General features: G+C 43.1%; 4 protein-coding genes and 1 pseudogene across 4 annotated transcripts; all 5 read right to left on the bottom strand.

The window, feature by feature from the left end:
* Positions 1 to 5,435: 5,435 nt before the first annotated feature.
* On the bottom strand, positions 5,436 to 15,321 carry LOC119152899 (platelet basic protein-like). Its single transcript, XM_037398710.1, has 5 exons — positions 15,222 to 15,321; positions 14,968 to 15,094; positions 14,732 to 14,877; positions 5,665 to 5,791; positions 5,436 to 5,523 (listed from the first exon to the last, which is right to left on the bottom strand). Exons 1-5 carry the CDS (start codon positions 15,295 to 15,297, stop codon positions 5,436 to 5,438), a joined length of 564 nt encoding a protein of 187 aa, XP_037254607.1. The 5' UTR covers positions 15,298 to 15,321.
* A 6,964-nt stretch (positions 15,322 to 22,285) lies between these two features.
* Positions 22,286 to 24,066, bottom strand: LOC119154371 (alveolar macrophage chemotactic factor-like). The gene is made up of 4 exons (XM_037401808.1): positions 23,967 to 24,066; positions 23,713 to 23,839; positions 23,539 to 23,622; positions 22,286 to 23,132 (listed from the first exon to the last, which is right to left on the bottom strand). The coding sequence occupies exons 1-4, from the start codon at positions 24,040 to 24,042 to the stop codon at positions 23,114 to 23,116; spliced, it is 306 nt and encodes a 101-aa protein (XP_037257705.1). The 5' UTR covers positions 24,043 to 24,066; the 3' UTR covers positions 22,286 to 23,113.
* A 25,207-nt stretch (positions 24,067 to 49,273) lies between these two features.
* On the bottom strand, positions 49,274 to 52,639 carry LOC119150016 (interleukin-8). The gene is made up of 4 exons (XM_037392070.1): positions 52,468 to 52,639; positions 51,572 to 51,707; positions 50,685 to 50,768; positions 49,274 to 50,117 (listed from the first exon to the last, which is right to left on the bottom strand). Exons 1-4 carry the CDS (start codon positions 52,526 to 52,528, stop codon positions 50,087 to 50,089), a joined length of 312 nt encoding a protein of 103 aa, XP_037247967.1. The 5' UTR covers positions 52,529 to 52,639; the 3' UTR covers positions 49,274 to 50,086.
* A 6,821-nt stretch (positions 52,640 to 59,460) lies between these two features.
* On the bottom strand, positions 59,461 to 62,300 carry LOC119152962 (annotated as a pseudogene).
* Positions 62,301 to 66,510: 4,210 nt separating this feature from the next.
* Positions 66,511 to 67,755, bottom strand: LOC119154380 (interleukin-8-like). Its single transcript, XM_037401821.1, has 3 exons — positions 67,692 to 67,755; positions 67,377 to 67,512; positions 66,511 to 66,598 (listed from the first exon to the last, which is right to left on the bottom strand). Exons 1-3 carry the CDS (start codon positions 67,753 to 67,755, stop codon positions 66,511 to 66,513), a joined length of 288 nt encoding a protein of 95 aa, XP_037257718.1.
* Between the last annotated feature and the right edge of the window lie 2,499 nt (positions 67,756 to 70,254).

Consider the following 70,254-nt stretch of genomic DNA (forward strand, 5'->3'; position numbering starts at 1 on the left):
GCTGTGGCTAATTCTTTTCATTCACCACACCAATTTACTCAGCGCCAATATTATCTCATAACTTGGCCTTGGTTTTTGGTGGTTTCAGCTCAGTGACAACATTATTACATTACTCAGAATGTGCAGATGGAAAAGATGCACTGAGATGGTGACTGTCTGAATGAGGACAATTTGTTTTGTACTTATCATTGGCTTTTTATGAAGCTGGATCAAGAAAATGCTTCATGAGAGGTTAAAGTTGTGCAGATACTCATGCCAAGATGAGCAAAGCTTCCCAGGAAAGACTGAATATAACACTGCTATGTTATGCTGGGATTCATAATGATGAGCAATTTTTCATTGCAATTGCTAGTCAATCACTTCAGGAAATCACAGGGTGGAAGAATTCTCTCAATTTGATTTGAAAATTCCTATTGCTGTTTTTGAAAAAAAACCAACCCAACAAACCAAAAAAAACAAACAAACCAAAACAAATAAACACTAGTCACTGTGTTTTGCTTGAAAAGATTTGTCCTTAGGGAAGATTTTCATTTCCTCCTCAACTCAAGATGGAGAAGAATATTTTAAAATGTCAATGAAATACAGAGACAAAACTGTTTTTTCAAATAGTTTAAAAATTGACTAAAAAGAGAGGTAAGTCTACCTGTGATGCTTTTAACACCTGAACTCTTTCGTGTTTAAAGGGACTGACCTTTAATTAGGTATCTCCTGTCTGTTACTACTGCAAGCAAAATATATCTACCTGGGGAAATCCCACTTCACTGACTGCCAGGAACAGAGGACAAAGCAAGAGGCCATCAAATGCTGAGTCCTCATTCACTGTAAATTAACACTGGTAGATGTGCATGTTAAATTGGGTGGTGGTTCCAGGAACAAGGAAAACCCCTTCATATAAGGGGAAGGAGCTTCTGAAAGGGTAGGTTTTTCTGTGGTTTACTGGACATGATTAGTTCAAGCAGAATTTATGCGCCAGTTCTGACATGGTTCTGATACACAGGAATGGCGTAATCTTTCAAGGCCATAGTTAGTCTTCCTCGTCATGCTGTCAAGTTTCTAAATCATCCATCCACAGCGGAAATTAGTTTCCTTTTATTTTATGCTGACATTGCTATTCCTGTGGTCAATCTAGGGTATGAAATCAGCAGCGTGAGGATCAGAAGGTTGACTCAGCATACTTTACAAAACAAACCGCTCTGTTTTATTGCCTTCTTATTTCATTTGGAGTATAGGGGAGATTTTTTCAGCTGCTTGCAGAATGCAAGGTGACAGAGGCCTTACTTTCTATCCTGGAAAGGCCGTGATGTTCAGGGCCTTAGGACAAAAGAGCAAAAGAGCAGAACGGCAGCATCACGTCTCATTACACGTTCATCTAGAACAGTATCTTGACACTCATAGTGACCAATAATGAATTCTTGGGAAAGAACAGGGAAAACATATAATTTACACTATTACTTTTCCTCTATATTTTGCCAGATGCCAGGAATTTGAAGTTGAGGAACTTCTTGAGCAAATACAGCATCTCTGTGTTGAATAGGCCTTACAGGATTTTCCCTCATGAATTGGTCTACTCACTGCCTGAACCCCTGGCAGTGTTTAATATCCACAAATAGGTGTAGCAAAGAATCGCACAGTCTAACTATTTAAGAAGAACACATTCCTTTTGTTTCTGCTGAACCTGCCATCTACTACCTTCATTTTTTGCCCTGTTTTTCTTTTAGATTGGAATTGGTGATTGACCATTCCTTCTTCTCCTTAAGCGTGCCATTTACAGCATTACAGAATTTTGTCATGTTCCCTCTGTCATGTCTTTTCCAGGCTAAAAAGACCTATTCTGCTTACTTCTTTCTTATACTGTAACTGTTATTGCCTTTGTTGTTTTCCTTGGAACTTTATCTTGTTCTACTGTACAGATGCCCTTCCTCCTCCCCTCCTCCCTATTTAGCTGGATCACCTCCCATGTCCTTTGGAACTTGGATATTTCAAAATTGTTAGGGTGGTTCAGCTTGTGGCTTTTCTCATTTTTAGTATGATACCTGTCTGATGGTGAAATGCCATCAGTACTGCCTCTGCTGAAATCCACTCTTATGTCTGGACAACTGTCTACAGTGCAATTAAACTGCCATGCAAGCAACTATAATGATCCCTGGTTTTGAAATTAGGTATCATCATTTCATAACAAGATCAATATTTTACCTGAAATATTAATTGTGTTTGAGAACCATCTTGAGAAAAATCAGCATGAGCCAAAGAAGAAAACAATATGAGAGTGATTAGAAGACTGAAGTATTTATATTTTGCAAAGGGATAAAGGGTTTATGCTGTCCAAAAGGACTATAGGGAATTTTTACAGAGACATTATTGAGGAAAGAAGGAAAGACGTATTTATGCAAAGGTACTGCAGGGGGAAAACATTGGGAGAGTTGAATTAATTCTGGGCAAAGGTAGACTGGAAGTTAGAAGAACTTTTTAAGTATTTAAGGAGTAACATTTCTGCAAGAATTTTTGCAATGGCAGATATGAGGGCATGAACCTTAAATCTTTTTGTAGGTGGCAAGACTCTGAGCATGTTTGAAAACATTAAGGGTACTTCATATACATTTGCTTCCCATTTCATTTATGAAAAGGTGAATTTGTGGCTTCTAAAAACCTTTTTAATGGAAAATTCTTTGTGACAATGATAGCTTGGTGACAAAAGCAGAATTACTGTGACTCCACTGTTTTAAGTTTAGAGGAATAGTTTATATGCAAAGACCCCAAACCCAGTTTTTAAACACTGAAATCTTACAGGATTTGCATCACTTCATTGACCATATTGACTTTAAGAAAGTTTTTTACTGATATAAAGAAATTCCTTTTTTCTCTTTCTTTTCCTTTTTAATGCTGTCCTCCCCCCCACCCCCGCACCCCCTGTCTTTCAGTAAGAATCTCTTTTGGTTAATGTTTCTTTATTTTGAAAACTACAGCCCTTTTAAACTAGACAAAACTGTACTTCATAGCCCTTCAGAGTTAAACTTGGAGATGATTTAGTATAACTACTGAATCCTTGGCATTGCTAAACTTGTGCAGGTGTTTCCAGCTGACCAATGCAAGGTTAGGTTTTGGTTAGGATATTGCTTTAAATGCTTCTGCAGTTAAGCACCCTGTAAAATTTTGCCATCAGATACGAGAGTCTGCTAGTGTTGTGACAGCCTACTGAGCCCAGCAGTTTCTGTTGCCAGATGAACAGTCTGTGCATGGAGAGCAGTGAGGATATACAATGCTAGAGTGAAATTATGAATACTCTGACCCTGGAGGCATTTAAAGGCTAATGGCATTTTTATGCAGCTTTCTCTTGCTTGCAGAGATGCCTCTTTCCTTTACTGATGCCGTTTCTTGGATGAACTGTAATACAGATACCATAATGAGTGACAGCAGGCACAAAACAGTGAGATTAATTTACAAACATCAAAACCAGACAAAAATAGCTTCACTTTTAGTGGAAAATAAAATAATTGTTTTCTTTTTTTTTTTTTTTTTTCTTTTTTGTTGAATGTTTGATTCATTTGCACTTGGGGGAAGTCCCTTGAAACTGTTCTAGGATAAGTTTGCCTGGATAGCTGTTGTGTGTAATTTATCTCTGAGGAGTTGCACCCATCCATAGACACAAGAGAAGCTTGTCCTAATGATCATTGTGTCTCTTGGGCAGACCAGTTGACGCAGGGCAGTGCTGAATAACACTTCTCTGTTGCTTCCAAGACTGTTCTTCCAGAAAGCCTAAACATTGCCCTTGGCGATGTGGAGCTGAACGCAACCCTGAGGAAGCCTGGATCAATATACTTGTTTGAAAAATATGACACATAACGGTTTGTTTGTTTTAAATTACTAAGATCTATCAGGTAGGCCTTGTTTCTGCCTTGTCCAAAGTTCAACTAAATCTAGTGTCCCTGTATTCCTAGCCCTGCTTTATGGTGGGAAAATTACTTGGGGGGAATTAGAGAAATCTGGGACCTAACAGAAGCATAGTATCACAGAAAGCTTTTTAGGGTAGAATACAGCTCTGCCTTTCAGGACGGCTGGCATGCACGGAATCTACATCACCACAGCTCCCCAGACAGTGCATCCTGCCAGCTCAGCACATGCTGACGGGAATGACAGAGGGTGGAGCGGAGCAGAGACACCGCAGCCAGGCTCTGTCGTGCTCCCTGCAGCAAGAGGAATCTGACGGTCTGGTAAGCTTCATAGCAGTTCTCACATGAAGAATATATGAGATGATGTCCATTGCTGAACTGACCATTGTGGTGAAATTACTTTCCTTAAATGAAACAATCTCATTGTAATACTAACACACACCTCCACCCCAAAGTTACCTGCCTGCACCTCACTGGGTACGTGATAGCAATCAGTAACAAAAATATCTATGACCAGAGTCACTCAAGCTCCACCTAAATGCAAAGAAAATGGACTGGTCCTGGACTGAAATAAATCTAAAATTGTTGTCTAAACTCCTGAAATACCACACTTCAATTTAGTGTCACAAGGTTAGGTCAAGCTGACGCACCCTCTAAAGCTGTAAGTTCTGGCTGACAAGCTGATAAGGTGTCACGACCCCCATACATCAACAGAAACTTAGTTGAAAGTGGGACAAAAGTAACTGTGTTAGTGGGAGATCGTGACCCTCAACTCAAATAGGCCATCCTGGAAAAGGGCAAAACCCCTCTTGGAGAGCGCGTGGCGTTAGTGAAAAACTTCAGCAGTGCTATCTGAGGGTGTGCACTAATTTACGTTGGAAGCGAGAAACTTTTAACCAATCTTGAGTATGATAATGAATATGCAATGTACTATGAAATATAAAAAGTGGACAACTGAGGGGAGAAGTTAGGGGAGACTCCATCGTAACTTCTGGGAACAGTCGATGGGCTGAACCTGTCTTCTACCCCCATAGGGACGCCTGCTGGGTGAGAACTTTATTCTATGCCTAACTCATGCTAGCTGTTATTAAGTGTATTGTTTTAGGCTTGTTTTGCAGTCAGTGTATAATCACTGGCAATCTTTGAACTTTACTCTGTCACAGACTTGTATTTTGTATAATAAAAATCTTCAGCTGAAGTTCATTTTGCGTAAGTTTCCAGAGATTTGAGTAGTTGTCGTAAGGGATTTGTCTCAGTGACGCTGTCAGCGGAGGTCCCTGAATAGGTTAGTTGAATCGCCCTCCAGTACAATGGGCTGTCAAAACGTGCGTAGTAGAAGGGTGGTCAGACACAAACATCTTGTCTTTCTTGGGAAACTGTCAGGCTGATCAGGTATAAACAGTTTGATGAAACCTCCTTTCTTAGTGTGACAACTATGCAAATGGGTCTCAGAGGAAAAGCACTGAAGATTGCACACATGTTGATGTTTATTCTGGAAAAAATATGCCCTTTGGTAGAATAATTCCAGTTACTAGGTAATCCTGGCAGTTACCTGTGTAGAATCTTGTTAATTAGCATCTTCACCCATTTGGCCTGGGGATCTAAACAGATTTGCTGGCTGTTCTTCAGTGTTGCTCTGCAGTGGAACAAGCATTTCACTTTAATTAATATTGGCAACCTGAGGAGGTCAGAGGAGGACATAGACAAGCCTGAGGAGTATAAGCTAAAGGGCTGCCAACTTTTCAGCATTCATTAGCCATAACTTCTCTTTACTTACATGATTTCCACAGTGGCACAGTGTGGGCCCTTAGGAATGATTTCTACGTTGGCCAGGTGCTTTGGCAACATCAATCCTGTGACAGTCTGGATGCAGTGACACCGCAGCTCCGCTGCCAGCATCCTCTCTGTGAGGAAAGGAAACGGAAGCTTATAATGTCTACAATTGAACCAAACTGACAATGAAAATATTAAATAGAGAAAGCAGAAGGCATAAAAAGTTCATGCCTCAAGGTACAAATGGATTGTTATTTATGGGTTTAAGGTAGTCCCTTTGCTGAGCAAGAACAGGACATTGGAGATCTGCAGACTTTGTACAGATAACGATTTATAAGTTCCCATTACTACTACAATTACTTTGGCATCCCACAACATCAAGTGCAGTGAAAGGCTACTCTAAGTGTGAGGCTCCTATCTTATAAGAGGAAGAAAAAGCTAGATGAAGAGGCTGACAGCTACTCCCCCTGAATGCAACCTGCAGGTGAAACCTGTTTGGGCTAAAACACTACACTGATACTTGGTGTGAAAAAGCCACAAAAACATTCAGCTTAGAAGCTTAATCAAGGTGCTAGGAAAGGTGGAGGGGCCTCTGAGGAAGCAACTCTGGGTGAGTACTAGGAGCAAGAAACCCAACAAGCTTTGGGAAAGAGCTTTTTGATTTTTTGATTAAATTACGTCACACACTGTGCAGCACCCAGCTCCATGGACTGAATTTGCTGTTGCCTGACAGTCCTTCCAGACTCACTTCGACCCAGTGAAGAAAAAAAAAAAAAAGTTATCCCAGCTTCAGGGATTGAGTACAGAGCACCCAGAGAGGTGATGGCAGTTATCCAAGATCACAAGCTGTGAAGCCCAGGGCTTTCCCAGCTCCATGCACTGCAAAGACTGGGATATCTTCCTGTTCTCAGGTAAGATTATCACAGGTTAAAATGCACAGTCACAACTCTCACATTTATCCACTTTTCCTGCTAAGGCAAGCGACATCTTCAGCTTGTAATTCCTGACAGTTGAACTGTGGAATATATTTGAAAGTGGAGATTCAGTGCTTTGAGGGCAGTATCAACAAGAAGCAAGGACAAGCTCCAGATAAAGGGATGTGGGGTGCACAGACACTCTTGCTGAGATGAGTGGGGCTGCAGGAGCCAAAATCCCAGTCAGTTGATCAGTCCTCTCTTGCTGTGGGTAGTCCTGACATCCCTTAAGACCAAACAGCAACCCCCTTGACCTCACCCTGTGCTTATTCTTGTACCTTGATATGACCATCCACCTATTTCCCTTCTTCAGTTGTCCTCTGCTCAGCTGAATCTGCCAGTGCTTCTTTTGGCTGACCAGCACCCTCCCTACCTATCTGGCAGAAAGCAGAAAGAAACGCACTTGAAAGTCAAGCATTGGGAAGCACAGAGCATCACAGCAGAGCAGCAACATCCCATCTGCAGGCTAAGAAAAAAAAAATGAGATTCCCAAAGGCTGTGCCAGGGCTTCGCTGCAGGTGTGTGTATTGATACAGGTGGCCTGTTAGACAGTTGTCCATCCTGGAGGTTGGTCACATCCAGCTCTGTTCTGGCTCAGGAGAGACTGCAGATGTAAGTCATCCCAACATGAAGCCAGGACATAGTAGGAGCAAGCATCCACATTGTGCTGAGAATTGGAAGCATTCCAGACCCCTAACTTGGCATACTTTCTGCCCACAAAATACTTTTTGGAATTTCCCAGCAGAATTTGGGGTTTTTTACCCTCATACTTCTCAGGAAAGAGCTCTAACAGACAGTAGTTTATTAGAAATAGATGATTGAAAGTAAGTTGAATATTCCAAGCTTGCATCTCAGCACCTGTTATCATAAAAACAGCATGAAAAGTGATAGCGATGCAATATGCCACACAGTTACTGCAGACTATCATTTCTGAGTCCCTGGTTGTAATCTCATTTTTCTCAGAATATTTAAGGGACAAGTTCACCAACGTCAGTGAATGTCCACTAGCAGAAGAATAATAGGAGACAAGAAATAGACCCACTCTGACAGTGTGACTATGTTTTTCTTGGCCTGCTGCCTCAAAGACACTTTGAGTGTGGAAGTCCTGCACACCTTGAAAACACTCTGTGTAGCTAAACCACATGTTAGAAGAATTGTAATACAAAGGCAAATAAATGGAATTTTCTTACCAGGAAAGTTGCCCATGAAGGAGAGAATCAGGAGGGAGATTACAGTCTTGCTATCCATGACTGCTCTCTGTGCCTTCTTATGGTGAACTGAAAACAAGCTCTGCTGTGTCTTCAGACCCACAGGGGACTGCTGACACTCTTCTACTCCAGGATTTGCTTCTCATGCACATGTACATACAGATTAAATTACTCTCTCTCCTGCCTTTTGCCACAGCCAGAGCAAGTAGTGGGAAAATCTGAGATGAAACAGCTTGTGCTAGCACACCTGAAACTGAGCAGTAAGTTGGAGACACTCCGTTTGCTGTGATTCCTTCTTAATTCCAAGGAAACAGTAAAATACGAAGAGAGAATAACATGCTGGTTAAAGCAGTGAGAGACATATTAAGCATCATTGGTTGTCATAATTTATAGCTCAGTACTTGCTTAATTTTCTCTCAGTGCTGACATACAAGACAGAATCATGACATATAAGAATCGACTTAATAGAACGTTGGCAAATATCTAGGTAGTAGTGTTATTTGGATAGGGCCAGGAAGTCAGAGCATTATCACCTTAAGATAATGAACTTTAAGAATATCTTACATACACTGACCTGCTATCCCATATAACACGCAGCACACTCATGGGCCAGAGCGTGCCAGGGACTCTTCCTGTCCTGAGGACCCACTTGGCTGTAGAAACTTTAGCTGTGTGGATGAGACATGCCATGCCACATGCTCTGATATCCAGAAAACAGCCCGTGACCTCTTGCATCTTTTAGGATGTTTTTGAGGAGGTTTGAGTTTTCAACACCTGTGAATATTAGGCAGTGTTTTTAGAAGGGGCTTAAAGCTGTGCTTTAACTTTGTCATTACAACTCCCATTCTTTCAAAAGTAGTAACGTGTGGTTCAAGATTTTTTTTAAATGAGGATTTGAGTGACTTGTGCAACACCACACACACAAAAATACCCCACCCAAATCACTGTGGAAATGCTGGGAACAGCTACTATCTCCTCATGCTCCCATCTATGCCCTTAGCCCTCTTTGCTTTTACTCTATTGTTCTCAGTCAAGGACAATTTAATTCCTTCTTGCAAGTCCCTTCAGATTTGCAGGCACAAAGAGGCTGCCTCTTATTATGCTCTTGCATTTAACTCTGTTGAATACATCTCTTTTTTCAGATCTTTTCTTCCCACTTCTTTCTACGTGTCTTTCCTGAGATGAAAATTCAGATTTATACTAAAAAAAAAGTGTGTATTTGCCACACTGCTGATCACTGTCCCCTGGCTTATGACCAGACATGCACGCTGCATGGTGCTTTTGATTCCAGTCCAGCCCTGCCTTCTCTTGTAATGCATTGCTGATGACTTTTAATATACCTAAAATGTTGTATTCAGAATCCAGTCGATGATACAGAACCGTTTTGTGCTGTTATGCAAGAGTGGTAGCTCACAAAATGAACACATATTTGTGGTTTTGTGTGTATATTTGCATATTGTGAAATTGTAATTTCATGAAATGACTAAACTGTTGGTAATTTTAGAAAATGACTGAAAAAATAGGTAAAAGTGCTAAGAAGCACCTAATTACAATATTTTTTATTATTAACTCAAAAGTACAAGTAAGAATGTTTTTTCCAAAGCATGTATTATTTAGAAAAGCACTTCCTTTCAAAAACAGTAAAGTTTGCCACTCTACAGTTCTAAGATTATTTTCACAACTGAGCCTATTTCATGAAACAATGGGAAACTTTAGGGGTTTTGTGAGGTGCATAGATCACTCTATCGATGGCTACTGCAAGGACCGGGATAAAAGACTTGTTCTATGTGTATCTGTATTTATGTCTTTCTGAGAAGTTAGTAACATTTCCTCCAAAGTAACCTTTCAGCTTTGGTCCATATGTTAACTTGCATAGGGTTTGACTTCAGTCCGTTGTAAGTAACATGAAGGCACATGTTTTTGCGTTCTCAGCAGGTCTCAGCTGATCTGTAATACTTGCATTTTTGTAATCAGTGGAGGAACCTGCTCCTCCTGGTCCAGCATCTGCAGCCCAATGGGCTTGTTTCCACCACCTGAACATTTGTAGTCGCAAGCTTGCCCTTAAAGGAGAACAACTATGGTGCAACGCAAGGCATAAACTCTGGGACTGGTAAAGGACTTGTGCTCTGAGACCAGCATAGGTATATCCTATGGAATTCCCCCACAAACAGGAAAAACAACGAGGTTGGGCTCTAGGCATATAGTGACAAATGGCATCAATGGGATGGTCAGGAGGGTAGATTTGTGGTTTCAGCACAATGATGAGGTCCAATGGAAATGTGAACTGCATTGGTCCCATCTTGGGAAGAGGCAGCTATTTTTGTGGTAGAGTTAGGATGGTTGAAAAAGAGCTGGACAGTAGAGGAAAGGAGGGAGGGAAGGAAGGAGGAAAGGAGGGAAGGAGGGAGGAAAGGAGAAGCCAAGTGCAGCTGGTTCTGCAGCCCAACACGGTGTGACTAGAAGTGAGACAGAAGAGGGCTGAGGTCATTTGTGATCATGCTTCCTTTTTGGGAACTTTTTACTCTGCTTGGAGAAGTGGGAAATCCAGTAGACTTGCTTCAGCATCTGGATGAATCTCATCAGAATCTGCCTAGAGCAGTGAGGTCTCATTGCACTGTGGTGTAATGGGTCACGCTGTTTCTCTGTGTGTCTGCAAGAGAGCTGACATTGCCTGTATGGCAGGAGCAAGTTGGCTAGCACGGGTCCAGCCGCAGAGCTTTGGTAGCCAGACATGTTGCATATGCCTGGGTTCAAAAGTGACCTACTTCCTTGAATTCCTGAAGGGCGTTTTGAACAAGGAGATGCTAGTCCATTAGAATGCCAGGAAAAAAGGCGGTCAGGCTCTTGTTTTTCTCTGTCAAGTATTGCCTAAAATGGCATTCATTGGAGCTGTTACTATGCAGAAGAGGATGATAGTAAAGATAGCCTTCTGCCCCTACAGATGCTGGTAACCCTAAGCTGTGCGATACCGAACCGACCTCCAGTCAGGGCACATGGTTTCTGTGCGGATCTGAACTGCAGGAAGGTTACCCGGATAAGAGTCATTCAAGGTCTTTTGAGGATTTTCTAAAAAGAAAATTACTCTATTCATCATTTCGACTGTTGGATAAGAAGCTCACATGGGAATTTGTTGCTGCAGTTTTAGATAAGGGCAAGGACACGTAGCTAATCACCAGCACCGAGTGGGAGCTCGTTGCAGACCTCTCCATTACAATGAGCTGGCTGAACTTACCCTGCAGTGGGGGTATATGCAGTACGGGGCAGGGCTGGAGGCCAAGCTGTGCGTGCAGTGAAGGGGATCACCAGCTCCTCAATGCACAGGTCTCAGTCAGGATCACTGTAAGGAGGACCTCTGGCTTAGGTGCCAAATGGCACAGGAATCTAAACACACATGAAAACAGCTCCCATAGAGAGGAAAAAGAGTGAAGTTTCTCTTTTTCTGGCTAATAAAAAGGGAAATATAGTCTGAAAGAGGGCAAAACATTGAAAAATGCAAGGAGAAAACTGCGTTAGCATAAATTTTGAGGAGGAAGATGTTCTCGGGGAAGACAGTAAGTAATCACTCCACCTCACTGAGTAATGTGGACTATGAGGGAAAACTGAATTCTTGCCTGACAAATAGTGTCGTACTCATTTGGAAGCTGCTGGTTTTCCTTACAGCCAGATTTCACTGCATGACTGAACCAGTAACACTTGTCATTTAAACACCTTGACCTTCTAGGTAGTTCACATCATGACCCAGTGGAATAGCCAGCTGGGTATACAGCATCTATCATTTGAGTCATTTTGTGATTTCATAATATGCAGCTGATATAACTAGATGTATGCATGTGTGTGTGTGTGTATATGTAGTTGTCGTATTATAAACCCCACCCTTTGATAGACATTTTATTTATTTAATTATATACATATATGCGAGTAACCCCTCCCATTCTCCATTGCTTTTTGGCATGTAGCTTTGTCCAGCTTATACTTCCTGAATTTCTTCTCTCTTTAATGTTTGCAAAGTTGACTAATTGGATTCACTGTTATCCTCAGACGCGGGATGTCTTTTTAGCCCTTCACTACTCTAAACTTCTGTACTCATCTGATGGATAAGTCAGGCAAAAGAAATTATTTTCCCTGGAAAGGTTTTTAATATAGTAAGACCTTTTCCCTTCAAGAGCAACAGTAGTAAGATGGTATCACTGCAAAAAAAAAAAAAAAATTCTCCTTTTCTGAGTGATGCAACACTTACACCTGACCACAACAGCCTAAATATTGAACTTGAAAATTCTGGCATTATGGAGAGAAAAAGCTATTTGATACATCAAGAACTTTTCAAAATTCAGTAAGATTTTTCTCTGTGTCCACAACTCAAAAAAATAATATCCAGTTACTTGCTAGGTGATGAGGAAAATATAAGGAACAAGGAAAATCCCTGTTCATATGCATTTGCTTTCCAATGATTTATCTCAAAGAAAAGCTAGAATCTGTGATGAGGTTGAGCCAGCTTTTTCAGGTGCCACAGGGGAACAGTGTATGACTCTTAGCCATGTCAGTAAGGCCAGGATAGGGTCATGCTTTCAGATAAGGTTCTAGTGAGTTTCATGAGCAAACAGCAATTGATTTTTCTGTCACTAAATATGTATTATGTATCTAGTGACTGAAGATACTGTTTGCACTAGAAATGTGCACTAAAAAAGAATCTAGACATGGAGATTCTTTGCTTTAGAAGGTGTTACAGCTGGGACCAGAACAATTTCTTTTCCTGGAAAATAATTTTCTCTTGTAAACTGTCATGGTTTCTTACCGCAGCAGACAGTATTGCTCCTTCCCACCCAGCAAAACATGTTTAACTTTAAACACAGCCCCACTCCAAGTTAAACCAGAATACAAATTCCTGCAGATTGCAGGGGCTTACTTGGATTCAATACAGCCATCCTGAGGTTAATCTCTCTTCACCTCAGCAGCTCCAAGTAAAGGGCTTAAATAATGTGCCTCTGAATCTACACGCACATTAGCTCAGTAGTAAGTGTCCCCGAAACTTCAGAGCAAGCTGGACCACAAGTCTGCCTGGGAGCCCCTGGCCAAACACAGAGGTTACTGCTTCCCTGCCTCCCAGCCAGCCAGACTGATGCAGGTACGCAGGGCCATTTAACATGGAATTCACCAAAAAAACAGCGTATTTTCCAAGAAAATATTTTTATTGCATTATATTTTGTTACATGATCATTTAATGATAAATCCACCTTTTTACAGAAATACATTTTTCCAAAGCAGAATAAGGGAAATTACTTATTCTAGATTAATTATGACAGTATGTCATACAAGTAGACATAAAATGTCTAAGCCTCTTCAAAACATTTATTGTTCCTTTAAATCTTGTGTATAAATACCAAATAATTAATTGTAAACTCATTTAAAAACAAACAACCCAACCCACCCCAACATTATCTTTTAGAAACCAAAACAATCTCGGCATGAAATCATACAATTTCATGGAAATTATTAAACTGTCATAAGTACTGAATGGAGTGAGACATCACGAACAAGCTTTCTGTAATTTCATTGTGCAGTACCTTGGGCAAAAAAATTCTGGGCATTCTACAGTAAAGGCTAGGAAGTTACAGCGGGGAAAAAAGGTTGAGCAAAACATTCTGAGCCCAAGGCTCGTTTAGGCACCTGAGGCAGCAGACTGAGCTTGGCTGCACAGTCCTGCACTTGCTTCAACCAGGATTCCCATGTAATCCTGAACGGGCACTAAACCACCAAGTGCCAGACAGCGCTGACACAGAGCTCACTCGCTGTTCCTAACGGAAGGATTACCCACCGCCATCGGCACTGCCCCTCAAACCTCTGCCCATCAGACTCTCTGCAGGCATCTGCACAACAGTCTCCACGATGGACCCATCTTCTTTTCGGATATTAATGCTATTTATAAGAACTCGTTGGCAGATAGTATTTGGAGAGAAGGAGCCTGCACAAAGGTGGGGCTACTCCGATTGTGAGAACCGCAGCAAGGTTGCCGAGAGATGACCAGCAAAGCCTAAGCCGTCTCATCAAACGGATTCGATCAATTAGCTCAGTCAACACATATGTAGGAGTAGGCAATAATAAATACAAGGGGAGGGAAGGGGAACGTCTTAGAGGGATTAAACATAGAACAGCTAGTCTACAAACTCATCAAAAACAGGAATCCAGCTATTATCTTCTTCCAGCATCCATTTCCCAGTGCTTTCTGGCAAACACAGGCAGCTTCACTCGGAGCTGTTCTTCCGTCAGAGCTGGTTATGTGAACTGCAACAGGCAGAATTCAAATTATAAAGGCAGTCAGGAAATCTTTCCTTACGCATCCCTGCATGCCCCAGATACAGAGTCTCACAGATGTGTCTTCTGGAAAAGGTGCCTGATGGTGCTGGTGGGCCACACTAGCCTGGTACTACAGCTAGATCTGCATCTAATCAAATTTATTTATATTACATATATTTATATATGTATAAAATCTAATTCATGTGGATATTCTACCTGACCAGCTGGGTTTTCTCTTCCCAACAAAGAAGCCACTTCTTTGGCAAGTTTGTGGTGTTACTGGACGGATTTCCCCTTCAAAATTAATGGCAGAACGTGGCTTTTTATCCCTGTGACACCCACAGGAGTTTCAAACAGCCAGAAGTGGTCCCTGGCCTCCCGAGGGGCTCCCCACGCTCACCCCGGGTAGCTGGGGTGCAGGGAGGTGGGCTGCGGGGGTGAGGGGTGAGGAGAGCGGGGTGTGGGGGAGCGGGGTGCTGGGAGCAGGGTGCGGGGTGCGGAAGAGTGAGGTGCAGAGCGGGGGTGCGGGGAGTGGGGTGCGGGGGTGAGGGGTGAGGGGAGTGGGGTGCGGGGGAGCTGAGGGGCTCCCCGCGCTCACCCCGGGCCCGCTGCAGCCGGGGCAGCCGCCGCTCGCTGCCGCCCCCCCCTCCCCCGCGGTACCTGTGGTGGATCCGGGTGAGGATGAGCTTGACCCAGGGCGCGGCGGGGTCCAGGCAGAGCGTCTGTCCCTGCTTCGTCGTGGCTCTGCGGGGCGGGGGCGGCAGCGGGTGAGGCCGGGCCGGGAGCGGGGCCGGGGTGCGGGAGCGGGGCCGGGGTGCGGGAGCGGGCACTTACATGACCTCGGGCACGGCGCAGTGCGGCCCCTCGGCGAGCAGCTGGACGCGGGCCAGGCGCCGCGGCGGGATCACCTGGGACACGGTGCGCAGGCAGCGGCAGCGCAGCTCCCCGGCCAGCGGCGCGGCTGCGGGCGAGAGGCAGGGGCTGAGCCTGGGCTGCGGGCCCGCCGCGACCCCCGCCCCCGCCCCCAACGCTAACCCGCCGGGCCTAACCCTAACCTCAGCCCGCCGGGCCGGCCCGCGGCCGCTTACCTCGGCAAAGGGCGGCCAGCAGCGGGGGGAGGAGGAGGAGGAGGAGGAGGGGCAGGCGGCGGGGGTGCGCGCTCATGGCTGGTGCTGGCGGCCGAGGTGCTGCGGGAGACGGCTGGGCCGCCCCGTGCGCCGCCGGGGCTTTTATCCCCCGCCGGGAGCCGTGGGGCAGGAGAACGTGATTCACACGCCGACACACATCTTTCTCCTCCCTGCACATCCTCGGGCGACCGCTGCTCGCCCTCGTCCCTGCTTGTGACCCGCCAGGCGGGCACGGCACGGCACGGCACGGCACGGCAGCCCGCAGGGTGCGGGAACGCGCTGCGGGGCGCGGTGCCCTGCCCCACGGCTTGTGGCCGCAGATGCGGGGCAGCTGCCCCGCACCCCAGGCACGCCGGGGGACCGGCGGCGGGAGCTTCCCGGGAACGGACTGTCGGGTGGACGCCAGAACTGGGGGATAAATGTAGCCCAGCCCCAGTTTTCTTGGAGTTTGTGAGCCTGAGAAATGCTAGCGGAAACTGAGACATGCAATCCTTTGTCTTCTGCATCTGGGATCAAGTGCACATTTAATTTTAGCACCTGCGTTTCCCTGCCAAGCACATGTAATTCCATTGCAGATTTAGTTATCAGATGACAAGCAAAGACCCCTGAACGTTGTGCAAAGCAATGAGTGGTAGGGCCCTCTCCAGCCAGCTGGAAACATGTCGAGGCTTAAAGTCTGCCAGAGGAGCCGGGGTGCCTCTGGGCAGCAGATACAGCCCAGAGGTGCTGCAGCCATCCCACCCTTTCTTCCCAGCCTTTAGGGATCATGCATTGCTTTGTTTTGTCCTCCAGCTTTTCTTTGGACTGCTGTTGTGCTTTCTGGGGCAGAGTGATTAATTTTTTTCCCCTAAGCTCTTTCCAAAGATGTAATAATTGTGTTATATTTTTTACTTTGGTCTGGGCAGCAAAAGAACCAATTTGATATTAGGCAATCGACACCTCAATTCTTTCAACTTGGGGCAGGAGGAGATGGCAGCACAGACTAATTTATTAATGCTGTGTCTGCAAACTTGTAAATCAACTCTCTGCTTAATTGCAAAATATTCCTAGGAAGAGGGAAGCTGAGAACAGAGATAATTTTGTATTCAAAATTTCCTAATAAATTTCCCTGTGCACTGACCAATTTCATCGTCTTGCCGTTGATAAGCTGACTTTTCTCCCCTTGGAGCTGGGTGTGCACTCACCAATGTGGTCATTGCCGTTGCACTCTCTGTGTTCCTAGGTCTGCCAGATCTGTAAGTTTGCAGGCAATTGACTTATTTCTCACTTTTGCCACACTGCCGGGAGTTATGGTAGCACTAAAGTAACCAGAAGGGGAAGATCTCAGAGCAGTGGTGAACTGTATTTCTCTTCAAAGTGCTCGCCTGTCATCGTGCTCAATCTGCCAAAGGCTAGGGAAAAAATGCCTAATTCCTTCCTGTCTGCACTTACTTCTGCCTCTCTCATGAGATTCCTGAAAGAACTAGAGGTTCTAGCCCGATAGGTTAAGTACCAACGATGAAATGCTAGCCTGGATGCTGGTCCTTGCTCCACAACACCAAAACTCTGCTACAATCCTGCCTATTGTGAAATTTCCTTAAGAGGTACCAAGGGAAAAATGGCATTTTCATGCTGAGAGTCCTCTTTCTTCAATACAAACGTATTCAGAGTAGAACCTGAGGTGATATGCTGGGTGTGCCCAATGCAAAGGGATCATAAAAACACAGATGAGCTTTCAAATGTAAGGAATATAGTCTCTGTGAACTCTTTTCTGACTTTTTCCCCCCTATACTTGAGGTTCCCTCTCTCGCTCCCCACAACATAAATTAACATTTCCGGGCTTGTGGCTGTTTACAAGATGGCATTATATGCTGGCTTTTGTTTATTTGGGTAGATCTTTCCTATGCTATCAGTTTGTTTTTCTTTTTGTGGCAATGCTCTGTGCTAACAGGCTTTCTGCTGTGCAAAGCACTGGCTCAGCAGCAGCCTGGCTCTGGGCGCAGTCGTCTTGGGGTTCAGGGTAAAGGCTTTGCTTGTTGCGTTAAGTCCTCACGGCACTGACGTCAATGGCAACGTAGATGAAGCCGGCTTTTCATCACTGATTTCAGCTGTCACTTTAAGTAGAACAGGTAGAGAAGAACAATTGTGGCTGACCTGCATGCTACTTCTTTTTTGAGGAATTTCTGGAGGGCAGCAGTGGCTGAGCTCTTAGGAAATTGCAATGGCTGGTACGTTAAGGGCCCATGTCATGGAGGAAAGGGATTTGTGTGTTAGGGAGTGGCCAGTGTCTTGTGGCATGTAGCAATCAACATTAAAACAGCATATTTTGTGAGATAATGGTTAAGTACTTCAGTGTTATCCAAGTGTCTCAGCAGGAATTTATGTCCAGGAATAGGCTGAGCTAAATGAACTATATAGAAATCTCAATGATTCCATTACTTTGGCAGTTAAACATGCAAAATGGTAAGACAGCAATGACAAACTCCCCATCCAGTGACAAACTCCTCAATGGGCCTTCTGTCCTGTGGGTTTCAAACTGTCAACTCCAGCAACAGGATCTTAAATTGTATTACTTTCTTCTGCATTCTCAAACATCTGGAAAGCCACTTCATAGTCTTTCTGGTCTACAGTGGGAGGTTTCCTAACAAATAATTGAAAAGGCCTTAAAAAAAACAAGCCGCCTTCAAGTAAAGCTATGCTTCTGGTGAACTGAACTGAAAAAGTTTCCATCTTTTTAGTAGAACAGTCATGATTGAAATCTGGAGGACAGGTGTTCATGGGCCTTGGACATTCTCCTGTTCAGGGCTTATAAAATCAACTGGACGACATGCCCATGTTCTCTTGGGCGTAGCATCATCTCCCTGTGCTGATACTTTAATTTTTTTAATACTTTAACACTTTAAATACTGCCAATTTTTAAAGCAATCTTTTTTATTATTCTTCAACTAGGAAAAATTTGTTCACATACATTCATTTGCCTCTGACTGGTCTTGATGTAAATTATAACATGATTCAGCATTAATTCAGCAGAGAAGCTCTTAAGGTATATTGCCTTTAGAGGGAGATCAGTGCATTAAGTGGCTCATCACAATGAAATAATGTGTCAGGGGAGCAGAAAGTCACTGCAGAAAGAGATGAAGAAGCTCTGAGATTGCTTCACTATGCCAAAAAGGAAATACTTTTCAATCAGCAAGTGTGGCTTGACAAATGTGTAACATTTGCAGTGCTTATGAAGAACCTTTTTTGCTCAGTCATTTTCCTGTGATGTAATTAACCATCTTGTTTGACGTTGATAAGAACATTTATTGATGGCCTAGAATGTCTTCATTCTCTGACATGGCAAACTCCTCAACAGCTGGCCTGACCTAGAGTTTTGGGAAAGTCTTGTGCAAATACCTGCTGTACCAATAGAGCTAGAGGGACTGGAGACTCAAAAAAAATGTCTCGTGCCTGGGAGCATTGCTCAGTCACTTCCCTTTAAGCTGTGCTAGGCTAGCCCTACACATCTGGCTCTGTCAGTGTATGCTCAAAGCAGTGTTTAGGACCGTGTTTTAGAAAAAAAGGCAACAGAAAGTCAGATGAGCATCATTTATTCTGTCTCTGTCGCTGTGAAACAGGAACACCTCGTGCTGTTTGCACTGGTGCTCAGAATATCCTGCAACTATTCCTTTGTATTGGAGCCAGTACAGTAATCTTTAATGAAGGCTGTGACCAGGAGGCAGCTGAAATTACGAGTATGTGATCGACACTGTCACTTTTAGACAGACTCTCAACAAAGGTAAGAGGAAAATAATTCAGTATCATCCCAAAGGAATTAACTCTTTCAAGGGTTATGCCCTGGGCAATTAGCTGAATTTTGCAAATGGGATCAGCCCAACCTTCTGGCCAGGCTTTTCCAGCTACAAGGCGATTCCCCTCCCTTTCCTAATTAATACAACCAGTTGGCCACACTTGATCATTAGTTACTGGTGCGAGAGAAGAGAGGCTGACTGGTCCACTGCTGGTTGGTGTGATGAAAGGCCATAGGTATGCTCTTCTCTCACTGGTGCCTCCTGGAAGTAGGGATAAGAAAGGGAGGCAGATCAGATAATTTTCTTATGCCAATGATTATGAATCAGAGGAGCTCAAGGAGGAGTAACTTTAAAAGCATTTATCTGTGATGAGGTTAGTGTGTCAAGAGGTCTATCTGATGACACAAAGAACAGGAACACATGTCGTAACATAAGGAAAATGTGCTATCTGTGCAGCTCATCCTGCCACTCTGCATGGACAGTATTTGTAGGAGACTGAAGGAAGGCCCAGCGACAATAACCTCTCCTTGATGCTGACATGATAGACCTGACCCTTGATACCGCTAGGTGAGGATTATTGCAACAGATGGTTAAACTGCTTTGAGGAAACAAGTAGCAGGACTGATGAAACTGGTTTTCAGTGGACTCAAGTTTTGCAGTTGGATTCTCTGATGTCTAATCAGGTACACAGTCCAACCACAGAACTTCCACAATTGAAGTGCTCGTACCTTCTCTTTCTTTCTCCAGCATGTTATTTCTTTCTCCAGCCTTAGGTTCTCCAGCATGTTATGAAAGTGTGCTATGTGCTTACACTGCAGTCTTTTTCTCAGTGTGAGTGCAATGGTGATGTCTACAGCTACCTGTAGACTTTCAGGAGATGTCTAGAAAGTGAATATTTTTGACCCTAATACTTTGAAAATGGCCAACACTCAAAAGTTGCTGGGAGAACAGAGGAATACAGAACAATCAGGACAGCTTCATCACACAATAGACTTTATTTACTAAGAAAACCACGCTAGGTGCTGCCAAACAGATGTGGAACTGGATTTCAGTACTGTTCCATTCCTGGGCCATCATCCAAATAAGTAATCATATTTGAAAAACAGCTATGTAGACAGAAAATCCCCATGTTGTCTGTGGCAGCTACAGACATGTAGCAGGGGTAGTGTGAGAAGGACATCCTGCCATTCCATACCTATTTAAGTGTGTGTGTACTGAGATGGGTGGGGGTGGAGGTGAAAGAAGGATGATACTCAGATGAGGACAAAAATGCTGAAATCCTGCTGCTACTCTCAAAGTGAGCTGAGAATCACTGTCAAGCTTGTCTGTCCCTCAGTTTGTCCTTCAGAGTCTCCTCTGGCCACCTAGAAGTGCCCCGGTAGCCAGAGGATTCCAAAGGTGTCGGAGGGTGTGCTGGGGCACCAGATCTCCTCTTTGCTCCACCAAACAGCTTTGGAGATCTGCCTGCTTTGCTTCTCCGTTGTGAACTTTCTTATCTCCAGCCTTTTTTGATCAATATAAGTATGAGGAAGGGAGGAGTGTGCCTTCCTTTCCTATTGCAGCGGTGGGATTTGCTTGGAGCCGTGGCCTTGCAGCCAGATTTGTGTTAAGGCAGTGTGTGTGTGCCCCAAACAGGGACAGGAGCCTCAGTCCTAGGCACCGTGGAAGTATGGACCAAAGGGATTGTTCTTCTCCAAAAAAAGGCTTCTGCAGTTGAGTCACAACAACCTGTATGAACCGGGAAAGGCAATGGCAGGTGTTGCAAACATCATACACTGTGGTACGTCTGGAGGACTGCGATTGCACATCTGCAGAGTGGCTGTGTTACTGGAACAAGTCAGCAATTAGCAAAGCGAGTTGTGTTGACACTTTAAATAGCACATTCCCAACAATTTCCCTTTTATTAAGGAGAACATCCAGCCTGGACATGTTTTTCACAGAGGCTGGCAATTAACTTTATGAAGCCATCACAACTGTCACATGACTAGTATTTATTTAGAAGGGAGTTTGCCTGAGAAATAAATAAGCAGCAAGCTAATCAGGGCTGAAACAGGTAGTATCTCCCTTGCTTTACCCACAGCCTACTACCTCCTGCTGTGTTTTCACTGAGAATGTGTTAGAAAAATACAACTTGAAAATAGCGTTGCTCCTTTGCAGTAGGTAAAATGACAGAAGGGCGTCTGTAGGCAGAAAGAAGAGCCTCTTAGGCTTGAGAAACCCGGGACAATCACGTAGGTTTATATTTAAATCAGTGTCCGTCTGTTACTGGTGGTGAAGTTACATAATCTGACCTTCAGGCCACGTGGACCCCAGTTTGCTGGCTTCCTTCAACTTAAAGCAGCTCAGACCCCCTCCCAGCCCTCAGGGGTCTGCCCAAAGGTCAGGGTTTCTCCTACGCCTCTCCCGGTGGCAGCGCTAGCTCAGTTCAAGTACAGTGAGAAGGTGGAAGGGTAAAACGCCTTCTTGCAACCTTGCTAAGAAAAGGTCTAAGCCATTTGGCCATATGAAACCTGCCCTTTTCCTCATTTCTAAAGGAATCAGAAACTGGCACAAATATTTACTGGGATGTGTGGGAAAGAATTGTTTCATCGCTCCAAACCCTGTTGTCTCTAGCCCAGTTTTCAACTTCTAGGTGACTGCAGTGCAATGGGAGAAAAATGGAGCTGTGGTGCCGTTCACATCGGCTACCCAAATAATTTCATTTCCCTGCAAATGGGACCGAATAAAAGCAGCTGAGTCTTACTGCTCTCAGCCCAGAAATCCCATTAAGGCAAAGGAATGCTGAGGACTGTAGTTTTGGAATGATGAAAATATATTGATGGGCACAGCTTATACAAGGCATCAAACTGACAAGACTGGATGTTGCAAAATCTTTTATGTTTACACATGGAAACAGATGCTAGGCAAGTGTATCTGAGTATTTGTTGTTTAAAAGGCAAAATTCTGTAAGTAACAAAGGAAAAATTCTTAATTGGGAGACATACACGGTAATAAAAACATTAGGAAAAAATCTTTGATTTCATTTACAGGAACTTACTACAGTTACTCTGGACGTATGACGCTACCTCTACACAAACAGTATATGTACATAACTGTGAGGGTTTCTTCAGCATTTTGGAAAATGAGTAGATGAATGCAAATCATACAGTCTCACCATGATGGCATTTAAATACTAGTATTAAAAAACTGTTTAGATCCCCCTTAATTTTCTGCTGGACAGCAATTTGAAGAGCAGAGGAAACTGCATATACACAATTCCAAAAGGAATTTGGACTAGAATAAATAAACATCCATCAACACTACAGCATCCTTACTTACATATAATTTTGTATAAATTATGACATTATGCCATACAAAAGAAGACATCACATGTCCAAGGTTGCAAGGAGCAAACCCCACCAGCTCCCTCACAATGCAAAGGCACGAAGGTAAGCAGTGCTGCATGTACCGGGACTTGGGGCAGCAGAAGGGAGCTGGAAGTTGCCGGTGAACTTGCATTGCTGAGTTAACCTTCGGCTGTGGCACAGCAGGCAGCATGGCTTTCCCACAGTAGCTGGGAAGGTTTTATTTCCAAGGCACATAGCTCTGCGATGTGCAAAACAAAACAAAGCCGTGTTCTGGGAGCCAGCAGTTCCCTTCGCTACTTGGAGCTGCTGCTCTGTGGAATAAATATTTCTATGCAAGTTACTCAAGTCCTTACAAAGATGCCTAGCATGGAAATATTCTTCATGCTGATGCTGAACTTTCAGCAGTGGTTTGCTCACATTGGAGACCTGGCCAAATTTTTCCTGTGAAAGAATTCAGGATATTCCCTCTATCTTTTCCCTTGCACAACATCCCAAAAGGAAGGTTTTAAAGGCAGTAAGTAAGTATGGCACTTAGAATTGTGCTTTTCAGTGTCCAAATTGAAAAAAATATATCTTACACAGTACTTGTAATATTTAAATAAACACAATCAGATGTCATTTCATTAAATAAAGTCCCCAATAAACAGGCTGAGCTCAAACGCAGCGCATTTCAAGAGAAAGCCCCCGAAGCCGCAGGCTCGGTGTTCTTTCCCGTCCAGCGAGTTTCTTTCCCCCATTAGTTCTTCTGTGTTGAGCTGAAAGCAGAAAGCCGAGATGCCCGCGATCACCAGCGCTGCCCGCCGCCTGCGAGCCTTCGGCTGGTGGGGTGCGGGGTGCAGAGAGGTGGGGTGTGGGGACTGGGGTGCAGGGGACCGGGGTTTGGGGAAGCGGGGCTGCGGAGTGTGGGCAGCTGGGGTGCAGGGAGGTGGGCTGCGGGGGTGAGGGGTGAGGAGAGCGGGGTGTGGGGGAGCGGGGTGCTGGGAGCAGGGTGCGGGGTGCGGAAGAGTGAGGTGCAGAGCGGGGGTGCGGGGAGTGGGGTGCGGGGGTGAGGGGTGAGGGGAGTGGGGTGCGGGGGAGCTGAGGGGCTCCCCGCGCTCACCCCGGGCCCGCTGCAGCCGGGGCAGCCGCCGCTCGCTGCCGCCCCCCCCTCCCCCGCGGTACCTGTGGTGGATCCGGGTGAGGATGAGCTTGACCCAGGGCGCGGCGGGGTCCAGGCAGAGCGTCTGTCCCTGCTTCGTCGTGGCTCTGCGGGGCGGGGGCGGCAGCGGGTGAGGCCGGGCCGGGAGCGGGGCCGGGGTGCGGGAGCGGGGCCGGGGTGCGGGAGCGGGCACTTACATGACCTCGGGCACGGCGCAGTGCGGCCCCTCGGCGAGCAGCTGGACGCGGGCCAGGCGCCGCGGCGGGATCACCTGGGACACGGTGCGCAGGCAGCGGCAGCGCAGCTCCCCGGCCAGCGGCGCGGCTGCGGGCGAGAGGCAGGGGCTGAGCCTGGGCTGCGGGCCCGCCGCGACCCCCGCCCCCGCCCCCAACGCTAACCCGCCGGGCCTAACCCTAACCTCAGCCCGCCGGGCCGGCCCGCGGCCGCTTACCTCGGCAAAGGGCGGCCAGCAGCGGGGGGAGGAGGAGGAGGAGGAGGAGGGGCAGGCGGCGGGGGTGCGCGCTCATGGCTGGTGCTGGCGGCCGAGGTGCTGCGGGAGACGGCTGGGCCGTCCCGTGCGCCGCCGGGGCTTTTATCCCCCGCCGGGAGCCGTCGGGGAATTTCCCAGGCGCGGAGCGGAGCCGGGGGGTACCTGGCAGCGCTCCCTCTCCTGCGCCTCGGGCCGGGGGGGCGGCCCGGCCGGGGCGCACTGGGGGCCCCGTTGTCCCCTGCCCACCCCGGTCCCCGGCGGGACGCGCGTCGCTCGGTCCCGCTACGGGCTCCTGGCGCGGCGGCGCTTCCCGGTACGGGACGGGAGAAGCACGGCGCTGCCCGGGCCCCGGCCCCGCTCACGGTCCCCGTGGGACCCGGAGGAGGCTCAGCCCGCTCTCTGGAAGGAGCTGAGGCTTTTTTTGTGGCGGACCTCGGTTTGCTCTCGGGCAGTCTATGCGCGGCGTGCTGAACTGGGGTGGGTTTGGGCTCCCCCGGGCAAGCACACCCGCTCAGCGGGGGATTGCTTCCCTGGGCATCCCGTTCTTCAGCTGCCTTTGGAAAACTGCAAATCTGTTTTCCCTGTAATTAGGAGACGCTCAAATTTCCATACCTACGCTTCGCGAATACAAGCCTTCTATTCTACTCCTCTGCATAGAGTAGTCACTCCCTTTGTCCCCGTGACTGCCAAGGCACTTTGCTAACTTCTGCTACAAAAACAAACCTGCAAAAAAGCACTTTTCTGGGAGCTTTTAAAGAAAACTAGGTGCCATTTTTTTGAGCTTTATTTACACCTGGGTTTAGTTCAATTATGGTCAAAGCGATTTTGTAATTGGTTTTGATATGAAATACAATTTTGCACGCCATTTTTTTTTGCAGCTGATCCTTTTTCTCTTTTCCACAGATGCTTGTGAACATGAGCAGAATTCAGCAAATCAAATTGTTCCAGGGTCAGGCTGTTATGTGTCTTGTCCCAAAAACTGGAATGCCTTTTGTATCCCTAAAGCTTCTAGGTCAGGAGTTTTTGTACCACTTGTCATGTGTTGCTTTGCTTTATGACATGTAAAATTCTGGCTCTGCCGGAATGTGAGATTTGCAAAGGTGTTCTTATATCTCCCTCCCCCTATAACCTTCTGATCTTTTTTTACTTAAAGATTTATTTGCTGTAGAATAGGCATCTGAAACTTTAAGCGCTAATGCAAACTCAGATAAAACTGGTCAGGTTTCAGGGAAGCATTCCTCTTTTGGGAAGAAGAGATATGCTCATGAATCATTATTAGAATTGGCTTGAAACCAAGCATGTTATAGTGACTGTTGTAAACTGGCTTGACTTGACTTTCAGGGGAAAATTGATATTGTTTCCTTATAAGAAGACAGTCAGCACAGAGGTAGCTTCTTGCAATTGAAGTATTTAGATTATATTTACTTCTTTTTAGAGACAAGCCAAGTAATAATTTATTATAGTGACATTAACAGGACAGAACAGGAATTAACTGTAGGTAAAACTATACTGCCAGGCTTATCAAGATGGAAAGCAAAAGAAAGTGCTTTTTGAAATCACAAGGATCACAGTACAGTAATCCTATCAGAAGATTTACTGTCTGAAAACAAAACCAAGTCAGGACTCAAAACAGGTAAGATGTAGCATGACTGTCGTTCCTGAGCTTTGTCATCTACAGATCAGGTCGTTCATAGGGCTGCTGGCTTCGCCCCTCAGGAGGTCAGCTGTGAGGGAAGATTATATGTCATAAGCAAATGGTGATTGCCCCATGTAATCGGGAAATATCTCATGACTAATTTGCACCCCTTTGCAATTGCAGTTTGGTAATGATATCCTTGGAAGCTGTTGGCTTGTAGCTTGGTCTTAAAAGGAAATTACATGATCAAGATCTCCATTCTGCTCCATCATTCCCCTCACAGTTTCACTCTGCCAGTAAAGTTTGTATCATTTGGCCAACTTCAGAAAGATTTGACAAAGGGCTTTCAAGGGTTATCAACCAGGCTAGTACAAGTTTGTGGAGAGCCAGTGTTGGATGGAGGGAGACACAGCACCGGACCAGCACTGCCATTGAGGGAAAATCTGCAGCATAAGCTGTGCTCTTTCTGCCTCACCAGCTGGCCAAGCCAGATGTTCCTTCTTGCAGCCAGCACCTAGCTTGGTGTTCACTACCTCCTGCATCATCTGTTGTCCAGCTGTTTAGGTGTGATCAGATTGTGGAAAACGCTGGCCAAATGTGGGATGGCTTATATGGCCTTGGGGACAAATGGAGAGGTTGCAAGAGAGGCAGCTGTGGACTGTAGTCTACTAGAAGACATAGTGGTTGTGCAGGAGTCCAGAGGGTGTTACACTGAGTAGACTGGAAGAAGCATACATCTTTAAATCTGGGCCTGTTACCTTCCTGCCATCTTATGCCATCTCTCTATTTTTTTTTAGTTGAAAACTAATTAATTATTTTTAATGCAAATGAATTCTCCACTGATGTGTATATGAAATTCTGCATAAAGCTGATGCATCATGTAACTTGAACTTCCATCTTCCAGACAAAACTTTGTAGCAGAGATGCTCTTCCAGGCTCTATTTTTGCAGCCTGACTCTCCCTTCTAACGAGTAATAGTGGTAGCAGTAGTAGACCCTGGTGCGTAGTGTTCTATGGATTTTTTGAAGCCATTAGAGTGGCAGCTGAAGAGGTTGAAGCCAGGGAGAGGCAGGGGTACGCTTTTCTTGAAAACTGGAGAGATTCCTTAAAAAACCCATAAGAAACACAGCTGTAAGAATGGACACTTGCCTACAGGTGCTTAGGGGCAACCACTAAGCAGAAAATTTCAAAACCTTCCCGGGAATCCCTTGAGGTTGTAGAGATGGAGCCACCATTCCTTCCAGGCTGTAGCACCACTGTGAGTTCCCTGTGTGGCTGTCCCACAGAAGTGCTCTGTTCTTTGCAGGACAACACTAATGAATGAAGATTGTATTTGCATATGTGCGTTAGTATGTTGATAGGAATACACACACTTGAGTGACCTTAATCTATGGGAATCAGGTGCCTTATTCTACTCTCGCAGACCTCTGCATGTCCATAACTAGTTTTCTCCTAAACATAGCCCTCACAAACTGAACAGCAAAACTGAGGCTGACTCTGTATTACCAGGAAGAAGGATTTGCCCAGCTGTAGAAACTGAGGCAATAAACAGTTAGGAAGATGCACAGATAATCTAGTGCAGGTCGTTAGCAGATCCAGCTCCGAAAAAATGAGGAGAGCAGATCTGTTGAGTAAGAAATTGTCACTCATACACAGTCAGATTATGTGTTGCTCTTGGACGGTACACATGAGTAAGGACATGCTTGGATGACTGTTCACAATATCTGAACTGTATGACGCATTCCACAGTGGTTACTGCTGAGGAAATTCCAGAAGGCGTCCCATGGGGTCTGAAGCGTGAGGCTGTTTCGGACGAGGAGCAGCAGTGTGTGAGGCTCGGCCGCCACCTCTCCAGCAGAGGCATGAGCTGAGCCGAGTAGCGGTCTGGGGGCTGTGAGCATGCTGAGGTGCCATAGGCATTACAAGGCTTGAGCCTGTGAGTCAGCGCTCGTGCAAACGGGCCTGGCACAAGGGAAATGGGCATTCCTGGGAGTATTTCAGAAGTCAAGGCCATCTGCCTGAGCAAGACTTTGTACCTGCAGACTTGCAGGTCACCTCTAGCTACCTTCCATGTGAATGTGGGTAGGCTCTTTTCAGTCCAGGTGACAACAGCAACAAGGTTGAGCTGCAGATGAACTTGCCTGGACTCCCCTTTCCTCTGTTTCCCTTACTGCCTTTGACACATTTCCTTTTGAAAGTAAGGAAAAGTCAGGGAACAGATAGCATCACATCAGCCAGAATTTAGAAAGCTGAGTTCTTCCCTGGCTGCTGCCATATCTCTTTCATTATAGATAAGTGTGCCATGCCTTGGTTGCAGGTGGTACCAATGTTCTTCAGTTACATTTAAATTAGTTATCATGAGCAGTGGTGTCAGTGTAGCTATGACAGAACTCACCAAAGCATTTGTATTTGCCTCGTTGAAGTCACTATTCAAGTTACCCTCCTTGCCTGGGCCCTTTGCAGTGTGAAGATACTCTGAGGTCCTCTGGTGTCCTCAGCGTGGGCCTGAGGGTTGCCGGAGCACGGAAAGCTGTCCCAGGTTAGGCAAGCCCTAAGGAAATGCATACAGAGTACTACTAGCCATGTGACTTAATCTTCTTCATGTTATCCCGTTGCTAATTCAATAAATGCAGGAAGTGATTCCCTTGCTTTGTTGGGCTGCTTGCGTTTCCACTGCAGGTATTTGGCTTGGCATCTGTAGCGGGAGCGTGTAGTTCACTGGCGGCAGGCCCAGAAAAGCTACAAGACAATTAAACAGGAGACAATGTCTCTTTCATTTCAACAAGTAAGGACTTCTTGTAACTGTGCAAAAATGAGTTTGGAGGGTATGACCCAGGTACAAGTCTTAGGTCAACTCTTCACATTGCCTAGAAACTGTTTCACACAGGCAATCTCCTAAGGGGCTGGGGTGTTTCCTCACAAGTCAGGTGTCTCTTCCAGTGCTTTGATTAGGAATGAGTTATGTTTTGATGTGTAAGAGAGTGCTAGAAAAATGTCAAGTCACTGCTACCTACTAGTGTCTGCACTCAGAGGGTATATACTGCTGCTAACTGCTCCGATATTTATTATTATGTTAACTTTTTTTCCTGTACCAATATTATGTTTCATAACATTCCCTAGCTGTGATAGGCTGCTATTCCCTCTATTCCCTAGCACATAAGACTCCTCTTGTGGATCCTGCTCTGTTGTGAGGTACAAACATATAATCATCTCTGCCCTCAGACAGCCAATGCCGTGGCTTTTCAGTCTTTGGGAAGATTTGCTGGAGGTTTCAACATCCTGCTACAATTTTGTGCAGAATATGTGTTGTATCTATCAGATGTTTTATTTCCTTGAATTTCCATGTGTGTTTCTCTAGCTTTGAACTGTTTCCTGTCTATATTCCCTCGTAAATAATACCTGAATATGTAAGAAATACAAGTGTCCCATTGTTCAACTTGTGTCATGAAGGATCTCAACTCAGTTTTGTCACCTGCATTGTGGCACACACCACATGCTGTTGTGCACTCATTTCTTTAATACCTTTTGAGATGTTAACATTTGCATTTAAAATGATGACCTATAGCAAATAATGGTCAGTATTTTCTTACCTGTCTTCCTGCATCGTCACCTAATTTTAACATTCTGGAGTCTTTAGGTCTGTCTTTTTCCCCTCAACAGAGTTAGAGGTTCTCCTTCATCTGTGCACATTGATGACAACAAGAGCAGAAACACACACTTAATAGCTGCAAAGGAATGTGTTTGTATCGCTCAGACATTTCCTTAGCAAATATAAAGGATTGGCTTTGACATACGTTTGTTTGGTAATTGTTTATCCATTCCTCAGATTCAAATGCCAGCTAATGATTTCTGAGATAGCTAATGGGATTGTAGCCGCTGCCACACTGTGACCTTTGTGTGGCTCTCAGACACACAACCATTTCAAAAATTGCACAAATTGACTGCCTGGTGGTGGGCTGATGGGTTCTGCTATTTTATACCTAACATATAAAAGCAAAAGGAGCTTCACTTTGAGGATGGCACCAAATTGTTCAAGCAGTTTGTCCTTACCCCCACTGAGCAGGGAGAGCCCCCAGGCTTGGTGGCAGACCTGATCCTGAATAAAGGTTACAGCTGGTGACTCCTTCCACCCGCACATAGCGGTTCAGCTGATAAGCCTTTGCGGTAATTACAACTGCTGAAAGGCATAAAGAGCATCTCTTGACCTTACCAGCAGCTGAAAATGCTCTGTATCTTACAGGCTTCCTGCAGGTTTTTGCCCTTGGATCAGTAAAAACATCAGGACCATCTCTTCATTCAGAAGATAGTGTGGATCCCCTGGCTGTGGGCTCTCAGCTTCTGCTTGTTTGCCAGAAGCAGGTAGGTTTGCTGGAGCAGATCTGGGTTCTGTGGTTTGCATGTTAATTGGAGTATAATTATACTGAATGTGTAGCTGGCTGCCGCTGCCTGCGTGGCTCTAACACTTGGCAACAGGATTTAAACTTTGCCAGTACCTTGCACAGGCACGGTACAGCATATCCTGTAACAGTAGATGGTTGTTCCAGGGTGTTATCTAAGCATGGGAGAAAGGATGTAGAGCCAGCAAGATGCTGTCACTGTCATGATACTTTCTAGGTAGTACTACTTTGCACTGGTGGGTAGAAATATGTGGGGCTCCTCAGGGAGCATGATCAGAAGACTGGGGAAAAAAAAAAGTGGGTTGTTTTTTCAATTTGAAAACTTAAACCAGTATTTTCAGCTCAAGCTGAGCAGCTCATGAGCAGTAAAATGCATGTTTCGTTTTAGGGAATTGTTAACTAAAATTAATTTTTTGCTTCCCAGAGGGACCCCTCAAAGAAGCTGTGAAAACAAAGTCCTCCCATCCTTACACTTTAAGCCTGATAGCAAAGATTTCCCTGGGAACTAAACTGAGAAATGAGCCATTTCAAAATAAGTATGTAAAAATTTGTTACATTTGGAAATAGAGCCTCTTAAAGTCTCTTAAAAAATGAACTAGTTACCCAACAAAAAGACACAACCCCTAACCTCAAAACAACAAAAAAATCCCTAAACCTGGATTTAGCCCATTTCAATCCAAGTAACTTCTCCGGTTCAGTGGAGCTGAATAATTTCTGAGGGTGTGCTTTGGATAGTTGTGGTCTTTTGGTTGAAGTGATCACATCAGTTGAGAAAGCAGTGACACGAGACTGGTGACCACATGAAAATGGAAACATTGATGGAATCATCACAAAATCTTTGAAACCTTCTCTTATGACACCGACCCTTTAATCCTCTGTTACTTTCACTGGTTGTGTTGCAATGAAGGAAAAATGAAGAGCTCGTACTTAATTACACCCCAGAAGATAATAATGCTGCCACCTCAGGGAATGCTTTCTTAAAGCACTTTGAATGATATGTGCAGGTTCATTCTTCACCATGTTTGGGCTCTGCAATAAAATTGATTATGTTGCTCCTGGCAACAAAAAATGCCTGCTATTTAGTTGAAAAGAAGGAAAAAATACGATAAGTTTGCTTAATTCTCAGTGAATTACCCAAAATGGCATACAAAACAGCAAGAGGGGCAAGTATTCTTTTCAGCTTGCTGAAGGGAGGTGTTTAGAGAAGGAAGTGTTTGGAGGAAAAACATAAATAACATTTTGATAAATGTGATTACCACTGAGGTTGCTGTCAATGGTTGTCTTCCCCATTATATTATATGCCTGTGATTCCCCCGCACCCCCCCCCCCCCCCCCCCCCCCCCCCCCCCCCCGCCTTGAAATTTTCAGAGTGCTTGACTTCAAATAGCCTCAGTACACGCAGGATACAGGAATATGCAAGGAGACTGTGCTAAAAATTACACCAACAAATGTCAGCACACCATTTTCCCTTAAACTTGCTACTAAGTAGTATTGTCCCGTAAGCGGGTTCATCACCCAGCATGCAGCACTGCCTCGCACACCGCACCGAGTTGTGCCTTATTTCTTTATTCCGGTTGCACAAACAGGGCGCTCGGTGTTAACCCACAAACGCCCGGCTCCCCAACAGTCACAGCTTTACACTGTTCGTACAGTTCAGTAAAGACACCAGCCCTCACTGGTTACAAGTTACCAAACTCCTGCATTGCTTCATATTCCCTTTCCCATCTGGTAAATAATTCTCTTGCTTCTCATGTTAATTAGTTCGTATGCTCAGTCCCCACTTCTTTTGGGTCTGGGGGGTTCCTTGAGCCGGCGGTCGCGATCTCCCCCCGCCGGAGTTGCCTTTCTCCTAGCTTTGCTGAGCTTGTGGCCCCTGACAACTTCCCATTAGCCTTCCACCCTGCGGAGCTGCTTCGTTAGTGAAGTTCCTTTTCTGGACAAAAGCATGTGCTGGTGCACAAAGTGCTTGTAACCTGCATCAACCCTTCGCAAACCACTTGCTCCAACTGTCTCGAAGTCCAACTGCCAACAACACGTTCAGTTCCGTCAACTACCCAATATCATCAGCAGGACACAGAGAGGGCAGAAGAGTAAGCTAGAGGGATTCTTTAGAAAACAGGCCACTGAAAAACCAATTTCAGATTGGCTTGAAATTCAGCGTTTTTCCCTTTGGTTTTCTTCTAAATAGTCAAAATTCCCATAAAGTTAAATGTATTAGGACATTGACTGAAAAGAATCATTTCACTTATCTCCAAATACTGTATTGCTGTGAGAACAGAGTAGTTTAGATAAACAGTTTTCTATTAGCTGTTGAATGTATGCTTGACTTTGAGAAAATAATTGCTTGCTAGGGAGGTTTTCCAGTTTGTTTGAATCCCAGTTTTTCTAGTGGAGTACTGTTCCATCAACACACCTTCCATCTGAGTGGCCCTGGCTTGTATTCATGGTACACATCGTTTGAAACAAGCTGTACTCAGTGCATCTCAATGAGAACTTACTCTTGTAGATCTTATTGATCCAGCATTATCCATTTGCTTATTATTCTGTTTCTTTTAATAGTAATTTTCATCTTAGGAGACATTTGCATGCTCTCCTTTCATCCTTTCTTCCAAGCAGGAATAGTATTATGAGAATTTTTCCACAGAGAAGTTATTCTATGGCATTTGGCCTGCTAACAGGTCAGGTGTGTAAGCATGTGCAGATAGATTTACAGCTCTTTCCCAAGTTTCTTACTCACTGTAATCTCCTGCTGACTTTGGTGACAGATTTGGGGATGCAAAACCCGCACACGTGTGTGTGTATGTGTTAATCTGAACTAGGAGTGGGTGAAGCTGCAGTGTTCAATATGAACCAGCTACAGCAATGCCTGTTTTCTTTGGCTCTCTTTTGTTAAAATTGTGCTCACGGTGAGCAGTGCTTACGTGAGTTGCTTCTTTTTTGTAGAATGATTGTCTTTGCTGTCAGAGGTGAAGTACCAAACAGAAAGCCCAGAGGAGAGCGAGGCAGAAGTATCAGTTAGCACAGCCCTATGCACTCTACCTCTTGCAAAGGAGCCTGAGGACACAGGGACCTCACCTGTCTGAACTTTCTGGAGGAGCAATTAACAGAAAGTGAAGAGTCAATAGAATTTTGACAACAGGAATTCAGTGAGTCAGCAGACATATTTTTATTGGCTTGATTACTGCTCTGCTGTTGGCAATGCCTGGCTTAGCCAGCCATGAACCTGCCTGGATTGCTGTGCATTCATTTACTGGTTATTGATAATTCAAACATAAAGCTTTCACAGCATCAGATTTTGTGAGAAGTCACTTGCTTTTTGCTGTTTCTGTTGGGTGACTTAAGCACCTTTCATGCATAGATCTGACACCTGCATGGACAAACTTGACTTTTCCCTAAGAGCAGCGGAGCTGTGTTACAGTGCTTGGGGAAAGGCTGTGGAGGCTGATGGTCCAGAGCTTCTTGGGGAGGTACAGGCTAAGTTTTTATGATTTTTTTCATTTAAAAAATCTAATCTTTTAATGAAAGAGAATAAAGCCTATGTGTTCATGCAGTGGCTTGTGCTTCATGTTAAGCATGCCCTTCTGCTCCCAGTTACAGTATGCCGCCTACAGACTTCTCCCAGACCCCACATAGCACAGTGAGGTGCAAATTAAATTTTTGCTGTGGTGTTCTGCTTGTAAATATAGTGAACGTTCATTCTGGTTTGGCAGCAAGAAGGAAGTAAAAGTACATTGGGTGTATTCAGGTTTTATTTGCACCCATTTTAGGCCAGTGTCATTATGTCATGGTGCTGGGTGAAGCCCAAACATGAGCTGTTCTGAGGCATAGTCTGTATCCTTACTGACTGATGTTCAGTAAATTCTTAAAAGAAATTACATAATTTATTCTTATAGTGGAAATCCCCTTCTCAAGGAGTGTTCTTCTGGAGCAAATAACATTTTTTCTAAATTTTATTTTATTTTATTTTTTGAATTATGGTGTCTCTGACCAGCAATTTAGCTCTGGTGTTTTCTAGACTAAATGAAAGTTTATTGTCCCCTAGAGTTTTGAGGGAAAGATCAATTTGCCCATCTTCTCCTTAATTGCTGCTCCATTCTGAACTGGCAAGCCTGCAGCTAGCCTTCCACTCACAACAGAATGTTAATGTTTGCTGTTACAAAAAAAATGTTTTCACCTCTTAACTGCACACATTATGCAGTTTTCTTTGGAAGACTTCTCAGCCCCTATTTTAGAACATCATAGCTTATTCTGAACCTTCTCCATCTCTTGGATTTCATAGTCTCACTTTCTTCTGGTTGCTTTCATCTGTTTCTTCCAGCCCCCTCCGCACCTGCCCATCCCCACTACCTCCTTCACTGCTTTCACCTTGTTCCATCAGCAATGTTAGGTGACAATGTGTCTTCTTTGCAAACTCAATTGACTCCTCATACCAGTGTCACTCTTTTTAGTGATTTATCAAAATTTGGTGTTCAAAGTACTTTTTCAGTCAGAAGAAAAGATTTGTTGATGGAATTAGGTATTTTTCATGTAAACCCATGCATTTATTATAAGGGACAAAGGATTCCTTTCATATGAAGCAAAACACCAGATGTAGTTTCACCACTTCAAATTCCTTTTGTCCAGCATCTGGCAAATGTCTTGTCTTGGTGGTTTTTTCTGCTGCAGTAATTCCACTTGCACTGGGCTCTTCTGTTTGTGAGGTTCTTGTGTGCTTGCCCATCTGCCATCCCTGCAGGGTTCTACACGTGCTCCCTTTCCCCCCCTGAGCCCAGCCAGCCAGGAGTTGTTTGTGCTCAGCCAGGTTTTGAGCTGTTGCCATGGCTCTTGGCCCCAAAGCCAGGTCCAGCCTGTGGGTGCAGCAGCCTGTCCTGGCTGGGGCACAGCAGGGTGGCCTGCACAGCACCCTTGCACAGCTCCAACAGATGCTGGTAAGGCTGTTGCTGAGTCACAGGAGGATTGTATGGGACTAAAACAACCTTTTTTTTTTTTTATCTTAATGGTCTGACCTTAATCTAAACCACAGAACAGTTCTTTGAGGCCTGTCTTTCAGCTTTGCCTTTTGATGGTGTTTTCTGAGTGTTCTTGTGTCCTGCATTTGGATTACAATATGTGAGAGAAAGTTATTACCCGATTGCCTGCATAATTAGCTTGAGCCCTGTATAATCTGGAGGTATTAGCATTTCCCACCCTGAATCCGGAGATGTGACTGCTGAATTCCAATCAGTTTGCCTCTGAGAGAGGATGAACGATGTCCTGCTGTCACCACCTAATGCTGCCTCTTGCCTGTGCGTTCTTTAATAGGCATGAGTTTCCTGATGGTGGGGAAAAACAATTAAACCAAACCAACCCCCCTGAACTTCTCCAACCCAACATCTGTTCGCCAGTACCCTGCATTTTGGTGGGCAATCCCTCTGAGAGGTTTCCTGCATCGCATCAAAGGAACGGCAATAGCAAAGCTGCTGGGGTGCAGGGGGATTCACAGGGCATCAGCAGCAGAGTGTTCAGCGCGGAGGGTGGACTGGGAAGCTGCTGGGTGGAACTGTTGAAGTTACAGTGGCACGTTGTCATGTATTCTATAGGTTGCCTTCTCATCAGCTGGACAGTTCACTTTTCATTGTGCATTTAGTTTGAAAACACCAGCTGTTTGTTCTAGGCAGTGTCTCTTGCATATCAGTCAGAGAACACTCGCGAGTGCTCTTCCTGTGTCTTGTGTCACTTCTGTTCATTCTTCCTCTATCTCACTGGTACTTTACTTTCAAGACAGATTCCGTCTTCTTCCTGGATGACATAAGGGAACTCAGAGAATTAACTTCCATGTAGGAAATGATTTCAGATTTCATTTCTTGGTGACATACTAATAAAAGATTCTCATAATGTATGAAAAATAAAATTCTGCCTGCCTCTGCAGAAGTATGACCACGAAGCAGTCAGCTTCCCTGCTTAGGTGATTCAGTGGGAGGAGTGGCCCAGAATGGATCGATCCGGAGGCACCTGGAAAGCCTGAAGCAGACAGATGTATTCCCCTCAATTTGTATCTCTAAGTTACTGTTGGCTTCCAGTGAGCTCTGACGTGCTGGGAAGAGTTCAGCTATGCTCTGTGAGTTTGTATTTGGAAAACTGAGTACTACTTAAACAAATAACGCATGCACACAAACAAATGTAGCTGCCGAACTCTCAGCAGCATGGCATCTGGAGCAGGATCCTGAATACAAGTTACAGTAAATCACATGAGGCTCACAGTATTTCAGGACAGTGACAACTGCAGCTAACTCCGTTTTCTAACTAACTTGATGAACACATGTTTTAGATGTTCCTGTCTCAGTAGATAAAAATTAGGTGCAGATGCTAATTTGACATGGACTGAAAGCTCTATGTTATGTTGTAGAGTCCTAAAAAAATTGCCTTATCTTCTCTCTTTCAGATGCAAAATGTAACTGGGTACACTCATGAGATCTTTAGTAATCTCAAATTTTCCACTTTTAAATAAGTACACAGAATCTGTATTTCCCTGCATCATCTTGATCTCTAGCAATGCTGCCAGATGCATTTAACTTAAAATCTTTTCATCCCATAGGACCTAGAAAAAAACAAAAGATCAGTTTTTAAAAAGTTTTTTTTTTCTGTTTTCAAAATGCCTGCCTTCTGGAATTCTAAACTTACATGGTTATTTATAAAACTGATTTAATGTTTGGGTTTTTTTAAAAATCAAGTAGATGGGCCAGATTTGAGGGTTTTCTAGGGGTCAGATCTAAAAGCAGGATTTTCACTATGTCCCAGATTTTAGGCCTTATTTAGGCCTTATTTTGAGGTGCCTAGTTGTCCCCTGTCACAGACACTGAGTCCACGTGCTCAGTGTCTGAGTTTCCAGGGCCAAGTGAACAAATTTTTCTATTTGTATTCCCCTCCACGCCTCCCACCCGCCCGCCCCCACCCCCCCCCCAAAAAAAAATAAAGGACCGATGTCCCTTTACAGTTCATTGAAGAACCCATAATTAACCTCCTGAGACCTGCAAATAACATTGCCAGTTTTTGTGCCAAGTGACAGGCCTAAATTCAGGGTTCAGGGAGGCAAATTGAGGAAACAGAGGAAAGTTGCAATGAAGTCAGATATCACTTTGATGAAACAACTTTTGCTTACAAAGAAAGCACAAAGTTATTTTTGCCTAGATGCACTAGCAAAAAAACCCTGTTTACGCTATTTTTTTCTGGACAGCAACTGGCCCAGAGTGTCCCTAGTTTTTTCTGAGGAATGCATTCTCAGTGCTTTTCTTTGCTGCTATTTGTTTATATCCCACTTCATTTCTACTTCCAATCTTGTCTTCACTAGTATATGGGGGAGAGACGTTTTCCAGCCTGGTTCCTGATCTTGTTCCTTGCCTGTCCAGGCTTCTTTCCTGTGGAGACCAGGCTATGGCAGGGGATGTTGAAAATCCAGATGCTGTCCTGACAGGGAGTCAGGATGCATCTGGATCATTTGTGCAGCTCCAAGAGTTGGGGAGTGCTCTCAAAGCTGTCATTTTAGACGGTGCTGCTGGGGATGGGTTTTATCCAGCCTGGCTTGCATCAATCAGTGATACGCCTTTACTTGTCTGTGCTTTTCATAGGTCTTTATTTAGTGTGGTGAAATGGGCTTCTGTTTTGCTGCTGATTTTTTCTTTGGCAAAGATATTACTTGTTCCTAAAAATTATTCCTAATGAAGGACAGTGATTATACCTTTTAGTTTCAGTATGATTTAATCTTAACCCATGACACTGTATATACTGTGTTTACTCACTGTCATGTGTTCTGAATCAGTATCTCAGAAGCCACACGAAGGTGTGCTGGGTTCTTGATGCCATCCATACAAGCTGTTCTCAGTCCTTTTGCCATTCCTCCTGGTGCATCCACACCTGGACGTTCCCCTTCGTTCTCTATTCAAACTGATTTTAATGTTGGTAACTCAAGCCTGTACAGCATGAGGCAGCCAGTGATATAAAGCTGTCTGTGATGAAGAAATCCTTGTGCTCATCTAGGGCTCTTTGCAGATTCGTTAAGCTTTTCAAGAGCCAGTTCTTAGATGTTCTTTTTGTGGCATTTGCAGGGCTAACCAGAGCAGTTATGAAAGCCATTGACACAGCAGATATAAAAAGGAATCCAGTCCCAGTCTTAAGAAGTATTAAGGATGGAAACATCCCTGAACGCACTTGTTTCAGGTAGGTAAATACATACTTGAAGCCTAGTTCTGCATGGAAGCAAGGTGTCCATGGATTAAATAAATAAAGCAAGTCTTACTCATAAAGAAAGCTTCATTCTTTGAAAATAAATATTCCAGAGTCAAAGATCATCCAGAGGACTTAGATATCTACTTCCTATCTACATCAGGGGGGCTGGGTGTCTTCACAGGCCTCGGACAGTGAATCAAAACTGAGCTGCTGGATCTGTTCAGCAACCAAGCCTAACACTGGAAAAAAGGTTCTCACCCTCAAAGTATGGACATTGGATCCACTTGACAGGCTACTCTTGAGGTACTGCAGAGTTCAGCCTGACATATTAATATGAGATGCTTAATTTCTGGTTGATGGTAATATGGTGGGCAGCCGGGCATTCCCAATGCAGAAGGCAAATGTCCCATCAATAGCTGTGTAGATGGCTGCAGGTGGTAGGAGCCTCAGGAGTGGCAGAAATATCCACTTATGCAAAAAAGTGGTGGGTGGCTATTACCGGGTTAGTGTGTCGTGGTCATTTTACCCAACAAGGGCCTGAGTTGCCCTGTTACCTGTGAGACTGTGTGACACAACACAAGAGAGCTCAGAAGAAGCAGAGCTGCCCCTTGATGTCTGTCCACAACAAATTGCTGTGAGATGGTGTGAAACCAAAGAGATGAAAGGGAAGTTGCTGCCTTGTAAACAAGATGATCAGGCTGCTCAGTCAGAAATGTCTATCCCTGGGACAGGCACATACCTGGGGAAAGCCCAGGAAGGTATTTTCATTGTGTTTTGGGGTAGAGCAGTAACTGGATGGATCAGTGGTGAACTACTGGCTGTCTCAGGTGTTCACGTTTCCAGTTGCATCTTAGCTGAGGCAACAGGAAAGCAAAAAGTCATTAATTATAGCACACATAATATGCAAGCATCTCTGGGTATCCTTGGACCCAAGCTTTTGTCTGTATGCCAATGGGTAGTGGAGTAGGTGCACTGACATTGCACTTGACACAGCTGCTCTACCGTGAATGCGGCAGTGATGCCAAGCAGGGTGAGAGGGAGCACAAATCGGGAACCTCAAGGAAGTGATGGTGCTGAGGAAGGCACCAGAGCCCTTTGGCTTTTGTATTCATTGTGGTAAGGTGGCACTGCTGAAATAAAGGAAAGTGCCTCTGGGGAATAAGAAAATGACTCAGATGTGCCAGCATCTCATGACTGTCTGGGAACTGCTCATTGCTTTGTGCTTACAAGACCTGTGAGCTCAGAGCAAAACTTGAAAAGCACTTCCAGATACCTGGCACAGTACTAGTGGTGAAGCATAAAGGAGAGTCAAAAAAAGAAAGAAAAATCCAACTAATTAATGAGAATTTTGTTCCTTTTCAGCTCTGAATCTGTGAAGGGCAGGACATGTGGCACATGGGTTGAAAAGGACTTGTGTGCTGTCTCCAGAATACTTTTAGCATTCAAAGCAGGAGGAAGGGAGGGTGCTTTCCAGAACTAAACCCATTGCATTTATCATGAAAACATCAGGCATAAACATACGTGCAATATACCAAATGCCCAATAGCACAGATTTGAACTGAACGGAACAGTGTAATTGACTGCCTTGAGTATATATGCTCTTCTCATTATGGTTAGGGTGTTTACTGGATGGTGTTTCCATTTCCTTGAGCTTCTATTGTTTTCCCAGAAATGGGGTGAGGTTTGAATACCTGCTATGTCTAACCCTTTTCTTTGCTGTCCCACAGGAGTTTGCACTGTGGTAGAATTTCTGTTTCTGTTTCTTTCAAAGCCAATTACTGTAGGGTGCTATGGGGCTGAAAGTCTTGGGTCTTGTAAAAACATACAGGACACCTTGTAAGGAGTCTAGAATCTGTTAATATGTTGCTGTCAGGAATAAAAATAAAATAAAGCTAGATGTAAAGGTATAAGTGTTGCATAAAGCCTTTGCATCGACTGGTACCAGTTCAGATCATCACAGAACATCATCATGCCCCATACTCAAGCTATTAATGCTGTAGTTAAATGCTACAGCTCAAATCCTGTTCTCACTTCACTCTACTTCTAGGTGTGGACAAATGTGTTGTCATTATGTGATGAAACCAGGGCGCTGTGATCCTAGGTCAGTTTAACAGTTGGTAACAATGGTCTTCATATTGTTTTGAATAGTCCCCCCACACTACATATATTCACTCTTAGCCGTGATTCCCTCATGTTAATTGCACCAACAGAACAGAATGAATGAGTCAAAGGAAAGGAGCTAACTTATTTTGTGCCACATGATTGTTCAGATACCAGTTCTTAATTGTGACGCACCGTGCAGCTGCACCAGCATTTGTGCCTGCATGTTAGGCTGCTGCAGAGTTGTAAGAAATGAGGAAATGTGAAGGTGAGATAGGAGGAGAGCAGCTTCTGCTGAAGGCATAAGTGATGTCAAAAATAATTTCTAAATCTCAGACAGAAAGAAATGCCCTGGTGTGGAGCTGCACAGGCACTTCATGCGGAGGAGTTGAAGACAGCCAGAAAGAGGAGGTTAGATAAACACGAGAGGTCAGCGTGTTTGGTGACACTATCCTTCTCCAGACAAGCCTTGATGATCTTGGATGCAAATATGAGCACAGTGAAGAAAAGGCAAATGGCCTTCTTATGTAGCAGGGGCAGAGCAGCTCTTTGGAGCACATGAGGAACATTGTGTCTTGTAGCCTGTCTTGTGGAGCTGGTAGGGTTTGCAGGCTGGGTGGGGATCAGAAACCTCCTGCAGCGCAGTGGTTGAAATCAGTTGGAATTAGGCACGTGCCTTGATGAAATGAGCTGGGGAAAAAGTTCCCCTAAATGTGTATCTGCATCTTTATGATATTAATTATCATAATACAGGGGGCAACTGTATGGGAATTTGATGACATTATAGTAATTAACAGAAGAATATCTATTGTCTTAAGCTATCAGAGACCCTAAAGATTAGCACAAAACAGGAAAGGATTCATGTAGGCAAACATATTTTCTCACTCAAACTAAACACCTGGCGTTCAGAAATATTTGGAATTTACAGCCTTTCTTAAAAGCAGAAAATGCGGGGAGTTCAAACACTGCTGCTCAGAGGGCATTTTTGATTGCAGGGTCATAAAGTGCACTTCTTATTGGTCATATCTGATTTTTGATACAGTAAAAAGAAGCAAAGTGAGTCAGTGAGTCACACTAGTTTTACAGTCTAAGCCTGTGTGCTTAAAAACAATCACTGCATTTCCAGGAAAGAACATTTCTGGGCTTCAGGTTCCAGTCAACAAGGCTGCAACGTTGATCTGAAATTACTTCTTGCATTTCCTTATAGATAGAAGCAGTTGTTGGTCAGCAACAGATAGAATTCAGAGGCCTTGAGAACTAGAATAACAGTTTGCTAGCAGCAGGACATGTGAATTGGTGCGAGAGGATTTTTGTTGCTGTTTGTGTCCCTGTGTGGACGGAGGCAGTCTGTAAAAGCCTGAGCTGAGGTCAGTGCTGGAGTCAGTGGCACTGTTCTCTCACGCCCCACGGTGCTTGGGATGAAATTGGATTAATCTCACAGGCATCAATTTTGCTTATTTATGAGTGTCTCCAGAAATTTTGTCCAAATACTATTACATGTATCGTACTTTGATTTCTTGATGCTTAATAATAGTTTATTTGACTGGACAATAACCTTTAAATATTTTGTTATCTGAGAAAGCATCACTATGCAGGTACTGTCAGACACTAGCACTAGGAGTAATCCTATACAAATCTGATACAGGCAGGTCACCTAGCTCTTGCGTCTCCAATGTGACTTTTAAGTTTCCTTCAAAAATTGTATTGCATTCTGATGTACACCAAAAAATGTAGGAATGGCCTTGGGGGATCAGAGTCAAGGTCCGTTGAAGTTGGTATCTTATTCCTGAGCTTGGTATGCCTTGAAAAAGAGCAGATACCTTGGAAAAGAGGAAAAGAAGAGGACAAGCATTTGGGCCTACTTGTCCAGAACATTATCGTACTCTAGCCAATTTTACAGCAAGGATTTCCCAACCTGGATGACATTCCTGTACGTCTGGGTGTTCTCGGTGGATTTTCTTCTGTGTTCTTGTTGAATCTTCTCTTCAGTCTCTGTACACTTTTGACATACACAAAATCTTTTGGTAAGAAGTTCCCCAGGTCAAGTATTTGTTGTGTGGAGAACCATCTTTTATTGTTTGTCCAGACTTTGCTTCTCTTCGCTTATACATCGTGGCCCTAGTTCTTGTATTAGAAGAGTATTCTCATATTAACAACACTCAAATAAAGAATTTCCCCTGATCCTTGTTCTAAACTGCCTAAATATTAAAAAAATAATCTAAAGTTTTGTTGTCAAGCACCGGGGACCTAATATAACCACTATTTATGGTTCTTTATATCATATTAAATATGCATTAATGCCTTTAAAAATATTTGTTATTGCTTTGAAGGATGCACATAAATGCTTATTCCATTTGTACAATCCTTTTCATACAGAATAATTGTTACAGTGGAAAAACAAATACAAACCAAACTCTGTCATACGAAGTCAAGTAAAATGAATAGCGCATAAAGAAAAATATTTTCTCATCCAGAATGAGGTCAGACAAGTAGAAAACAGGACACAAATAATTTTCTAACGTGAGTGGATTGTTTCTTTACGTATCTGCCAGGAGGCCAGGGTAAGTGCTCAGCAGGATGGGCAGCTTTCTCAATGAGTGTAGGCTGTTGAAACTGAAAATAATTTCTCAGTTTTATGTCACTTCTTATGCGTACAAATTCACATTTGGATTTTAGCAGGTAGGTTACTGGGTATTTCTGGAAAGCTACTCTGATTTTAGTCACAAGGACTGGAAAAGTCTGCTGGGTTTCGGACACAGCTCCTGGTATCAGCAAGAGCCAGGGCAGCAGCAATGCCACTCATCATTAGGTAAGAGATGTCAGCCTATGCAGGTGTCGCTTGTTCCAGAGTGTTATGGAAGTGTAACTGATCCTTTTTATATAGCACACCCTCAGAATTTTTCACGTTCGGTGGTTTGTAATGTCATAAAAAATTCCTAAATGTCGCACAAGATAAAATCTCCCTGCGTGGCATGTCACGCTGGGCTGCAGGGAGCCTCCTGCTCATGGCAGAAACTTTGCCAAGGACAGAAATGTAACCAGACATGACATAGGCACAAAGTTATAGGAAAAAATCCATCTACGTTGTATCATCAGTATGATTTCATTTACTGATTTCTGTAGCTTATATTCTTGTCACTGTATTTCCATATCCTCACTTGCCATTCTGTATTCCCAGCAAGTTAACAATTAACATCTCTTAAGACTTCGCCTTTTCGCTTTTTTTTTCCACTACAGTGGAACTGTAGTCTTAGCAGAAACACCAGAATAATATTTCAAACCTGGCATTGTAGATATGAACATAAAGCAAATTTCTACTTTTTCTTTCCACCTATGAGAAAAGGCAACTACAGCATGCTACTTTATTCGCCTGCCTAAACAAATGGAGAACTGGCTCATTTTTCTGTTTTGGCCCCTTTCCCATCCTGATCAAGAGTAATTTTTTGTCAGCCCAGGAGATTTGAATGAAGATAAGCATCTCGGATGTCTCTGTCTGCAAATGGATTTTGGCTGTTCTTTGTAAAACTGTCTAAGGATTTATATATCTCATTGTCCCAATGAGTTTTTTGTTGTTTTTTGTTTTTTGGGGGTTTTGTGATGTTTTTGGGTTTGGGTTTTTTGGGGTTTGTTTTTTTTTTTTTTGGTTTGGTTTGGTTTTTTTTAGCCTTAATTCTCATAAATTAGAGGAAATACCCAAGCTGAACATCAGCAGGGGCTGAAATCTGAAGTGCTGTAGGCACTGAGGAGGGTTTCACTGTGGATGTCTCTGTAGGGGAAGGAATACTGCAACAGTTCTGTCCCCTGTCCAAGACTGGATGGTAGCAGGTGATGTTTCAAGTTCTGCTCTTTGGTCCTTTCCTGCGCTTGGTATATATTGCTGCTTCTTTACTTCTGTGAACACCTGACTAAAGGGAGAACATAAGGCACTCATCTGTGGCATAGGTACTCATTAATTATCTTCCATTATAGCAGGTGGCAGCGCTTTCCTGAGGAACAGTAAACAGGTATCGGCTTTCGGTTAAAAGACCCTTCCGTGTGACCGTGGCATTCATTGTTTCTTTCATGCTTGTACTTTGCCCTCATGTAGTAGCTCATTCTCATGCAGGCTTATTCGTTCTAAAAGTCCTGCATCAGGCAAAAGGAAGCGCAGGTGATCCAGGCTGTCACTAGCATGCCCAGTCCTATGGCTCATGGAATCTGCCACCGAATGCTTTAATGTTCAGCTAATGGGGCAAGAATGTCTTTCGTTAGTGCTTCAGTGTTATTGGTGCTTCACAGCAACAAACAGAGCTTTCTTCAAGTGAATGGAAGTTGGCAAAGTTTTTTTTCGACAAAAATATGTGTGTTCCTCCTCCATTGGAATTTTAAAAGTCACTACAAAATGAGACATGCAAATGCATGCCTTGTATGTGTGTCCTACACTTCACAAAATGGTAAAGAAGGAAAGAATATACACAAATAGTTAACAAAAAAAAAAGTTTCCATTTCTTGGACTTAAGTTTTGTCTTTCTATCACCTGCCTATATTTTAGTTTCTCTTAAGTCATTCATCATTTCCCGGAGGGAAATTCTCTCTGGCACCACCCTATTCCTTTAAATTGCCAAGTGTCCTGTCGTAATAAGTCAGTAGAAATGAGATGAAATCAGTAAGAGAGTAGCTTAGGTGGCAGAGGCTCTGGTATAAACCCAAAGGCCAAGTGCCCCTGAGCTCTATTACAGGGAGCATCCTTAAGTCAAGCCCTGAAACTCTGGGCTTGCATCCCTGGTGGAGCAAATGGCCTTCAAATCCTGTTTTTTCCCTCAAGATAATCTGAACAGGCAGTCACAGGCACCAGCGCAGCTCAGAGGGGTGAGCAGAAGCCCAGGAGCCTGGCATTTTTCTTTCCTAATCCTGGGAATGCTAGTAGTTCAGTCAGGATCCTCTTGGCATTTTCACGCTTGTCTTGATCCCGCTTTCACAGCAAGGCAAAACTGCCAAGAAAGAACAGATATGGATCCAGGGAACACAAATGTGTTTGTTGCCTGGACTTATGGCAGAGAAAAAGATGAAACGTGTATCAATGCCCCTGGGTATGAGAGAATGCTCCCTCCTCCTTGATAGCCTTACGTAATAAAAAGGCCAACAAATGTGATAGAAATGTTTACAGGGGAGCTTCCTAAACGTAAATAGAAGTGCTAAGCGTTCCAAGCTTTTACAACTTTATTGACATTTTAGTTTTAGCTTGGACAGTTAAGTTCTGTTTCTCTTGTCTGTTTGCAATCTTGAAAAAAAAGTGACCTTAAAAAGAGGAGGAAAAGAAGAATTGTCAGTATTTTTGAGGTCTCATTATTTCTGTGGAAGCATGTGAAATAAATCTTTAATTAAAAAAAACAGGCTAAGAGGGTGGACTTTTTAATTTGGTCCTCTTATGAGCTATGGAACCTGCGTCATTCTGGAAACCAGCTGCAAGAATAGCTACAAATCAAACAGTGTGAGTGTTGCTTCAGTGCTTAAAAATTGGTCTTGGGATTCTGGCATTTTATGTTAGCTGAGTCAGAAAAGCTGCTTAAAGTCTCCTCTTCCTTCTGCCTGCTCAAAAAACAAAGGCTGATTTGGAGGTAAAGTGATTAACTTTGTCCAAATGTGGTCTCAAGGAGCTACTTGTCTAATGACCTCTTATTTCCACAGATTTTTGTAAAGTGTGTGTATGTATGAAAAACAGTTATCTGCAAAGGGAAAAATACTAGTTTTCCCCCAGTTTACCTATCTGTCAGTAAGGAATAGGAGAGATTGACAGACGGATACTGGAGTTGCCAATGCACCCTTGAGAGGGAAAAGTCTTACTTCAGGTATCCGCTACAAACATCAGCTGAGTCTGTGGAGATACAGGCAAGTGGGATCTGGTCAACCTCATACAACTTTTTTTTTTCCCCAAGAATTTTAACTTCCATGGAATAAGATAGTTGGGCCGTCAGGGATTAATAACTGTTTAAAATAAATTATATTTGTTAATGTTGCAAAATTACTGAGCATAGCTGTGTGGCAATCTGTCTGCAGAAAGTTGTAGAAAGATGTCTCAGCGCTGCCTGGTTGTGAGAAGGCAGGTGAGCGTCAGGGAGCCTGGTTGTACCCAGGACCTGCCTGTGTATGCGTAAAGCAATTGTAAAGTAGCTATTGCCACCAAGGAAATAGATCTGGGTGTCACAGGTTTGATGTTTTTATAGAACTGTGTGCAATGTCTCATGGCAGTCAATACAAAGTAGAGTTTTAGGAAGCATTTAGAAGGGAATTATAGGGGAAAAAAGGGAAAATATGAGAAAATCGTTTTGCTTTCAACACACCATTCAGCCAAGTGTGTGATTAAATCGTAGAAGTCATTGTCACAAGATGCTGAGCAGGCAAAAATATGATGGGTTTGAAGAAAATGCATTGTAAGTACTGTAGCTATGCAGCTGTAATAGTACAGTTTGCCCTTGAACTCTTGCTAAGCATCAGTTCTGACTAAAGGAAAACAGCTTACTCATTTTGTCATTTCCAAATTGCACCTAGATACTTTATCTACATTCCAGATTCTTCGATGCATGGTATCTTCCTCTCTAGAAGTCCACAGAAGTTGTGAAGTCATCTGTGCACAGATTATTAAAAATAATTAACTGCAGATAGTATGAAAAATATTTTTTCGTTATGGTTTTCAACAACACATACCTCAGGTTTATTTTGATAGGCGGCAGAATTCTTGTTTCACTTTTGCACACAGAAACAAAACGCCTATTTTCTGGCCCAGAATTTCTCATGACAGTCTGTATAACTTCCAAAGGATCCATTTCCTGTGGAGTTGCTCATAAGACTCTGTTATAAACAAGAGTAAGTGCAGCGCCTGGAGCAAGTCTGCAATATCAAGCCAGTGCTATGTGGAGTTTTTCTGGGATTTCCCTGTTGTGTGATAACAACATAAGAAATGCAGTCATTTCCAGAGTGGGAAGCAATCCATAAACAAAAGCAAGCAAAGCACAGATAGTCTGTCACCTGATAGATAACCAGGATGTTTGTATTAGTCAATATTCTGCACAGACAGAGAGGTGGAGGCCAACAAATCAGTGTTTGTGTTCTCTATTCTTCTAAGGTAGAGCTAGAAGTATTTTTCCAGGACTTTCCAGTGTTTAATGACTTCTTCTATGGTTTGCAGCTGGTATACAGCAGAAAGAAATACACCTTCAGTACTGTAAGAACAGTAACTTTGAAATTCAAGGGGAAAAATTGTAATTTGTGGTTGAAAAGGCCCTTGATACAAGAGCAGCACTACAGCAACCAGGCATGGGACGGGGATTTGGAGGACAAGGAAATGGCACAAGGTTGTTGCTTGGCTGTTCGGTTGTTGCTGCTGTCGTCTTGTCCCAAAACTGAAATTGTGGGTGAAAGAAGGGAGTGAAATTGGTTTGGAAGGAAGATGAAATAAGGGACCAAGAAGACAGCTGAGGACAGAAAGGAAATGTAAACACCTTTGCTACATTGAATTGCGAGGAGTAGTAGAGAAATGAAGGTGGTGAACGCGCATGGCTGCTGTAACGTGGGATGACCTGCTGACAGGGCTGTACAAATACAATTTAGGTGCTAAATGACGGGGCCAAGGCGAGCAGAAGCTTACATGAGATTACGAAAAGGAGAAGATGGACAAGAACATGTAGTTAGCTGCAGCAAAATCTCAGGGTCCTTCGTTTCATTTTGTTTCAAATGTCCTGACTCTCACTCACCTTCTGGTGAGCACACACACAAAGACGCTTAGTCTACATGTTTTCAAGGGGTGCACTTTTCTCCGATGGCTTCTGCACGGCCTCATAACTGGAGGGTCACAGGGCACATCATTTAGAGTTTAAGTGGTTGAACACCTCAAACTGGTGCTGAAATAATACGGGTTGAGGAGAGGACTGGTGTCAATCGTACTGCGAAGGTTCTTCAAGAAGAAGCAAGCTAAAGACAGCTCTCTTATCACAAAGTTACATGGAAAAAACCCTTCTGGTGTTTTAAGACTATCTAAAACATAGGTAAAAGTGCAATAAAAGTGTGCATGCCTCAGATAAGCAGGCATACACCAGTTTAAAGCAATAGGCTTTAAACCTTTGCCCTCTCTCTTATTCTCAGTTCCCTTCCTGAAGATGCCCAACATGTTGCTGGCTTTCATTTGGCTGCTGTGTGCTTTGAGCTGATGATATCGGAGAATTGTTCAGTATAGATGTTTTATACTATTGTCTTATGAACTGCATTTTGGGATTCCTTTGGGAAGACTCAGTACACACATGAAAACAGCCCCTGTAGTACAGGAGATGGGGTGGTAACAATGCGAAGCATCCCACTGTATCTGCCAGAATCCTTCCTCAATGTTCATACATGGTATGAGCACTTCTCTCCCAAAGGGGCCCAGCACCAGTGCCTGTGCGTGAGGAGGAGAAACAGCTGGGCCTTTTAAAAGAGGCAGGCATCAGGTACTCAGCACCCTCCATCTCAGGGATCGGAGTAGGATGCAGCTGTTACACAAGGGAAAATGCTTGATATTTGGGTACCCAAACCAGAGATCACGAGTTCCCGTTTCCATAGTCAAACGGTGGCCTTTTGCTGCAGTAGACATTTACAGCTCTGGGGCTGATCTGGATGTTGGCAGAGTTCAGGCATCTATGGGTACAATCTGCTTGTGGGCAAGGTGGTGAAGTGAGGAACCTTGCCTTACCGCCTGCCTGTACTCAGGGACTGGTAACAGCCTAAAGAGAGGAGACTGATAATTTTACCCTCCCCTAAGAGTTCGTTACTGCATTCAGTCAGGCCAGGTTACTGGAAAAGGCTGAATTACGGTAGCATGTACTAAAAATTTTAATTCCAGTTTCAGAAATCAGGCTGAGGTGGCAAAAATGAAGCAGACTGTTTCTAAATAAAGCAAATGAAAACATAAGATAACAAACAGGTTTTTTGCAGAAAAAAATTTAATAATGCATTTTTAGGAATAATTACACTCTCACAAGCAAATTTTGTGTATGTAAGATGCAGTTTTTCCCATTAGCTGAGTAGCTAATTAGACATATAACCATGTCCTTGTACACAGCAATGAGATGTGAATATTTCTTAAGAAATGAATAGGAGGAATGGAAAAAACAGTAGAAATTAAATAAATTATCATCATTTTCTCTCTTGTATAGAAACTACTCAATAAATACATTTATAAAGACCATGGAGATCACAATAAATAAATAGCAAACTCACTGTCTTACAGATTCTGTAGGCTAGATGTTTAAAGTCAGAAATCACAGTTCACGGTCTAACAATAGGTTGACTGTGATCCAGGAAACTCTTGTTGACACAACATACTAATGTACTCCAGGGGAGCAGGAGGAATTACCGGTTTGCTGGTATAATGGCAAAATAGTAAGGTTTAGTGTAAATAAGCTGTGCTGTAAGTGCATTGCACTTAACTGGAGGGATTTGGCTGAAGTGGCTGCCAAGGATTCTTCATGTCCTTTAGCAACCCACCTTTCCCATTCAGCGTCTTCAGTGTCAATGACCAGCGTGTCCCGCAGACAGCACTGACCATTTTGAAAGACTTTCTTAAACAGATGCAGTTAAATAAATAAATAAAATAAAATAAAATAATCCATAATTAACATAATAACACTGATGCAGGAGGTAGAAGATGGTATGCTGCCTGAACGGTGCTTTCCCCAAATGTTTCTCTCAATGGAGGAGCGGGAGCAGTTCCCAGGTTTTTTCTGTCCTGGTGTTCCTTAGAGCGGTGAGTCCGAATTGAGCTGAGCACTGTTAAGAGTTGAGGGAAGAGGATAATTTAAAAGGAGGTTCAAGAACAGTTAGCATTGCACAGACAGTTAAGGGTGAGTGGTCTGTTTCCAACTCTGTGCTCTCTTGAGGCACAGAGAGAATAAAGTTGATGTTTGTGAAGCAGTTACTGTAATCCCAGTGTGTGCGCGTCTGGTACCTAGCTAGGAAATGTCTGTAGCGTGAGTTTCTGCATTTACTTGCGTCAGGAAACTCATTAACTTGGAAATATGAATTATTAACATATGCTACTATAAGTAAGGGGCAGATGAATTTTTTAAAGCCTCATTTTTCAAAGGGAGCCAAACACTTCTGTGTTCCTTTCCCTTCAGGCAGAGTTGCCGGTACTCAAAAGTTTAGTAGTGATGTATTGGCTTAAACAAGGACCATGCAGCAGAGTCAGAAAGACTAGTTCTAAAACCAAGCAGCAGGTTTCCTTGTTCTTTATATCTGATTAAGAGAAAATGGAAAGTATCATTAAGAATTTCTACAAATAGGCTTTTTGGAGGGGGGTTTACCAATCAACTGCCCAGACTGAGTGGGACTTACTTAGCCAAAATTGCCTTCACGATCAGCTGTACCCAGGGAGCAGTGGGCTCCAAGCACACCTCTCTGCCGTCCTTCAGAGTCGCTCTGCAAAACAGGGAACAAAGAAAAGTCAGGAAACTTCTACATGGATTTTTTTTACTCGCAGAATGTAGCATTATGTTTTTAGATTAGTTGGTATCCGTTCATCCTAACGGCCCTAGGTTAGACCTGGCCATTTTTTTATACGTGTTCCGCAGCTGAGGGGGCTAAAGCCATCCAGAAGCTGTGAGAGTCTCTGTGCCTGCTCCCAAAGCAGTCATGCATTCACAGGACTCTTTCTCAATATATATGGGTACTTGGTTTGTATTTGGTTACAATAGTAAAGCTTTCTTACACAACGATTGAAACCTCCAGTGGTGAAAAGATGTTTCAGCACTATAAGGATTTCAGTGTTTTAGTCCCTCCTCCATGCTATTCAAGACCAGATTAGTTTCATTGTTTCCCTAAATCTGCTTGTGAGAACTTAATTTTTCTCTTTCAGACTGATGCAGACTGTTTTAATGGCAGGTCTGCCTGCCTAATAAATGCAGGATTTAAGCTATGTTATTGCCTCATGTATTAAGAACAGACTAGCCCTAGAAATTCACGTTCTACCACCAGAAACATTTAATATGTCCCATGACACACAAACAATGATCAGTTCAGGAATACATGCGGTCATAGAGACGATGAAAAACATGGTGTGTTACTTAAAACCGTCTCTCTCAAAAGAATAACCCAATCCAACTACCTCACGTGAGCCTACTAACTGTCACACTGGTCAGGCAGCGTGAAAACCCCTGCAGCAGCAGCAGCAGCAGCAGCAGCGGGCAGGTGAAGAAGAGGGAGGCTCATGCAGAGCTACTTACATGACTTCAACGTTCTTGCAGTGGGGGCCGCTCTGTGTCAGCTTCACATCTTGAATGGATTTAGGAGGGATGAACTTGGAATGAGTGGCTACACACTGGCACCGGAGCTCAGTTCCCATCCTTGCCAGGGTCCTACCTGTGAGCAGGAAAGGAACATCGTGGTTTGAGAGGTGATCGGATATAAAGCACGACTGCTCTGTTTTAACAACATTCATTTAAAATACTGCATTTGTCCCAGCTGCCTAAATCCTCACATTGTAAAAGTCAGTTGCTTATTTGTTTCAGAGGAGCTGATGCCCAAGTACATGTAAAACTAAATTGACACATCTTTTTAATATAAGCCCACATATTTTATGGTTACTTGTACTGATCACCCTGTACGGTTATTGCATTGTTTAAATGTCTGGATGGACAAACTGGCAACTATATTCTGTGTGTAAGTAGAGCCCTAGATTTTTGTATTAATTGAAGGCTTTTTCACGCTTCTGTGTCTGTCTTGTTTGCTTTCTGTTCCCAGCTATGTATTACTTGCTCAAGGCAGTATGACTGTTAAGTAACAGATACGAGATCATAAACTGTTCTTGGTGCAGGAAGAGAGAGAAACATTCAAACACTTAAGAAGAAGATCCTGTCTCTAGCTCCATACACTTCAAGTGAAACACAGAAATTTAAGTCACAAGTTTAAAAGTTCCTTAAAATTTTTCCCACAAGATGTCAGTAACTCTTCAGTACAAGGGCCACGGTGTAGATTTCTGACTGAAGAGAAGTTGCAGAAAATCTATTGAAAGAAACTATTTTGCTGAAACAAATACAAAGCTACTTCTGCAAGGACAAGCATCTCGGTGGATGCCTGGACAATACTACAGCCATGGGGATCCTGGGAGGGATTTACTTACCCTGAGACAATGCCACTGAAATCAGGAAGAGAGCCAAGACAGCCACAAGTTTGCCGTTCATGATTAGACAGGAGTTTTTTGCTGGATTGTTTAGCTCTGGTTCTGTGGATCTGAACCCGCTCTTGTCTCCGAGGATTGCCGATGCCTAAGCTGGGTGATCCATCTTGTTTATATACCGTTTTGTGCCCAGCGCGTATGCTTTGCTAGCATGTAGATTGCGTTAGAGGAATTTCCCAGATGTAGTAAAAATGAGTCACATGACTGTTGTGAAACTCCTTTCTAGATGACGAGGAATTATTCTGCTGGGAATGATATAATGTATTAATTTATTAAATTATGTAAATAATAGCCATGCATTCTGGTTTCTTTTGTAAATTTTGTGCTTTTTCTAATGCATACCCTTTTTTAGTAATACAACTTTCCGACGGTTTCAGTTAATGTTAAAACTTTTTATTATTTTCTTCCAGGTAATAACAGTTCTTTATAGGGATGCCAGATCTATAGTTGAGATATTTAATTTCTTATCTCTGTTTGTGGTCGTGGCTTCTAATTATCTGATTTTAAGCCACTGGAGTAGAAATTGGGCAGTGCTGAAATCACTGGGAAGGCTTTTCACTGGGGTCAGGATTTTACCGCCGCGTTATTTTGATGTTAATGATTTTAATTTTTTGTTCTTTTCAAGTGGCATCTTACAAAGTAAATTCACCTCCAATACTGTGTGTTCAGTAAAGGAACTGAGGCTGCAGTATTCAAAGCTTCCTATGGGAAGCAGGTATTAAATTCTGAACGGCTTTGAAAATCATGCCTGCATTTTTCATGTCACACATGTTAACAGATGATAAACAGAAGAAGCTTTGTATGCAAACTAAATAGCATGGCCTGCTGAATGCAACTGCTTTTGCTTCCTTTGTAAGTCTAGATATTTTTAATATGTTTTTTCTGTAATTTTTTCAGTGACTGTAACCCTAGGTCATAGCAAAGGAAGATGAAATTGGAGTATTATGACACTGCTGTAGACACCTCTGTTAAAAAGAAGCTCGTTGCATGAATGCTGACTGTTTACTTGCTGTGGCTGGTAGGGATATTACCTGAGGGAGACAATTTCAAAGGAAGACTTGGGCTTCAATACTAATCTGTTGCTTAAATGAAGATTTGGGCATTTAACCCATCTGGAATGCATGTGAATGGGAGAAGCCGTTCAGTTTTGGTGCTGTAAAAAAGTCATTTGACTGTGATTACTTTTGCTGTTTGATGTCTCCAACCTCAAAGCTTCATGCTTCTGTTACCTGTGGATTTATAGAGATAATTCTCCCCAACTCTGCAGAGTTTGTAAAAACTCAATTCTCTTTAGCATGTGAAGCATTATAATTTGTTTCTAGTAATAATTTAATAGTTTGCTCATAGTTTATTATGGTTTACAGTGTACTATTTGTCATTAACTTACTTCATAAAAGGAATTTTGTGGTGAAAATTCATCTGTTTCCCATCACTGTTTCAGCTGGCTTAAGAAAAAGTCTCACTGAGTTTGCCTGTCCTACCTCTTACCAAGTACTGAGTCAACAAAAGGTACTGATTCTGACTTCTAATGGTGCTTCCCCATAGCTGTATGTCTTAGCTTTACTGAAGGAGACATGTAGTTCTCTGAAGGTGTGAAAAAGGAGAGGATTTTACCAGGTAGCAAGGGTTATGTTTTATTGTTTATGTTGTATAAGTTATGTTAATTTAACAGAGTGGTTTCACTGGCATCAGGTTGTAGATGTTGGAGCTTTAACCGATTTACTTGGAACGAGTTTTTGCTGATTCTTTTCTTTTGGGTTTTCTCTCTCTCTCTCTGTCTGTGTCTCTACAAGTGTAGGCACACACAGAGTAATTAAAATTGGATTAAGGGTTTCACTTTTCTTAGTTACTATTTGTAGCTTTATTATCTGATTTTGGTCTGCGCTGAAATGTCATTAATGTCTGGGGCAAAAAAAAAAAAATTCCCCCTCAAATCCCCAAGTAAAACGAATGACTGCTTGTCCTCTTCACCACTAGACTCAGTTATTTCCTGACTTTGGCAGTAACAGTTAGGCAGAAATCCCCAGGTCAAAAGTGAAGTCAAGAGCCTGCTCCACCTCTATGATTAACTCTGCCCCTGAGCTAAGAATAAGTATCTGTCTAAAAGAGTAGGATGTTTGTAATGAAATAAAAATCCTCTATGTTTTCTGAGAGCTAAAGTGTCTCCTCTACCTCCACTTCTCCCCTGATGGGACAGAGTTGCATTGGGACTAACGAAGGGGGTGTAACAGAGGCCATAGTGGCACAAAAAGGTTGGGACATGAGATCAAGCTCAAAGGCCAGGCACTCCTAACCCTGTTCATGGGAGTGCCGTGTTTCACCCAAGTTCTCCCTACACCCATCCCTTCAATACTTTACCCAGGATCTCATCCCAACCCCTGCCTATGGGAACTCCAAACCCATTATGCGATTTTGGCAGCAGGCGTTTTACCACCAGCCATCAGAGATGACTTGTGCAAATGGAATTGCTGCTCCTTTTGAAGGATAACGTCACTGAGTGAGCTGATACTGCCGCAGGCAGAGACCTTCCATGCTAAACCCTGTTAAAGGCACGCTTGTAACGAACAAGAGTTACGCAATGGCCCGGTTGCGGAAAGACTACTGAAAAGGGAAGTAAATAGCTCCCTTGCCTGTGTTTTAAGGCAGGGTATAGGATGTGTTCTCTGTGCTGCAGGATGCAGATTTGTGGTTTTTCTTTTTTATGACTCATTGCCCAGTCTAATGAAGACAAAAGTCAAAAGGGAGTCATTTGGGATCTTGACTAGGATCATTTTGAGTCTTTGCATGTAGCAAAGGACTTGTGAACTCAAGGGACACAGTGAGGGGGATTCATGTGTCCTCCGGTGACCAAGAGCACTGTGAGGGATGGAGGAGAGCTGGGTGTCAATCCCTTACTGTTTTGAGTAACCCCAGTTCCAGAGGGATGTTCCAGCCTCTGAGCTGATTCTATCTAAGGAAATTAAGAATCTATCTTGTTTTAGACAAATTCAGACCTCTCACTTGGTAAGTTGTGCACACATGACCTCCAAGGCCCAGGAGACAAAACTACTGCTGGAACAAGGGTTCAGCCTGTGCAAAGTGAAGTTGCTCAACTCCTGCCTCCTGTGCACCCTCTCTACCTGCCACTCTTGTTCCCTGGGGGAAAAAAAAATCCCACTCTGTCTTCTGGAACCACCTCCTTTTCCCCACAAAGGGCTTGGCATTCGTCTGCCATTCTGTTTGACCCGCAGAGAGCAGAAGGGGCAAATCCCAGGGCTGGGATATAATTGCTTCCACTGCTTGAAAACTGGGCACGATGTTGTGCAAACACTTGTGGAAGTTGACAGTGAGGCAGAGCGCAGGGAGCAGATACGTAACAAGCAGAATGTCTCCTGAACATCTGTTTTTTGACTCGCTATATGAGGAAGTGACAGCAAAGAAAGGAGAAAAGCTTAGGTCAGTTTGTGATTTTTTTCAAACCTAAGTGTCTAAATGTAGATGGTTATGTGCCCTTGATCAGGTCATGGCAAGTGCTGGACTTCCCTGAATCCCTCTGGAATTGCGAAATAGCAGTACAGCATTTTAGTTGATTTGCCTTTTAATTTATATATTTATAAATACAATAGTATAAGTATATATTTATGTGACTGCACATTTATTTATAATGTATGTTTCAGCTCTGCTTGAAAACAGTCAATTCTGTATTGTAGCTTTCGGTTAAAAAATTGTTATGGGTTAAATTAAATGTTTCATTTGAACCAATTCAATATGAAAAGTCATTGATGATATTAATATAAGGTGTCTAGTAATATTATAAACCAACAGATTAATATCCTAATATTAACATAAAATATTAGCAAATATTAAAAATATTCATATTAAAAATAAATTTTATCTAGCTGGTATTAACAGAGGAGATACTAAGTCCAACTAGAGAATTTTTAGAGACCAGCAGCTGGATTTTACCTGCTTTGTGAAGGCTGTGTTTATTGCTTCAGTTGCATTTCTCTTGCATGAGTTTGGCAGGAAGCATTTTCTGACTGTGGAAATAAGATATGGAAGTGGTTGGAGGAAACACATGGTGAGTTTTAAGAAGTTTGTGCCAGGAACTTTTGATTAAATTAGAAGTGGTCAGTAGGCATAATACACGTCATGCATTCATCTCTGACTATTAATTTATTACTTGCTGTCGTCTTACTGTTTGCTTAAACTGCAGCCCGTGCAGCTTGGTGGATGTCAGCCTGAGGGGTTCCTGGCGGTGCACTCAGAGCAGGTTGCACACAGAGACACGGAGCAGCGCTCAGGTGAATGCAGGCAGACAGCCTGCCAGTGAACCAAGTGTAAAAATGTAGGCGTCGGCATCTTGAGTAAAAATACCCCGTTTAGTATTAGAAGTGAGATCTGGTTTGCATTAAAACTGTTTTATAGAAATTTGCTGATCTGTTGGCTCTCGAGCCGCTGGATGGGCCAAGTATTACTGGTTGCCAAAATTGGGGGGGGGGGGGGGGGGGGGGGGGGGGGGGCGGTGACAGCAGTGAGAAGGAACAATCAATGTATTTAGCCAGCTTGTGAATTCTGATTTGAATCCAGAGTTGCTCTGGTTAGGGGTTGCACTGCGGGCTGGTCCCCATCGACAACAGATCATCCTGAGAGTTTCCTACCCGTCTGTTTGCAGGCTGGTGTTCTGTCTAGCCCGCGGCTGTCCCCCGAGCCCCACTTGGCCACCCTGGGGCTCAAGAAGCTCAAACTCCACCAGGCACTGATGATATTTTTCCTGCAGTCCTCCGTTGCTTTGACTGTGGGTCTCTGGTCTGGCGATTGCTGCTAGAATCTGCACTCTCCTGCTTTCTGTCCTCAGAAACTAGACCTACATTGCCAGGCAGAAACAGTGTGTAGCAGATCGTTAAGAGAGAACATCTTTAACACCCTTTCTGACTGTAGAAAGAACTTAAAAATAAATGCAATGGGAATGAACACATTAAACAGATGTTTAGTCTTATAAGCAGTTTCCTGGACCCTTGAGCAGTAACATGTAACATAATAAATATGTAAGCCACAAAATGCTTTTGCAAAGCAAAAAATATGGTCTATTATAGTTTCAGCTGGAACTACCATGTGAGAAAAAAAATTGTGAAATATCTCCCATTGTGTTAAAATAATGTGTTCTTTTCTTCAGAAATGTGATTTCTAAACTTCTTTTTGTGTGTGCACATATATATGTGTGTGTCTCTGCCTGCATCCTCCTATCTATAAGTGGAAACTGCTGCATGTTAAACACCACTGTGGGAATAACAGAGGGAGTTTAGTATCTCTAATTTTAGCTGCTTCCTTCTGAAAGCCCTTAGCTTACAGTCATTAGGCTACCCTGAGGCTGGCAGTGACGTAGAACTGTTGATGAGACATAGCGAAGCACCTCACAGGAGGTAATTCAGGTGTCAGTCCATGCCCGCTTGCAGCTCTGCTGCAGGTACGCCCCGTCAAACACTGCTCAGCTAAAGTTACTTACAAACGTGCTCTTCATTTCCTTCAGTCAGTCACATTTTAATCAGCATTCCCCATTCCAGTGGGTGGCATGTCTCATGGATCATTTTAAAGAGATGCCACCAAAAATATTATTTTCTAGGCACTCGTGGAGAATGAAGTGCTCTCTAGATCTGTAGAACACATCGCTGCAGCTGGTAGGAGCGGCTGGTAGAGGATCTCTGCCACTTTCTCAGAAGTGGTTCTTTCATGGAGAAATGGGTGTGAATTCACTGCTCTCATGGCCACACAGAGGCACCTCACTTTTGAAAGAGATCGTCTTACCAAATGCATGGAGCATTTGACCATCTTTATTGCATTACCCTCAACCTTTCCAAACTCTACTCTGGCTTCTTGAAGGTGGGGCCAGGGGCTGCACAGTGCTTTGCATGTGGGTGAATCTCACAGTTGCACAGTTGCGTAACAAATTTCAGTAGTTAGTTCTTATTCATGCCCTAGTAACTCCTGACATAATGCTTGGATGAGTTGGGTTTCTGGTTTTGGTGGGTTTTTGGGGGTTGGTTCTGAAGTTTCACTGCTGAGCCCTGATCTGATATTCCTGTCGTACAACTCTAGCATAATCCCAAGTTCTCTCACCTATGTGCCTAGGACACCTCATTTTTATAGGAGATTTGTAGTTTTTTCCTATGTCAATCACTTTGCCTACCTTCTGCAGTGACTTTCACCTGGTAGTTTATTGCTTCATCAATGAGTCTCCTAAAGTCCTTCTGCAGTTCTTTATAGTTGAGCCTAGTCTTCACTACGCTTCATTTAGTGTCATCAGAATACTTCAGCTCATAGCAAATGACCTTCCCAGACCACTTGTGGATTTGCCAAACCAAATCAAGGCCCCACACAAGCTGGTGTAGGAACCCATGGGTGATGTCCCTGTATCAAAAAAAGCTGACCTTTTCATTCTGTCCTTCATTTCTATGTATTCAGCTGTTATGTATCCATTTCCAAGATTTCTTTGTTAGCCTCATTATTTCTAGTGTTTGGTGAGGGTTGTGAAAGGATCTTGGAAAATCAGTTTGACTGTACCTGTGGGACCTTCCACATTCATAGGGTTGTTGTCACCTTCAATGAACTGTAACAAGGGTGTGAAAGGCGACTTCCTCAAAGCTACACAGACTCTTCCTTATCGTTTGTTTATTCATGTGTTTACTAATTTTATCCTTTCAATTTCCACTTTAAGTAAGGCCATTTAAGGGTAGCTAATTTCCTCGTGTTTATTCTTGACCTTACAACACTAAAACACATTAATTAGGCTTCAACTACTTGATCCATTACAGACAGAGTTTTAGAGATAGACACAGCAAAGGAAATAAGTAGAATCAGCAACCGTCTCAGAGGGAAAAAATATAATCAAATGTAGTAATGTAGCAAAAGGAGTGGTCTGTTCCTTGACATTGTCATCAGCAAGTGTTTCCTCTCCTTTCAGATCCTTGAAAAACTCCAAGGTATATTTTTCCTTGGCTATTCTTTGATTGGTGACTCAATACTGTCTCTGGCCCTGTAATTAGATGAAGTATAAGTGAATTCAGAAATTTATTAATGAAGCAACTATCATTGTACCAATTACCATACAAGCTCCAGGGAGAGCAGTAGGTGCTCGCAAGTTGTTAGTATCAACCACCTGACATATGTGCAAAGACAAAAACCCCTTGTGTTTACCCAAGTACTGCTCTAACAGGAAGGGCTTCCACGTGCCTGTGTCCAAGCTGTGCAAAGTTAGGGATGTGACTGTCCCCCTTCACTGCGGTGGAAGCTAATAGGTATAGAAATGCCAGCTGTACATCTGAATTATACCCAGAAAGAGGGCATGAGACTTCAGAGCTCGGTTTTTGGAAGTGTTAGACACACACCCAGGCTGCGCTGTCTCTCAGCAGATGCTTAGGTGCATCATGCCTGTGGCTTTTGGGTGGCTTAGCACACAGGGAAGCTAGGAAACAATTTTAATCCTCAGGCACTTGGAAATATAGGTTTAGAGAGAACTGCTGGGAAGAGTTACCAATGCCTGCAGAAGGTGAACATTTTCATATAAAGAAATTAAAATACGCCTTCTAAAAATAGCTTTCAACTGAAGCTGTTCTAGTAAAGAAAACAACCGACCTGGCCAAAATAGCCTTTACAGTGAGCCGGACCCAGGGAGCAGTGGGCTCCAAACACACTCGCCTGCTGCCTTTCAGTGTAGCTCTGCCAAGAAGGAAGCAAAGCAGTTACGGCTAGGTGGATCCGTCCCACTCTCCTAGTGCTCTTACACTTACCTTAGCTATTTCTCAGTCAAGTAACTGGAGGACATGGCATGAACTTTTGTTTATGAAGTTGTTTGACATTTTCCAGCTAGGCTTTCTGAGAGGACTGGGGAAAAATGTTTTCCCTATGCTTTTTCTATACTTGGACATTTAAGTAAGTTTGGGTTTTTTAATGAATGATGTCAATATAGGTGCTTATGATGCAGTCTTTTTAATGAGCCTGCTGATTTTTTTGTTTGGTTTCTCTTCTCTATCTGGTCATAGTTTGGCAGATCTTTCAGGAACTTAATTGTCTTGGAAACATTTATTTTTTTTTTTTAATGAAGCCTGGCTGAAATTGCCAATTGCTGGTGTGGTGGAACTCGGTGACATGCAGTGCTGCACAGAGGGTATGATTGTACGAATATTATTTGCTTATGAAACCATAGTGAAAACATAAAAACCTGGGAGCCTCCTTCTGTTTACAGGAATGCATTGATCCAACTCACGTGAATAGCTCCTGATGGGACTTTACATGAAGCTTACCATTTCTTTTACTTTGTACTCACACGGATTTTGCAAGTTAAATTCCACACTCCTGGCACAGAAAAATGCTCCATATGCAAATCTGACACAGACAGTTACTTGTGGACCTTCAGGCTTTGCCACACATAGACCAAGTTAGTGGAAATCATTGGAATTCATGTCAATGGGATCGAGATCGTATCTTTGATTGATTCTTCATTGTCTAAATTATTAAGCATGCCCGAATGTGTTATGGGGATCTCGTTCTCTCCTCTGATGTTGGTCATCATTACGGTGAGATAGCATTAGCATAGAGAGACTTTTAAAATACCACCTGGAAGTGGCTTGTAACATTGGCAGGAAATTAGCTCATTCCTTTGGACAGAAAGCCTAACACCTTATACTTACTGTCTACAACGCTTTGCAAGGGATATATATTTCCACCCAAATTAAGTAAGTAACCAGGGTGTGAGATGCCAGGTGGCTTCCTCCTATTGAAAGCAAGATGCTGTTTTGCAGAAGTGCTCACATGACTTCTACATTTTTGCAGTGAGCTCCTCTTTAGTTTAATGTCACATTCTGAATAGCCTTGGGAGGGACTTGGAATGATTGCTTATGCACAGGCATCGGAAGCCTTTTTCTTCTGTCTCTGCCAGGGTCTTACCTGCAGAACAAAACTAAGTTCAGTCTGCATTAATGAACGGTATCATTGTTTGCTGCTGTGAAGCGAAGAGTATTCCTCTCTGTCAGCCTTATTCCTGTTACTCAGACACTGATTTGCTGAAGACTTGGATAAAATTAACTGCATCCACACAACAGCAGCAGTTACAGTTTCAGAGCTGTTAGTGTGCAGATGCATTTGAAGTTAAACTTGTATTTCTAAGTGAAAATACTTAGATGTTTTCATAGTACATTTGTGCTGGCCAGATTCTACACCTAAATTGCATCACTTGAACAAAGTAGGTTAATGTCATTAACGATGTCCACATATTGTTTGTTAGTTTCTGCCATGTTCATCTGCTCATAGTCTTCATTCTTTTCTGCGAATTGCATAATTCTTGCTTTGAGGAAGCGTTATCATCAACCTGCCTACCAAGAATAAAAGTACAAATAGGAGAAAGTTGTTATTTGGAAGAGAAGAGTTATACAGACACATTTAGAATGAAGGTCCTGTTTTACTTAAAACATTTCTTGAAATCTAGGATAAGGCCTATATTATAGCATAGGAATAAACTCATTTTCTGACAGAAGCATATTTTACCCCCAGAAACAGCCACAGCATCCTAACAGATGCAAATACAACTGATACTTTTTACTTCTGAATGACAAAGTATCGAAGATGCACATCTCTTGCAAAAAGTCAACATTAACGTAGCATAAGCCCACTTGCATTTGCATATGTATACGTATATTTATTCATTGGTTATGTGAGTTTTAAGAAATCATTTTCTTACCTTCTGACCCTGCCATTAGGACCAGATAGAGAACAAAAACCATAGCAACAGATTTGCTATCCATTGCTGTGCAGAAGTTTTCTTTTTGACAGATGTCCTGTTCTGGTTCTATTTCACATCAGGTTTTATACTGGAAAGGTGCCCTCGCAGCTGCCTAAGTGCTGAACAAGTGTGCTCCAGTACAATGCATGTGTTCTGTACTCACCAGTTTCCTAATACGTGAGAGCGTTGCATAAGAAATCCAAACCTCTGTGCAGTCCATTCAGTGCCACTTCAGAAACCCCTAGTTTATTCTGCTGCTGTATATTTTAAATTATTTCTTTCAATTTTGATTGTTATCCATCATTTTCTGTTAGCACATCTTTATGGGATATTAGTTTTAACTAACAATGCTGAGCTTGCGCTTGGAAATCAGTACAGCATTACCAGCCATCTCCCCAAGCCAAAATAAAGACTCTTTTCCCCTTGCTCTGAATGAAGAATTTCTGTTCAGCTCTTTGTATTGAGTTTAAACACCTTATGCAAAAACTTGTACCCAACATAATTAACAGGAATCTTTCATCCCAGTCTTATGTTTTGCTAGGACTCTAATGAAGTTATTTAGCTAGTGTCTTAGGAAGTTGAGACATAACTAGTTTCTATTGTTCTCTGAAAGGATTTTGTCTTTTTCAGTTTGGCTAAAGGGATTTAATTGCTTAATTCTGTACTGAAAAGCTTCTCTAGTCATTGGACAGGAAATGGTGAGCTTAAAATGACTGGGGCATTGTCACCTAAGTCACTTAAGATCTTTTGAAAATTTCGTTTGTTCAGAATATGAAAAGAGAAAGTACCTGATGATAAGAGTTGTTACAACACCTGATTAAAATAAGCACTTAGGAGGTTACTTGTTTTTTGTTCTTACCTCGTGCATCTAGAATAATCATAGGTGTTTAAAACAGAAGATAAATGCACATTGTAAGTGAAATCTCTCGAATTTTCCTCAGGAATCCCTTTCTAGATTGTCTGTTATGTACTCATTGGGATATTGGATATTCTTATTTTTGTGAGGTGAAAAAAAGGCCGTCTTAAAGAAAGAAACTGGACCACATTGTGATCTGATAAAATATGCTGTCTCTGTGAATTTCAGTACTTTACTAAAATTCTGAAAGCAATTGGGTTTTGAAAAGAAGGAGCCTGCCAAATGAGAGCCTTGGTGTTGTACGCAGGGGAGATGGTAGTTTATCCTGGGCATACATCGTGTCTGGTGCTTGCTCAGTGGGGAGCAGGACAACACGTTGGATATGTTAGCTAGGATTGCCAACTATTAATTGTTAAATGTCTCAACATAAAAATATTTTGCCAGGAGAATTAGTAATGTCATGAATACTGAGTTCATTTTTGGAGATACAGCATTAACAAAGCAGAAACCACAAGGAAGAGCAGCCCACGTTTCACAAAGGTGGTTGTCAATTCAGAAGAGCGGCAGTGCTTCTCTTAGCAGTCTCTGAGAGCATGAAACAGGCTTTTGGAAGCGTGAGGGTGGTTGTTGTATTCCTAAGAAAGGTACACTGTGAGCGCACACAGAACAGAAATGCAATATTTTATCATTTCTAGACAGCCTCTGAGTCATGTCTCACTGATGGGCGATAACCTGTGGAGGAGGAAGGGGTACGGTCCAGCCACTGTGCAGATGCCCTGCCTGGGGTCCTGGGAGTGCAGACATTGCTGACATTTTGGACAGAAGCATTTATGAGGAGAGCCCTTCCTTGGCCACGATTCAGCTCCCAGTAACCTGACTGAGATTTTTTCTGGTGGCAAAAGTTACACGCTCACCGTATCTGTACAGCACTAAAACTGGTGCCAGCCCTTTAGGGTGTGCACATGAAGTGGTTCTTCCTCACCAGCCCCCATTCTTGGCTGCTGTTTCTGATGTATTTACCTCCAGATTAGATCTCCAAAAGAAGCCAGCTTGTAAAAATCACTCAGAAAACAGGAAGGCTTAGCGTTTTGAGACAAGTCTGAACGAAACCTGTTCCCTTGAGAAACTTGGTCTCCTTTACATTGTGAGGATGAGGTCTAGCAGGCTGTGGGAAGCAAAGGCAGTGCTGTGGGACAGGGGCAGAGGTGGGGATAGGGAGCGAAGCGTGGTTGGAATAGCTGTCATCTTGCACAACAGCTTGATCAAACAGTACCAGAAACTCCATTTTTGTCTTGCACTGTGAGCAAATATGAGCTGTTTGTGCAAAGTGTGGAGTGGCTCCTTATTGGAAAAGTCCGAGGCAAAACAAGTATCAAAACATCTGCTGAACTTTCCCATTTTCTCAAGTGTTGGCTGCTTGTATTCCAGCCATTCCTCTGTAAATTGCTGTGTCTCCCGCAGTTGTGTGGCTGCGCCATCAGGGCTCTGTTTCTTAGGATTTGACCTGATGGAGTCCTCCTTTCTCACTGGAATTAGGGAGGATGCTCAGCGACTTCCTTAACGTTTATCCAATTTTCCTGCTTATTTAAGTCAATGAAAAACCTCGTTCAGTGCCAGATTCTCAGCTGATGTGCTGTCTGCACGCCACCACTTGCTACGGCCTTGGAATTTCTGTGACTAACCATTGCTTGCTCATTACTTTCTATGTGTGAATTTTATCACCCAGAACTCTGAAAACCCTAGGTCTGGCAAGAAAGGAAGAAGGAAGGAAGTCACGTTAATAAATTCCTCCTATTGGAAGCCGTCTGCGCTCACCAGAGGCAAGAATTTGCTGTTGTAATTAGCGGCCCCAGACAACTCAGCTGCCGCTTGCCCTTTTGAGAACCCACCACGTGACACAAAATGAAAGAAAATGCATCCTCTTTTTCAGTTCTGGATTTCAATAAGGAAATTAAAACGCACAATCGAAATGAAAACATTTCCACAAGATTTTATTAGGTACATAAACATAAATAAATAAATAAATAAATAAATAAATAAATAAATAAATTTGAAGACCAACTACATTCTTATGCAAAAGTAAACAAATATGCAAAATTACATAGATAAAAATAAATATAAAGTGCTTTTTCCTAACAAAAAGATGGCATTAAAATATATGTTTATACCTCAATGACAGTAACTCACAATAAATTAGATATTGAAAATGATGGCACAAACCCTGATGTCTCATAATTTTGGCATCCTAATTCTGCAAGCTCCCCTCTTCCAGTCAGTAGCCCACTGTGAGTGGCAGTGACCTAGGTGCAGTTGATGCTACCTATCCATGCTTTCCTGGAGAGAAGGAGTCACTGGTCTTTTCCTAAACTGTTAGCAAAAAGGAAAGGTGTCATTTAGTGAAAGCTCTGCTGAGTGCACTGCACTGATCCAGCTGTGTTTAGCAAAAATTATTCCAGGATCATCTCTATATCCATTCACAAGCTGTTTTTTCTGGCAGCTTTTTCTGGTGTCAAGTGGTTTGTTTCTTTCCTACATAATGAGATGTTTATAAAAGACTTAAAGTGCTGTTGTCAACTAACTACAAAACCAGCGAATCCATACTCTAGATGCTGTTAGAAGTGTGAATGTGGGAGGCAGGAGGAGGTGAGCTGCCAGAAGCTGGATGGGTGTCTCTCCCATTTTTGCCTTGCTGGAAGACTTGGGACATTCTTCTTGTTCGTCTTAGGACACTGTCTTGGGTTTGGCATTTGCCCTAGAAAGAAAGGCAATGGAAAAGGAGACAGTTAGAACTTGCTCATGGAACAGGTAGCACTCACTGGAATCAGATGAAATCCACTGCTCTGGGTTTTGTGCTTCAGTGTCCAAGCCCCTTAAAAGCTGTAACTGCACCTAAGGGACACTGGTACGCTGGGACTTCTACATGAGTAACCATGGCTGCCATAGTTTGATGCTTCACTTGACACATCTTAGTGTGGATCCCGCCCCCCCCCCCCCCCCCCCCCGCCCCCCACTGTCTAAATGCCATTAGTTTTGAAAAACTGATAAATCGATTGTTGCTTTCTACCATTGCAAGCAAGAGAAAACAAGTTGGTTAATGCCCAGATTTCCTGAGCACTTGAGCTGCAGGTTTTCAATGTGCTTATGCCTTGAAAGAGATGTAGCTAACATTCCCATGGGGTATGCGGCACAGTAGGGGATTGAACCTAATGCTATAATCAAAGCTCAAAGCAGTTACAGTATTTGTCCCAGCTAGTAAGCACAGATGGTAGTAACTGCATGAGGAGACAGAATTTTTGAGCACTTTACTCTGTAAATGTTTGCTAGCTCATTTCAAATGTTTTTTTTTGATAAGCTGTACTCATTGAGAACAAATGACTCACTTGTCCAGAATTCCCTTGATGATCAGCTTCACCCAGGGAGCAGTGGGGTCCAGGCACACTTCTCTGCCATCTGTCAAGGTAGCTCTGCAACAGAGGAGAAAGGAAGGGAAAAGGTCTACTTAGGGAATTCCAAGGCAATTCCCTTTTTCCCTGGTGAGATCATTCCAGGTGTACACTGACACATTCTCCTTTAAGTTGTATCCATTGAGGCTGTGGCCTAACATAAAGGTTTTGGTGTGGGTTTTTTTTTTATTTTAAATGGTTTCATATCTTCTCGTATGTGTTTGTTTGAATGCATTAAACCCTTTGCAGGACTCTCAGTCTTTTCAAAATTGCTTCCCCCTCCCTCAACTTGCTTTGTATTTGTAATAGTGTTTAACTGAAGGGCTAAACCTTTCTGTCTTGGTTCAGGAATTTTGTTATAGGAAAAGTTCTGGAATTGTGACTGGATTGTATGACTTCTATGTTAGTGGTAGTCTTGAGTAGAAGTGCAATTGTTTTTTTGACCTAGCTGTTAAAATTCACACTTTGATCGCTTGCTCAGCCTAGCTCCATGCATTTAGTTACCCTCTCATATGCTGGTGGAATTCAGAGTTTTAGGAAGTTATTTGCTGTCTGATGACTGCAAGATTAGGTCAAAATATTGCATGGGGTGTTTACGAAGAAGAGAACGGCAAACCCAACACACAATTTGTAACACGTAGTATGTCATTTCTAACAGCAACGAGCGTTGCTGTTCTGCACTGTGAGTAGCTGCGCCTGCTAGCTTGTGACATCTTTCAGGGAACACTTACATCATCCTTAATGTAAAATCTGTTTCCTTCTTGTTAAGTAATAGGGAGGGTTTTGCAAAAGCACTTACATGACTTCAACATCCTTGCAGTGAGGTCCGCTGGGGGTGAGGTTCACATTATGAATGAACTTGGGGTGGATGAACTTCGAATGGGTGTCTATGCACTGGCACCGGAGCTCCATCGCTGAGCGTGGCAGTGCCTTACCTGTGGCACAAGAAGAAAAATAAAGTTGGACTGTTCCGTTATTTCCATGGGAAGCACAGCACGTTCTCTTTGCTTACAGTATGAGAAGAGCTACCTGCTGCGCTTGTAAGACAGGATGCTCCCCCGTCAGCGTTTACACTAGCAGTTAGTTAGGAGAACTTTAGGAAGGAGTTCTTTACCTTTTGTTCCAACCACTGAGATCAGGAGAAGAGTCAGGACAGCAGCCACAGCTTTGCCCATCATGATGCGAGAGTGTCTCTGCCTCGTATTGCCTGGTTCAGATTCTGTGGTGAGATGAGCTCTGATAGCCCCCAAGGGTGGCCAGTGCCTGTGCCCTGGAAGCTGCGTGTTTATATACTGTCTTGCCCTCCCTGCTGTGCTCCAGCATCATGGCTGGGTCATACCCATGGAAACTCCCAACCTGTGAGATGCTGCTGTGGAATGAGTCACAGGTGAGCGGGTAAGCCCCTTTCCCTAGATGACCACAAAAATGTTTTTCATTAACAGAAAACACTTAATTAGTTAAATAAATATGAAAAGATAGAATATGTACAAAATTGCCCTGTATTTAGCTTTGTGGAATCTATAGGGTTGTTGTAATGTTATTTCTTGTGATTATTTTCTTCTGTACTTTCATACTTTTGATGTTATCATTACGTTACTTTTTGTGACTTTCCAGTTCTGGTGGAAGGAATTTGATCTGTGACATTCCATCTGTGTGCCTTTGGGCTTTGCTTTTTTTTCATTTTAAGACATGATAGAAGTAGGAGCTAATACTTTGTAGAAATGATAGGTACTTGAACTGGATTTTCATGAGCCCCCCTTGTCCTTATATGCACTTACATTTTCAAAAAACCTTTCTTTATATGCTGAGATAACTTTGCAGACATACTTACAGTGTTTTTTGATACATTAAAACCTAGCATCACTGAAATAAACAACAGAATTTGGACAGACTTTGTTGTACTATTGAGAACACATTAAATATATTATGATGATATGATGAATTGCTGTGCCAGATTGGGTGGATTTTTTTGATGATGGCTGCTTCTTCTGAAGCCAAAACTTCTTCACTGTTTGCTGCTTTAAATCTAGGCAGAGGGAAATTCTAAAAGCCACTGCAAGATTCTGCTTCTGAAATAAATTGAGGCACTTTTGCAAATTTAAATCCAACCCTGTAGAGAGGAGATATCTTCTGATTACAATAAAGTTAAAGGAAAAGTGAAGATGGGTTCATGAAGGAGGATTCTTCAGATAAAGTCAGTTTATTAAAAATAGAAAAAAAATACTAAAAAAACAGGTTTTTTGAGGGGTTAAACATTAAGGAATCTCATTATTGTTCTTCTGCCAGATAATGCAAAGGAACAAAACATAGGACCAGACATGAGTGAATACAGGTTTATTGTCCTCTGACTCATCATGAAGGACACAGAGATTTATGTATGCCGGACTGAATTCCAATTCGTATTACTGTGTAGCTCAGTGTCTGTAGTTTTACACAGTGAAGTTTATAAATAGTCTGAGGGGATGTGTTCTGGATAGTAGCTAACAAGATATGTAGATATGAAATTAAGTGCCTGTTTTTCCCGTAAATTTTCAGCTTGCAGTGAGCATAGCTGGATTAGCTAACGTGAGCACGCAAGCACTCAGTTACAGCCCTTCTGGCAAACCAGAGGTCTGCCTCTTCAACCAGGGCCATCAGCAGGTGGCCAGAAATGGGTAAGAAAAGATCAAGTGTCTTTGAGACTTATCCCCAGTAGTATCCTACTCTGAGCCCAGTTTCATTTGCTGCCTCCTGATTCTTTTATAGGAAAACAAGAAGTAAATATTGATCCTTAGCTAAATTTCCATTTCCTTCATAATTCTGTAGGCCTTTAACGCTTCTCCGGGTTGATCTCTTTATACAAAACGTTGTTCTGTTGCCTGATAGCAGCATAGGCTGGCTTGTTCATTCCTATCTCTGGACTTTTTATTTCCCCCTAACACACTATTTTCATGCACAGCAAACCCTTTACAGAAATGCAAACTAGAGTATCAATGGCAATGTCTTCTGGCCTGCGTGCAAGGAGAAAATTGAAGTGTGAATTGCACTGCCTGAGGAGTGCAGAGCTCTTTTCCAAATAAACCCAAGAAACTGTTCTTTGTCTTTAATTTCACTCATGGTTTTCATTAACTCAAAGATAAAATTATTACTTCTGTTCTGTATATGCAAAAAAGTTGTTATCCTTTGTTGTTTTTGTGTAAAACCTACCACCTCTTTTGTTTTAAGGAAGCGTTGTCTCTGCTTTCTTGATCCAGGCAGGTAAGATGTTTGTGACTCTTGTACGTTATTACTCAGATACAAAGAAAGGGTTTAGGTGTCTTGCATCTGTCATAGATGACATAATGATTACAGTGTAACAAATCTTGATATGCAGCAATGGGAACAACTGACTAGAGTTCTGGAGCCCGTGTTTTGACTTGTAATTTAAGAGGTAGAAAGCAGACGACTTGACCTGCAAAAACCCCACAGTCAGCAAAGATAAAATTCCTTTTGTAGTTGCAGAGGGAAGTCAGAAAAGATGAACTATAAATGGAAGGAACACATGTTTTATTTTAAGCTCTTGTGATTTGGGAGAGAAAGAGGAGCTGCTGTTTCAATTCATTTACATGGACCTAGTTTGGGAGCTGTGAGGCAAGTGACTTAAAAGCTGCTGAATTTCTAATGCATACGGTCTCTGATTGAAAAGAATAATTCCTAAG

Source organism: Falco rusticolus, chromosome 1, assembly GCF_015220075.1.
Source record: "Falco rusticolus isolate bFalRus1 chromosome 1, bFalRus1.pri, whole genome shotgun sequence".
Lineage (NCBI taxonomy): Eukaryota > Metazoa > Chordata > Aves > Falconiformes > Falconidae > Falco > Falco rusticolus.

Bases quoted from the DNA above. Each gene is read 5' to 3' on its own strand.
- LOC119152899 (XM_037398710.1), bottom strand. From the start codon at position 15,297: ATGAGCGCGCACCCCCGCCGCCTGCCCCTCCTCCTCCTCCTCCTCCTC. The intron at 15,095-15,221 runs GTAAGCGGCCGC...TCTCGCCCGCAG, and splicing joins GCTGGCCGCCCTTTGCCGAG to CCGCGCCGCTGGCCGGGGAG. The intron at 14,878-14,967 runs GTAAGTGCCCGC...CCCGCCCCGCAG, and splicing joins TGCGCCGTGCCCGAGGTCAT to AGCCACGACGAAGCAGGGAC.
- LOC119154371 (XM_037401808.1), bottom strand. From the start codon at position 24,042: ATGAGCGCGCACCCCCGCCGCCTGCCCCTCCTCCTCCTCCTCCTCCTC. The intron at 23,840-23,966 runs GTAAGCGGCCGC...TCTCGCCCGCAG, and splicing joins GCTGGCCGCCCTTTGCCGAG to CCGCGCCGCTGGCCGGGGAG. The intron at 23,623-23,712 runs GTAAGTGCCCGC...CCCGCCCCGCAG, and splicing joins TGCGCCGTGCCCGAGGTCAT to AGCCACGACGAAGCAGGGAC.
- LOC119150016 (XM_037392070.1), bottom strand. From the start codon at position 52,528: ATGAACGGCAAACTTGTGGCTGTCTTGGCTCTCTTCCTGATTTCAGTG. The intron at 50,769-51,571 runs GTAAGTAGCTCT...CCTGTTTTGCAG, and splicing joins TGCAAGAACGTTGAAGTCAT to AGCGACTCTGAAGGACGGCA. The intron at 50,118-50,684 runs GTAAGTCCCACT...AACTCTTAACAG, and splicing joins GTGAAGGCAATTTTGGCTAA to TGCTCAGCTCAATTCGGACT.
- LOC119154380 (XM_037401821.1), bottom strand. From the start codon at position 67,755: ATGATGGGCAAAGCTGTGGCTGCTGTCCTGACTCTTCTCCTGATCTCA. The intron at 67,513-67,691 runs GTAAAGAACTCC...CTTGTGCCACAG, and splicing joins CTCAGTGGTTGGAACAAAAG to GTAAGGCACTGCCACGCTCA. The intron at 66,599-67,376 runs GTAAGTGCTTTT...CCTCTGTTGCAG, and splicing joins TGCAAGGATGTTGAAGTCAT to AGCTACCTTGACAGATGGCA.